At 40.2% G+C, this 72089-nt stretch overlaps 2 protein-coding genes and 2 long non-coding RNA genes across 7 annotated transcripts in view; 2 read left to right on the top strand and 2 right to left on the bottom strand.

Annotated features, from left to right (window-relative positions):
- LOC134298050 (uncharacterized) overlaps window positions 1-489 on the bottom strand; it is a 5278-nt gene extending 4789 nt beyond the window's left edge. The window contains exon 1 of the mRNA XM_062977519.1: window positions 1-489. This exon is cut by the window's left edge and continues 1279 nt beyond it. Within this exon, the coding sequence (XP_062833589.1) occupies window positions 1-269 (269 nt within the window). The 5' untranslated portion in view covers window positions 270-489.
- Window positions 490-11895: 11406 nt separating this feature from the next.
- Window positions 11896-29816, top strand: LOC103281831 (serine palmitoyltransferase small subunit B). 4 transcript variants are annotated; one of them, XR_010005031.1, is made up of 3 exons: window positions 11986-12034; window positions 13774-13861; window positions 27742-29816. It is a non-coding gene; the product is annotated as a serine palmitoyltransferase small subunit B (long non-coding RNA). The 4 variants fall into 4 exon arrangements; XR_010005030.1 differs by lacking the exon at window positions 13774-13861 and having other exon boundaries at window positions 11896-12034; XR_010005032.1 differs by lacking the exons at window positions 11986-12034; window positions 13774-13861 and adding an exon at window positions 25791-25920.
- Window positions 18789-42196, bottom strand: LOC134298051 (uncharacterized). The gene is made up of 2 exons (XR_010005034.1): window positions 42083-42196; window positions 18789-22491 (listed from the first exon to the last, which is right to left on the bottom strand). It is a non-coding gene; the product is annotated as an uncharacterized LOC134298051 (long non-coding RNA).
- On the top strand, window positions 42174-62339 carry nmd3 (NMD3 ribosome export adaptor). The gene is made up of 16 exons (XM_003218166.4): window positions 42174-42319; window positions 45612-45702; window positions 46203-46337; window positions 47629-47725; window positions 50252-50332; window positions 51355-51483; window positions 52345-52435; window positions 53335-53413; window positions 54153-54249; window positions 55409-55526; window positions 56240-56385; window positions 57343-57455; window positions 58521-58593; window positions 59564-59670; window positions 60263-60333; window positions 62043-62339. The coding sequence occupies exons 2-16, from the start codon at window positions 45659-45661 to the stop codon at window positions 62174-62176; spliced, it is 1515 nt and encodes a 504-aa protein (XP_003218214.2). The 5' UTR covers window positions 42174-42319; window positions 45612-45658; the 3' UTR covers window positions 62177-62339.
- The last annotated feature ends 9750 nt before the right edge of the window (window positions 62340-72089 follow it).

The following is a 72089-nucleotide window of genomic DNA, read 5'->3' as shown; positions in this document are numbered from 1 at the left end:
ACCCCATTTGGCTGGGCATAAGCGGTGGATGACGCCAGGGCCGCCAGCTGGTGGAACTCAGCGTCCGTCTCGGGAGTGGCCCTTTCCGACCTTCCTCCTCCGGCGCCCAAGAGCTCTTCATCCTCCACTTGCATGTTACACCTCACCGCTACAGCGGGATGGTGTCCGTATTCTTGGCTTAGTGTCAGCTCACCACAGCCGCTCCTGAATGAACACACGAGACTCTTTGTGGTATCACCAGGAACTTTTACTGTAGGAAACATGAACATCAGAAAAGCCAAGAATGGGAGGCTCCGGCCAACCCTCCTTTATATACCCTCCCCCTCATTTGAACAGTCTCTTCCCGCTCAGTAAAACCCCGCGCAAATTCCCCGCCAAGTCCATCAGCCGTTTCTCCTCCGAGTCCTGGGACGCAGGTGTCTTATCAATGTCAGTGACCCTGAAACTCAGAGCCACATCCAGGCTCTAGTAGCAGGGTTCTGACATTAACTACATTGAACGAGAGGGGGCATTTTTTGCATATAGATGTAAAGGTAGTCACGGGGTAAAAAGTCTGAGAACCAGTGACCAATACCTACTTTTTCCCTGGATTACAGATTCCTCAGTCCATCCTTATCCTCTGTTATGGATGAATGGAGACGTACAGAAGCTTCACTGTCATTTGAGATTAACCAGATCTTGCCATGTAATCTGGACAAACAAAAGTGAATCCCTTTCCTCCTTTAACAAATATTTTATTGATTAGAAATGTTCCACATTTCACATTGTGATATGTATCAGTATTCATATAATAAACAATTTCAAACCCACTTATACATTTCCCTAAATTTCTCTCTAATCTAAACTAATCCCTTCCTCCTCCCCACACCTAAAGTGATACTAAAATATGTTTAATAATAAAAAATAAAAAGTATTAAAATTGATTTCCCTCTCAAAGACATGTTAAGTGCAGATTTCTCCCTTTCTTGGAGCTACTCTGGTTACTTGTCCATTATTAAAACCTTTAACCTGCAAAATCCTGCAGTGAGTAACTGTCTAGAAAAGTTTTCTCCCCAAACCCAATATACCCAAGCATGGCTCTTATTGCAGTGATGAGGAAACCCACATTACATTTGGGTCAATCAAGGAAGCCACAGCCCTCATATTGTAAAATCTGAGCAGCACTGTTGATAACAGGATGACCTAAAGATCGCTCATTCATAGAATTGTCATATGGTCAAGTTAATTTGATGGCAGTTCATCAGAACAACCAGCAAACCAAAACAACTCCTCCTTCAGTTTAATATCCTGACTGCTGGTTCCCTTGATGTATGGTAAGAACACCTTTCCTCTGGGTGGATCTTTGTCTTTACTTTCATGGCTTGTTTCCACCCAGAAGAAAGGTGTTCTTACCATACATCAAGGGAACAATTGACCGCATAGGCAAACTGATGAAGAAAAACAACCTACAAACTATCTACAGACCCACGAAGAAAATCCAACAAATGCTACATTCAGTGAAGGACAAGAAGGATCCTCTCACCTCTGCAGGAGTCTACCGGATACCATGCAGCTGTGGACAAGTTTACATAGGGACCACCAAACGCAGCACCCAAGCACGAGTCAAAGAACATGAAAGGAACTGCAGACTAACTCAGCCAGAGAAATCAGCCATAGCAGAGCACTTGATGAACCAACCTGGACACAGTATATTATTTGAGAACACAGAAATGCTCGACCACTCCAACAGCTATCGTGTCAGACTACACAGAGAAGCCACTGAAATCCACGAGCATGTGGACAATTTCAACAGAAAGGAGGAAACCATGAAAATGAACAATATCTGGCTACCAGTATTTAAAAACTCCAAAATCAGAACAGTAAATAAGGAACAATGCTCTAAAAACCAGAGGAGTTCCAGACATGAATCAATCTAGGGCAGCTAACGACTCTAAACAAAGCATTCCCCCAGGCAGGAAGAAGCCAGGAGATGAAGCTATTCAGTGCTAATTAAGGAGATTGATTACAACATTCACACTGGCCTCCAACTGACAAGAGTTCTTCTCTCACCCTGGACTTTCCACAGATATATAAACCTTCCTTGCTTAGTTGTACTTTGGTGAGGCACCAGCACTCTTTGGATAGCAGAGAAATACGAATACATCAAATATAAGAAGTTTTGGTAATTATAGTAAAATTTGGAATGGCAGGATTCATGTTTGAGGAATAGCCCTCATTTCCTCTCCTGGAGCGACACCCTGAGAATAGCTACACAAGTGGTTCTCAAACGGGATAGAGTAATAGCTGCAAATGACATTATTTATTCTCAATTTGTTGCATCATCAAAGCAGTTTCGTACGCAACTCATTTGCTAAGACTGGCAAATTTACCATGTCATCCATTGTGACATTGTGTAATGCCCCTCAGTGGAAGGTCCTCAACTGTCAAAATCAGTTATGCCATCGCTTATTGATCCTGATGATTTAACTGCATTGAATGGGAGGGGGCATTTTCTGCATGTAGATGTAAAGGGGGTCACTGGGTCAAAAGTCTGAGAACCAGTGACCTTCACTACTTTTTCCTTGACTCTCAGGCCCCTTTTACCAGAATATCAAAGCAGATAATCCACATATCTGTTTTGAACTTGATTATATGAGTCTACAATACCATATAACCCAGTCCAAACCAGTACTTTGGATTTTATTTGGCAGTGTAGAAGGGGCCTCAGTTAAATGGAACACAAGCAACCAGGTCTCTCAAGCAATTGGTAAAAAAACCCCAAAGAAATAATATTGCATCCATAAAGCCAAAAAGGGGCACTCGAGCAGTGGTTCTCAGCCTTCCTAATGCCATGACCCCTTAATACAGTTCCTCATGTTGAGATGACCCCAAACTATAAAACTGTTTTCGTTGCTATTTCATAACAATAATTTTGCTAATGTTATGAATTGTAATGTAAACATCTGATACGTAGGATGCATTTTCATTCACTAGACCAAATTTAGCACAAGTTTGAATACAGGTGAGGTGGGGGGGGGAAATTTTGTCATTTGAGAGTTGTAGTTGCTGGGATTTATAGTTAACCTACAATTTATAGTTAACCTTTGTTTCTTTACTTCTGAATAAAGCTCAGTAAGAAAAAACTGGCTTACTTTAGAGTCCCCCCCCCCCCACACACACACACACAAACCTGCCAACCTCCGTTTTCATAGAATCATAGAATAGTAGAGTTGGAAGAGACCTCATGGGCCATCTAGTCCAACCCCCTGCCAAGAAGCAGGAAATCGCATTCAAAGCACCCCTGACAGATGGCCATCCAGCCTCTGCTTAAAAGCCTCCAAAGAAGGAGCCTCCACCACACTCCGGGGCAGAGAGTTCCACTGCCAAACAGCTCTCACAGTCAGGAAGTTTTTCCTGATGTTCAGGTGGAATCTCCTTTCCTGTAGTTTGAAGCCATTGTTCCGTGTCCTAGTCTGCAGGGCAGCAGAAAACAATCTTGCTCCCTCCTCCCTATGACTTCCCCTCACATATTTGTACATGGCTATCATGTCTCCTCTCAGCCTTCTCTTCTGCAGGCTAAACATGCCCAGTTCTTTAAGCCTCTCCTCATAGGGCTTGTTCTCCAGACCTTTGATCACTTTAGTTGCCCTCCTCTGGACGCATTCCAAGCAAGGACCAGTTTGTATCTTTTCCACAGCTTTGCCAGTAATCGGCAGAGAGAGGAAACACCCACACAAACACACATGATATACTTTACTGTCTTTTAGGCTGGGCAGGATTAAACAAATAGTCAAATATTCTGCTTTTGTCAGATCTCACCTAGAATACTGTGTTAAATTCTGGGCAGCACAATTCAAGAAGTATATTTATAAACTGGAATGTGTCCAGAGGAGGAAGCCAGCTCCTATGGGGAGTGGTTTTAGGAGCTGGGTATGTTTAGCTCGGGGGAAAGAAGGCTGAGAGCCATGTTTAAATATCTGGAAAAAGGTCAAATTGAGGAGGGCGCAAACGTGTTTTCTAATGTTCCGGAGACTGGAGCAATGAATTCAAAGTGGAGGAAAAGATATTCCACCTAAACATTAGGAAGAATTTCTGAAGGTAAGAGCTGTTAGGCAGTGGAATATCCTGTCTCAGAGAGTGGTGAAGTCTCCTTCTGTGGAGGTTGTTTTTTAACAGAGGCTGGATGGCCATTTGCAGGAGGTGTTTCGATTGTGTGTTCTTGCATGGCAGGATGGGGCTGGACTCCGTGACCTTTGGGGTCCCTTCCAACTCTAAGAACAAACAAGACCCACTCTGGCCCCTTCTATACTGCCATATAATCCAGATTGTCAAAGGTGATAATCCACATTATCTGCTTTGAACTGGATTATAGGAGGCCCCTTCCACACAGCTGTATAAAATCCCACATTATCTGTTTGAGCTGGATTATGGCAGTGTGGACTCAAGTAATCCAGTTCAAAACAGATATTGTGTGGATTATCTGCTTTGATATTCTGAGTTATATGGCTATATGGAAGAGCCCTGAGTCTACACTGCCATATAATCCAGTTCAAAGCAGGTAAACAGAGGCTTCTGACTGCAAACACTTCCACGTATATGTAGGATCTGTTAGCTCTTTTCAAGTTAATACTTTTTCCCCAGAGTCAAGGCTTGTCCTAGCCCAGCTATAAAGAAGGAAATTCAGACTTGGGCACGGTCGTTACATCTTGCATAGACTACTTCAACACACTCTACATGGGGTTGCCTTTGAAGACTTCAACTAGTCCAACGTATGATAGCCAGATTGGTAATGAGAGCAGCTTATAGGAAGCACACACACCCCTGTTGCGCCAGCTCCACTGGCTGCCAGTTTGCTACCAAGCACAATTCAAAGTGCTGGTTTTGACCTATAAAGCCCTGAATGGCCCCAGTTCAACTCATGTGTCCGAACCCATCTCCCTCTATGAACCATCACAGAGGTTAAGATCTTTTGGGGAAGCCCCGCAGGCATGGCTGTTGGGGACGAGAGACAGGGCCTGCTAAGTAGAATTCCCTCCCTAGTGGGATTAGATCAGCCCCTTCCCTCCTGTCATTTTGCAAACAAGTGAAAACTTGGCTTTGGGAGCAAGCATTTGGCCCAGCATAATTACCTGTGCAATATAATTGGAGTTGGCTTTGGACTGACGAATATGATTGTCTGATTATCTGGCTTTGGATCTATGCACAATAGTCATCTAATGTTTACATATGTTGTTTTAAATTGTTACTTAATTGCTTCAATTGTTATTGTTCAGGCATAAAATAATGCCACCCATGTAAGCTGCCCTGAGTCACCTTCTGCGTGAGAAGGGAGGGTAATAAATGTCATAAGTAAATTAATACAGGAAGAACTTCCTCACTGTGAGAGCTGTTCAGCAGTGGAACTCTCTCCCCCGGACTGCGGTGGAGGCTCCTTCTTTGGAGGCTTTTAAACAGAGGCTGGATGGCCATCTGTCGGGGATGCTTTGAATGCGATTTCCTGCTTCTTGGCAGGGGGTTGGACTGGATGGCCCATGAGGTCTCTTCCAACTCTACTATTCTATGATTCTATGATTCTATGAATATGTAACAAAAAGTGAGCCTGAGCACATGGCACCAGCGTGGTCACTTTTGGAGCTTGAAAAGGGGATGGGAAGGTTTCAAGATCAATGGAAAAGCTCTGGACAGAAGCTCTGAAGATGCCAGCCACTGATCAGGCCAAACATCAGGAGAGAATGCTACTGGAACATAGCCATACAGCCTGAAAAACTCACAGCAATCCAGAAAGGCTCCTTCTTTTTCCAGGAAGAAATTTTGCACAAGAGGGCATCACATTTTGTGCGTCTGTGCGAAAGCCCTGTACGCAACAAATCATAAGACGGGGGAAAACGAGTTCATAAAAAGATGTAGCATAGGCATGGGCAAGCTTCGGCCTTCCAGGTGTTTTGGACTTTATCTCCCACAATTCCTAACAGCCAGTAGGCTGGGTTGCTGTGAGTTTTCTGAGCTGTATGGCCCTTTTCCAGAAGCATTTTCTCCTGACATTTCACCCACATCTATGGCAGGCATCTTCAGAGGTTGTGAGGTATATTGGAAACTAGGCAAGAAAGGTTTATATATCGGTGGAAGGTCCAAGGTAGGAGAAAGAACTCTTGTCTGTTGGAGGTAAGTGTGAATGTTGCAATTGATCGCCTTGATTAGCATGGAATAGCCTTGCAGCCTCAAAGCTTGGCTGCTTCTTGCCTGGGGGAATCTTTTGTTAGGAGGTGTTAGCTGATTGTATCCTGTCTGGAAATCCTCTGTTTTTGAGTGTTGTTCTTTATTTACTGTCCTGATTTTAGGGGTTGTTTTGGTTTTTTTTAGTACTGGTGGCCAGATTTTGTTTATTTTCATGGTTTCCACCTTTCTGTTGAAATTGTTCGTGTGCTTGTGGATTCCAATGGCTTCTCTGTGTAGCTTGGCATGGTGGTTGTTAGAATGGTCCAGCATTTCTGTGTTCTCAAATAATACGCCATGTCCAGGTTGGTTCATCAAGTGGTTTGCTATGACTGCTTTCTCTAGTAGAGTTAGTTTTAAGTGCCTTTCATGTTCCTTGATTGGTGTCTGGGCAATGCTGCGTTTGGTGGTCCCTGTGTAGATTTGTCCACAGCTGCATGGTATACAGTAAACTCCTGCAGAGGTGAGAGGATCCCTTTTCTCCTTTCTGAACGTAGCATTTGTTGGATTTTCTTAGTGAGTCTGTAGATAGATTGGAAACCAGACTGATGGATAACTGGCAAATAGAGAGAGAAAACATGGAGGCAGTGACAGACTTCATATTTCTAGGTGCAAAGATTACTGCAGATGCAGACTGCAGCCAAGAAATCAGAAGACGTTTACTTCTTGGGAAGAGAGCAATGACCAATCTCGATAAAATAGTGAAGAGTCGAGACATCACACCGGCAATGAAGGTCAGCATAGTTAAAGCAATGGTATTCCTCATAGTAACCTATGGATGCAAGAGCCTTCCATAAGGAAGGCTGAGCAAAGGAAGATAGAAGCTTTTGAGCTGTGGCGTTGGAGGAAAATTCTGAGAGTGCCTTGGACCGCAAGAAGATCTAACCAGTCTATACTCCAGGAAATAAAGCCCTACTGCTCACTAGAAGGAAGGATATTAGAGGCAAAGAGGCATGAATGGAGGGCTTAAGGGACAAATGTGCCAAGAGGAAGGTGCATCAAGCCAACCCTGATCAGGACCACCTTCCATCTGGAAACCGATGCCTTCACTGTGGAAGAACATGCGAGTCAAGAATAAGTCTCCACAGCCACCTACGCATCCACCGCCAAGACACTACACTTGGAGGACCATCATCCTTGAGCTACGAGGGATCGCCTAAGTAGTAAGTAGAAGTAAGTATTAGAGGCAATGATGAAGTACTTTGGCCACATAATGCAAAGACAGAAAAGCTTGGAGAAGATCATGATGCTGGGGAAAACTGGAGGAAAAAGGAAAAGGGGCCGACCAAGGGCACGGTGGATGGTTGGTATCCTTGAAGTGACATGCTTGACCTTGAAGGAGTTGTGGGTGATGGCCCGACAGGGATCTCTGATGTGGGCTAGTCCATGAGGTCACAAAGTCAGAAGTGACTGAACAAATAAACAACAACAAAAAAGATTGTGTTTCTTCATCAGCTTCCCTATGCGGTGAGTGGATCCCTTGATGTATGGTAAGAACATTTTCTCTCTGGATGGATCTTTGGCCTTCATCACACTAGAGCAGGAATGGGTAAACTAAGGCCTGGAGGCTTGATGTGGCCCCCAGATGTTTACCTCAAGCCCCCCTCATTTTCCCTGTCCTCTTGGCATAAGGACATGGCAGCCTGCCACATCCTCATGCCAAAAAGATGGAGGAGGAAAGCATGGAGCAGTTGAGAGCCCTCTGGAGCACTCCCAGCCACTGCATGTCTTGCCCTCCTCCTGGCATAAAGGTGGTGTGAGCAGCCCTGTCCTTATGCCAAGAGGATGGCTCAAGGAAGGCATGCAGCAGCTGAGAGCCCACTGGAGTACTCTCAGCCACTGTCTGTCTCGCCCTCCTCCCATCATAATGCCAAGAGGACAACTCGAGGAGGATCGAGGGAGGAGGATCAGGGTAGTTGCTGTTTGTCCCGCCTTCCTCCCGCCTCTCAGAATAAGGATGTGGTGAGCAGCCTCCCATGCTGAGAGGACAGCTTGAAGATTACCTGGGCCCTGCTCTGCCCACTCCTGACCCTGCCCTCTCCAGGGCCCTCCCCCTCCTGGGCCCCCTCGATGGATTGTCACCTTGATGTGGTGAGGGGGCTTGTGTGTTCCAATGAACCTGGGGGCACAACCACTGGAGTCATGCACTCCCAGTAAGGGCCACAGAGCGGGATCCAGACCAAGAACAATCCGAAGACCCAAAGACCTCAACGGCAGGCAGGCGGAGGATAACATGGTACATGTTACAACGGCTGTGAAGGCGGAAGAAGGCTGCAACAGACTAAGAAGCCACCCTCGTTATGCTGGGACCTCAATCTGTGAAGACTGTGTGTTGACCGGCCGTGCACCAACCTCCACACATTAAAAAAAATCACGCACAGGCGTCTTCCAAGAAATGGAGGACCATCATCCTTGAACTACGAGGGATCGCCTAAGTCGCCCTCCTGGGCCTTCTCTGCCCACTGTGTGCCCGGCCATCCTCCCTACTGGCCTGGCCCTTCAGGCTGGACACACAATGTAGCCCCAAAGCAAAAAAGTTTCCCCATGCCTGCACCAGAGTTTTGATCCAGTTTAAATCCACTTTTAATCCATTTTAGGGAGGGGGCCCTTAAACAGCTTTTTTTTTTTTGTGTCAGGAGCAACCTGAGTCACTTCTGGAGTGAGAGAATTGGCCGTCTGCAAGCATGTTGCCCAGGGGACGCCCGGATGTTTTGATGTTTTTACCATCCTTGTGGGAGGCTTCTCTCATGCCCCTGCATGGAGCTGGAGCTGATAGAGGGAGCTCATCCGCGCTCTCCCCGGGTGGTATTCGGACCTGGCAGCCTTCAGGTCAGCAACCCAACCTTCAAGTCACGAGGTTTTAATCCACTAAGCCAGGGGTCCCCAAACTAAGGCCCGGGGGCCGGATGCGGCCCTCCAAGGTCATTTACCTGGCCCCTGTCCTAAACTTTAGATTTAGGGTTGACCTAAGTCTACCTGCTCTTTGGAGGTCTTTTTACTTACCTATGGTCTTATGAGATCATCTAGATGGTCTTTGAAGGTCTCTTTACTTAGCTACGGCCTTATGAGACCATTTAGATGGCTTTTGGAGGTCACTTTCCTTACCTATGGTCCTATGAGACCGTCTAGACGGCCTTTGAGGGCCCCTTTCCTTACCTATGGTCTTATGAGATTGTTTAGATGGTCTTTGGGGGCCCTTTCCTTATCTATGGTCTTATGAGACCATCTAGATGGTCTTTGGAGGTCTCTTTGCTTACCTTTGGTCTTATGAGATCATATAGATGGTCTTTGAAGGTCTCTTTGCTTAGCTATGGCCTTATGAGACCATCTAGATGGCTTTTGGAGGTCACTTTTCTTACCTATGGTCCTATGAGACTGTCTAGATGGCCTTTGAGGGCCCCTTTCCTTACCTATGGTCTTATGAGATTGTTTAGATGGTCTTTGCGGGCCCTTTCCTTATCTATGGTCTTATGAGACCATCTAGATGGTCTTTGGAGGTCTCTTTGCTTACCTATGGTCTTATGAGATCATCTAGATGGTCTTTGGAGGTCTCTTTGCTTATCTATGGTCTTATGAGATCATCTAGATGGTCTTTGAAGGTCTCTTTGCTTAGCTATGGCCTTATGAGACCATCTAGATGGCTTTTGGAGGTCATTTTTCTTACCTATGGTCCTATGAGACCGTCTAGATGGCCTTTGAGGGCCCCTTTCCTTACCTATGGTCTTATGAGACCATCTAGATGGTCTTTGGAGGTCTCTTTGCTTACCTTTGGTCTTATGAGATCATCTAGATCACGGGTCCCCAAACTAAGGCCCATGGGCCGGATGCGGCCCTCCAAGGTGTTTTCCCTGGCCCCTGTCCTAAACTTTAGACTTAGGGTTGACCTAAGTCTGAAATGACTTGAAGGCACACAACAACAACGATCTTAATTTTGGACTATTTCATCATAATCCGGCCCCCTAACAGTCTGAGGGACTGTGAATCAGCCCTCTACTTAAAAAGTTTGAGGACCCCTGCACTAAGCCATTGGGGGCTCCTATAAACAGCTCAGCCAGGCAGGTCCTGGCCTCACGCCTCACCAAACTGCAAACCCCAGAATTCTGCAGGAGGCAGAAACCGGATTTGAAGTGGATAGATGCTCAAGGGCGATGTCTTTATTCTCATGGCTTGTTCTTGGCCTCTGCAGCTCTTCTGAGGTCTGTGGTGGAGTCTCCACTGGCCTGTAGAGCCCCGTTTAGGAACTGCGGGAGCTGAAGTCCAAAAGACTTGGAGGGCCGAAGTGTGCCTATGTTATGCCCGGTGTAGCATGTCAGTCCCATGAAGCAGGACTCCAGCTTTGCCTCATCGCAGGGAGGGGGGGGTGAGGCCAGGAGGGGCGCGCCTTTCCCGCCTTGAGCGCGCGCCTCTCTTCTCTGCGCATCGCCCGTGGTTCCGGCCCGAGGAGCGTTGGATCGCACCCAACGGCACCAAGGCAACTGCAGGGACGCCTCCCCGCCCTCCTCGCGGCCCTTCCTTCTCTCTCGGCCGTTCAGGAAAAGGGGGCGAGGATGCCCTCCTTCTCCAGCCGAAGAGGAGGCAGGTTTCCCACCTGGAGCATCAGCAGCGGCGGATTCCCTGGCAGGTAAGTAGGTAGGTAGGTAGCCAAGCTTGCCCTCCACTCAGTCCTGCGCCCTGGCTCTTCCTTCCCGGCCCTTCTCTGGCGCCCAAAGCAAGAAGCCAGGGGTCGGCAGGAGGGCGAGGGAGGAGGGGGCTGCGGTCGGATGGAGACGAGAGCGAGGCTGGCGCACCATCCAGTCTTCTTTCCAGCCAGAAGGAGCCTTCAGATGCGGCGTGGAAATTTCGCCCCCAAAGTGCCGCAAGATGCTGCTGCTGCTGCTGCGTTCTTTCGCTTCGGGCTCCTGATGACCGTTTTGCCAGTTTGCCTGCCCCTTAAAGGGACATCCCACCTACAGTTTTTTTTTTTAATGAGAAGGAAGGATGGATAAATACGTGTTCCCCGAATGCTGCATCCTTTTATTCTCCCCCTTTTCTCCGCTCAGAAGCGTTCACCCAAATGCGCAAAATCCTGCCCAGCCCTCCTGTTCACATTCCCTTCCTAGCTCCCAGGGGTTGCTGTGAGTTTTCCGGACTGTGTGGCCATGTTCCAGAAGCATTCTGTCCTGACGTTTCGCCCTCATCTATGGCAGGCATCCTCAGAGGTTGTGAGGTCTGTTGGAAACGAAGCAAGGGAGGTTTATATATCTGTGGAAAGTCCAGGGTGGGGAAAAGAACTCTTGTCTGCCTCAGGCAAGTGTGAATGTTGCAATTAATCACCTTGATTAATATTGTAATTAATCACCTTAACACCTTCTGGTAAGGAAAAGAAAGCGCCTTCCCTTTTGGTTTGTTTCAAAGCCCTTCCCCTCCCTTTTGTTTTGTTGAAGGTGCAGGGACCCGGCTGGAGCCATGTGCTCAGGCTGGCCTTTCCCTGCGCTCCACACCTTGTTGGAAGTTGGCTGGGCTTGGCATCTGGTCTCCAACCATTAGCTTGGGGAGAGTGAACAAAACCTAGTACCTATACTTGGAAGTGTTTGCCATCAGAGGGGAGCTTGTTTGCTCTTAGGCTGTTTGTCCAATCCTGCCCAGCCCAAAAGATAGTAAAGTATCTTCTGTTCGTGTGTTTTTCCTCTCCCTGTCAGTTATTAGGAGCCACTGAAACTGGATTGGCTGTTGGAGTGAAGGAATATTAGGAGGAACTGCGGAAAGGTACCTGCCCCGTTGTCCAGCCTTTCTGTGGCGAAGTGTTGAATCAGCAAAGAAGTGGGCACATCTTTTACCCAAGCCACCTGACAGGATTGCTGAGGTGAGTGTCTCATTAATTCATTAAAGAATAATCCTTGTCTTGTCATGTAGGTATTTTTGTTGTTCTTAACTGCCATCTTATTTATTTATTTATTGTATTAATATTCCGCCCTTCTCACCCCGAAGGAGACTCAGGGTGGATCACAGAACACACATATGCGGCAAACATTCAATGTTGTTTATACACTGACAAGACATACAATTGTGCATAGATAGATGTATATATGTGCTTTTCCCCATCTTTGGCATATTGGAGGCTTGGGCTCAATTCCAGCCATGGGGGATGCTGTCACTCCATCTCCCTGCCAAAGAGCTTTGTTCATAAACTTCCTCCTTGATCAAACCGCCAGCATTTTTCTGGCATTTCCTTATGGATTGCCTTAAAATACCTCCCCACTTTTAAGCGGTACCTATTTCTCTACTTACCTTTTGCTTTTGAACCACTAGCTAGGTGGAACTGGGCTAAAGGCTTTGAACTGTCAACCTTTTGATTGACAAGATTTACTGCAGCTGGTGGTTTCGTTTTCTGTTCTAAAGCCCGGCCCAATTTCAGTTTATAGCAACTCCATGAATGCATATCCTATGTGTATTAAATCTGACATAGATTCAACTCTGTGCTTTAGTATTACAACCTTGCATGCCACCTTTCCAAGATGACCTGCAAGCAACATAAATTCAAATATGTTAATAAAGTTGCCAGAGAAATATCAACATACATCTCCTTGTGGTCCTTGCCATAGGGCAGTTAGCATCAACACCTTTTGGCAGAAAAAAATGGATACCATCAGCCCTCTGTAGTCATGGACTCTGTATCCACGGATTCAGCCATCCATAGCTTGAAAACATTCAACACACATAGCTATTGTGCACAAACGAAACGGTAAAATTTTAACTTTTCAAATCTTCTGTCCAATTGGAGTAACTCCTCACATTTCCTATGTTTTCTTGAGAAAATCTTAGGACCGTTCTGGCCACAGCTGTACTCATGTTTTTGTACCTGACAGTGTGTCCCTGAAGGTATTTCAGTAAGTTACCATAATATGAAAGAAAACTGCTTTCTGCTTTGGGTAGGCCATTTTGAACAACTTTCTAATCGTTGTTGCGTGCTTTCAGGTTGTTTCTTACCTATGAGGACCCGGAGGCAAATGTATTACTAGGTTTTCTTGCCAAGATTTGTTCAGAGGGGGTTTCCATTGTCTTAGTTCCTGGCTGAGAGAGTATAACTAACAGAAGGTCACCCAGTGAGTTTCCCATTCAAACCCTGGTCTCCCAGAGTCCTAACGCTATACTCCAGCATCCTAAGTCCTTCTTTCTCTTTCTTCCGTTTGTTCGTTGTTTTTGAACAAGCTACAAATATCTGTTTTGTCTTCTACCTCTATCTTTTCACGCACACATTTTTGCCCAGAATTCCTGTGTTTAGTTAATACAGTTAAAAAAAAACTTTTGATTGGCTATAAAGATGTAATTTATTCACCTGCCATCTTAATGTGATCCCAGGAATTTCATAGGGGTTTCTTACAGAAGGAACACTCAAGATGTGATTTTGCCTCGTTCCTTCATCTGAAATATATTCCACAGCTTCTGATATTTGTTTGCAGGCACCCATCCATGTACTAACCCGGGGCTGACTTTGGTTAGTTTCTAAGATCAGATGCAATCTGGTGCCTTTAGGGTATTTAGGCTTTCTTGTGACATGCAAAGCTGGAAAAGTCTAAGTCTTGTTTTTGTCACATTTTTCAGAAGGCTATTATTCTCAACCCATCTTGGTTCCATATTGGATTAGGAGGTTATTTTCTCACCACCTTCATTGTGCTAACAGCCTAATAAGGTGAGTCAGTCTTGCTCTTACTATTCCTCAGTCCTCTGCCTGTATATCCAGGTGTATCTCAGAGCACTTGGTGCCAGGTCATCACTGAGTGTAATCAAGAGTCACACCTGTTGTGATTTGGTTCTTGCCAAACTGATACATTTGTACTCCATGTACTGCTGCGATAACTATTATGAAATTTGTAGCCTATTGCCCTTACCTTGAAGGAAAAACCAGCAGCTTTTGTATGTGCCCCTAGTGCGCTTTCTGGTTCATCCTGTATTTACTGAATTAGCCTTTGGCACACTAAAAATCCATGCCACAAGCTATTCGTTAGTCTCTAACAGCACAACCATATATTTACTTCTGTATAACTCTTTAGGATAGTATAACAGTGCTATACACATTTCCAGGTTAGTAAGTCCTTCAGAATTTAATGGAACTTATTGCTTGCTAAATGTGTATGTGCATAGAGGAAATTTCTTGGTATTAGTTTTAGAATATCTCTTATGTAGACTATAGTTATAGAAGATGAAGTTGTACTATGCTTTAGTCAGCAAGTGCCCTAGGAATCAGGTGGCTGTTAGGGACTGCCCAGGGTTATAGTGATTTCACCACAATGTGTGTGATGTGTGTGGCGTTAACAAGATCACTGCAAAGTAACCTTGGACCAGAACAGAATCCTTTCCATTAATGTGGACAAGGCCGTAGGCCAGAACCCTCTTGGTCAGCCCTGACTAGAGGTTTTTTAAAAAAATATGTTTTTATTGTAAACACAGGTAGAATAATAGCAATATCAAATGATATATTCTTAGTAACATTATCCTTGCTAATTCCACCTTTTTCTCTCACTTGTGTCTATCGGTTTTTCACCCGTCCCCTTCCCCCACCCTCTGGGAACAGTACTTTCTTTCGTTCAGATACTATTTAATTGATCGTAGAAAGATAATGGTTCAGTTCTTTATATTTTCTTTTTCATTTGACTTTATCTATCAATCTTCCCCATTTCAGATCCCATTTCTTTTTGATTCGGCCTGATGTATATTTGGTTCTCCTTTCAAGGATGTAATCCTGGAGCATAAAATCAGCTAGGGATCCATACCATTTTTTAACTTCCCACTTTCTATGCTCTTTCCAACCCAAGGCAACAGTTGCTTGAGCAGCAACTATCATGTATTTCATTATTTCCCCCCAATCCTTAGTGTTTTTGTTCTTGTCCAATTTCCAGTTGAAGAATTCATTATTTTTCAATACCAATTTGTGTCCTATTAAATTTTCCATTTCCTTCTTTACCTTCTTATAAAACCTTTGTACTTTGTTATATTCCCACCACATATGCATGTATGAGCCAATTTTTCCACATCCCCGCCAACACAATTTTGTGATTGCTTTAGTTATATGACTAGAGTTGATCCATTTAATCAACTGGTTGAATGGTAACTCAACACATAATTGAATCTCAAAAATTCAATGAGTTTACACAAGTCATGACTAACAATACGATCCCAAGCCTTATAACACCCAAATGTAATTTTGCTGATGCATAATAGCACTACAATTTCTTTTTTAAATAAAATTAAAACTTCAGAAAATAATGCTTTTTTTGCACAGAGAGATCTTGGGATTTTAAAAAGTGGGTGGGAACAAAAATCAAAGAAAATAGTCCAGGAAAACTGAAACTGGGTTTTAAAAAAATGCAAGTACTAGAGTAACAAAAACTGCAACTGTTTGAGATTCCACCCCCAGATAGGGCTTCTATGCATTGAAGAATCTAAACTAATATCCAGTCTATTCATTTCTTGGGGGGAAAGGCTATATTCCAACCTCCAAAAGAAGGAATTGTAAGACTTTTGTTGAAGACAATTTCCATTAGACCCCATTTCCCTAGATAAGAGGTTCTCAAACATTTTCAGCCACAGAGTCTTTTTGAAGCAAAAGTTTCTCATGGAGCCCCAAGAAATGTTTATATATTATATATATTATATAAACTGTATATATATTAGGTATGGGCCAGGCCAGTGGCAGATGGATGGAGAGTGTTTGTGTAATTCACACAGTGCAAAACAGGGGGGGGGGGGAGAGAGAGAAAGAACAATACAATATTTAAAATGATGAACAACATAAACTTAATGGTATTCCAGTGGAAGTCCACTGGGGCCATCCTGTCCAACCCCCTTCAGTATGCAGGAAAAACACATTCAAAGATCCCCCAACAGATGGCCATCCAGCCTTTGTAATGATAATAATGACGATGATGATGATGATGATGATAATAATAATAATAATAATAATAATAATAGCAGAAACCCCAGATGCCATCCAGTCCAACCCCCTTCTGCCATGCAAGAAAAATATAATCAAAGAACCCCCAACAGGTGGACACCCAGCCTTTGCAATAATAACCATAACAATATCAAAAACCAATAATAGCAGAAACCCTAGGGACCATCCAGTTCAACTTCCTTCTGTCATGCAGGAAATACACAATCAAAGCACTCTTAACAGATGGCCACCCAGCCTTTGCAATAATAATAACAATAATAATAACAATAATAATAGCAGAAACCCAGGAGACCATCCAGTCCAACCCTATTCTGCCATGCAGGAAAAAAAGCAAGCAAAGCACCTCCTGAGTATTGGGAGAGAAATAGGGGTTTTGGAAACAAAACAAGTGAAGCGGGTGGGGGGTTAAAAATGTTTAATTTCCCTGCATTTCTCAGGAGGGGGAAAGAGGAGAAGGCGGGAAGCAGCATGGCACCACAGAGCCCCTCGCTATCATCCACGGAGCCCCAAGGGCTCCCCGAAGCACAGTTTGAGAACCCCTGCCAGAGGTAGCCAGTCTCTAACTTCCCAATGAAAGTCAAGTCTGAGGAGGTAACTAAGGGTTTGTCCACACGAGCCCAAAACTCCAGGCTCATCCCTAATGGAGCATTAGCTGTCTTCATGATATACAGCAGCTTCCAGTAGTATCACAGAGTTTTCAGTTTAAATCATCTGCCCTGCATTTAGCAAAGGATATTCTGGAGTTTGCTGGAAACTCTGGATTATTTCAAGGCTTTGAGGCAATCTGGGCAGTGGGATCGGTTCACATTTGGACTAATCCATTGTCCAGACCAGGGGTCCTCAAACTTTTTAATCCGAGGGCCAGTCCACAATCCTTCAGACTGTTGAGGGGCCGGATTATCATTTGGAAAAAAAAACCCGAACAAATTCCTATGCACACTGCCCATGTCTTATTTGTAGTGCAAAAACAATAACAATGAAAGAACAATACAATATTTAAAAATAAAAACAATTTTAACCCAACATACATTTATCAGGATTTCAATGGGAAGTGTGCTCCTGCTTCTGGCCAATGAGATAGTCAAGTTAATTAGGATTGTTGTTGTTGTTGTTGTTGTTGTGTGCCTTCAAGTCATTTCAGACTTTGCGCGAGCCTAAGTCTAAAATGTATTTATTTATTATTTATTTATTTACTGCATTTATTTACTACATTTGTATCACACCCTTCTCACTCCAAAGGGGACTCAGAGTGGCTTACAAATTATATGTACATACAATACATTATATTATTACCATAGCACAATATTAGCATTATATATTACTATATTGAACAATACCACTATACTGTAATATTATTAGTAATATTATATGTAATATAGAATATATAATTCATATTATTATATGGTATTATTATTAGTGTTATATTGTATTGCATTATAATATTATATTATTATTATATGTATATACAATATATTATATTATAAAACTGAGGGCGGGGGCCAGGTAAATGACCTCGGATGGCTGCATCCAGCCCCCGGGCCTTAGTTTGGCGACCCCTGGTCCAGACCATTGCCCCTTTCCAATGCTGATCAGTGGAAGGCAATAGGTCCTGCCATTTTCTTGCTGGTCAGACTTCCATTTTGACATTAGCAGGTGCCCAAAATGGCCAGGAACACAGGTTTGGCAACACAACATCATGCATTTTTGGATGAAACAGGCATTCCATTTTGGGTTCAAGTCTGGTTTATAGGACAGAAAGAAAAATCATGGTCCCTGGTGGATGAATTACAATGGGAGCTGGATGGGAGAGTGAAGGGAATAAGCCAGAAAAGGGGTTGTTTAAGGAATCTGGAAGAGTTATATCCTACAGGATGCTGAAAGCTAAGCGGGTTAGCCCTAGTTAGTATTTGTATGTGAGACTGTCAGTGAATACCAGGTGGCGTGGGCTACATTTCAGAGGAAGGAACTGGTAAAACCACCTCTGAGTATTCTTTGCTGAAGAAATGAAACCCATGGGATTGCCATAAATTAACCGGCAACTTGAAGGCACACACACAGAAGCAGTGAAAGTGGAATGTTGGCACATTTTTCTCACCCTGTTTTATAGCTCTGAAACCAGTGCCAATTTGCAATGGGTAGGAATTGTGTAACATTTCTAGGTAATTAAATGTGGGCAATTATTTTGATCATATATGTTTATTGTGTTTTTAAATTAATGTAGAATGGGCTCTCATTCTAAATGCAATTCCAGAATATGGAAGAAACAGCAAAGCAGGCAGAAAGGAAGAGCTGGATGTTTGCTTAACATGAGAGGATGGGAAAAGGGTGAAGAGAGAAGACAAAAAAAACCACACGTTAAACAGAGTATCCTTCCTTGGGGAAGGTTATCAGTGTGGGTGATTCCCTGGTGACTAGTTTTCTCATTCTACACCTCTGCAATGTTAAAACTATTTCTGGTTTTCTCCTGTATGGAGTCCATGACATCTAAGTCCTTTTGAGATAGTAGTACACAACCTGCAGCCCTGTTTATTTGTCTTTTTGGAAATCTGTGGTAATGATAAACTGCCAAAAAGACTAATAAATGGGTCTCAGAGCAAATGAAACCTGAAATCAAATAGAAGTTAAAATGACTAAAATGAGGCTATCATATTTTGGACATGTCATGAAAAGTTACTAGCTCTTTTTATTTCTTACAAGTTAAATTATGCATACATTCCTCTTTTAATTACCTAAAGATTCAAGGAAAGAATTGACATCTTCAACTTCCAGTGATATCGGGTAGTGCGTTAGCATCCTATAGTAGTAGTAGTTATTATGACAACATAGGGTTCTTGAAGCTTGGAAAGTTGCATGTTTCAGTTACAGCTTCCTGAACCACTCTGCCAGCACAGTCAGTGGCCATTCTGGCCGTGGGATTCTGGAAGCTGCAGTGCAAAATCTCTTCTATGCTTCTTTCCCCCCCCCCCCCCCTACTTGTATATCAATGCAATGCAAATGATACAGAATTTACAAGCAATGCCATTGACAAGGTAGTTACAATCAGGATATGTTGCTTTGAACTCTTTTTTGGTATGTGTTGTTTCTTTGTTTGTTTTGTGGAAATGGAATAGAAATAGAAATGGAATAGAAATAGAAATGGAATAGAAATAGAAAGCAGAAACGAATGCTGTATATACTCATGTGTAAGTCTAAAATTTTTAGCCCCAAATTCAATTCAAAAACCCCAGACCAACTAATCCATGGGTTAATGTAAGACATTATCTTATCTCTTATCCAAAAAGAAACCATCTCTCAGTGAGGTGGCAAAAGGTTAAATCTTAGTTCATCCTGGGATAACCTAAAAGGAGCACTGAGCCTCTTTATGTTCTCACTGCAGTGCTACTTCTGGTCTTTTTGAATGGCTTAGTGAGAAAATGGTGATGCAGCCAGAAATGGTTAGCCTGCTAAAATTGTGCTGGAATTCTCTCCCCAAAGAGCCGGCATTGTCCGTAGACTCCTCCTAGGTCATGTGGCTGGCATGACTGCATGGAGTGCTGTTACCTTCCCGCCGAAGTGGGTACCTATTGATCTGCTCACATTTGCATGTTTTCAAATTGCTAGTTTAGCAGAACTGCTAGGGCTAACAATGGGATCTCACCCCGACCTGTAGATTCGTACTGCTGACATTTTGGTCACCAAGTTCTGCAGTTCAGCTTTTTTACCCACTGCACCACTGCGGCCCAAAATCTGTAATACTGGCCCCCAAAACCTATTCTTGACTTATACATGAGATCAACCTTTACATGAGTATATATAGTAAGTAAATAAACAAAAATAATCAAAGCTTGTGGACACATAAAATCATATTATCTGTATGGGTTAGGAGGAGCAACCCACAAACCAACAGGCTTTTCTCCGCATGATGGATAGGCAGGAGTTTATGATTCTTCTTCAGCTACAGCCCTTCTCTTCTTTGCTTGCTTGCTAAATCCCAGAGCTTTTAAGAAGACTCTATTTTGAAGTAAAATCATTAATATTATGCAAGAAGAGAGGTTAATAATAAAAAGAGGAAAAGTACTGATGAGGCAATAAAGATGGGGCCATAGCACTGCCCGGTAGGAAAAGAAAACAACCATGTTAGAAGTTAAACCTGAGGTGAAATAACTTACCTCTACTCAGTGTATCATAAGTCTGAAAAGGAATAAAAAGCAGTAAACCCAGATGCTCGCTGCTCATTATGGCTCTGAAGAAAAAAAAGAGAGAAAAGGATGCTTTAAAGAGAATATTTATACCATTAAGTGAGAATCAGTTAGAGATCAGCATACCTTCTCCACCACATAAAAAGACCATGAAAGACAATAGTAGTAGAATGTCTGAGAAATACAAAGAAAAAAGCTTTTATAGCCTGTTGACTAATTTAAAATCAATAATGATGAGAGCAGCACTGTCATTGCAACCGGCGCCAGTGCCACTACGTGCAGCTACTACTAATGGGGTGGCATCAGAATAATGTTATGTGTATGCCCAACAGTCAAGCAGATATTAAAAAATATTATACACTCAGACATTAATTTCAAAGTAGCATTACTGAACAGCAGACAAATTAATCAGTCAAGTTACAACTAATGAATTATTTAGTGCAATCAATTTAAGAAACATGATTCTACCTAGTAATATACCTGAGATGAATTCTTTATATGATGATTCTTACACAAGAGTACATATTCATCTGATGGCAGAAAGAGAGAAAGCAAATGTGAACTTTCAGTCAGCAGAAATAAATGGATAAAGCCAATATTATGAGTAAGAAACAGTAAAGAGAAACAGTGGATGAGGAAAATGAATAGTAAGGTACAAAATATCCAAAAAGACAAATAATTGGGACCCTGAATCTGATTTTGATTCAGAAATAGGGGAGGACCTGGATGAGAATGATATGGTTTACCAGTCACTTGAAGATAGTGATGAGGAGGTGTCCTTGGGTGTAAGTATAAAGACAACAAAATAATTCAAGTTGAAATCAAGAAGGAGGAGGAGGAGGAGGAGGAGGAGGAGGAGGGAGGAGGGAGGGAGGGAGGAAGGAAGGAATATTAAGAAAACTAGCATCTAAGGCCATAGAAATACCATTGCCTGATCTTTTTTAGGGAAACATTACAATATATTGCTGATGCAAGCCATGATGCTATGGCATTTCCTGCTAGAAGTATTATGGCTTCAACCATTGCATGCACATCACGTTGACTACATTGTTGGGATGCACATCGGAAATCACAAAATAAACCAGCATACATATGGCAGACAACAATACTGACATAAAGGAACTTTTGGTGGGGAATGATTATTGCATTTCAGATGGATTTGGAAGGAGATAGCAACAACAATTTAGGTAGCTAGCCAAACAAGAGGAAAATTATTTTCTCCCAAAACCCAACCAGCAGATACCTGCCTCTACTGGTCCTGAAGAAAAAAGAAAAACAGAAGATTGTACAGAAAGAGATCATCTTTTTCAAACTGGAGCTTATAGAATGGGTACCACAAGATCACAAATTCGAGGGTGTATATTCCTGTCACAGTACAGAAGAGCAAAGGGTTTTACCATCCAATATTGGGTTTAAAATTCCTAAACACTGTTCTGAAAAATCAATGGATCAAGATGTAGTCATTGTTGACAATCTGATAAAATTTACTGATCAACAGCTGGGTGGCTTAGATTGATTTCATGAAACCATCTTTACACATACCCAGAGGCGGTTCAACCACCAGGCCAACTAGGCATTTGCCTGTGGCGCCATCTTGTCAGGGGCGCTGTTGAGGTGCTCCTGGGTGCGCGCGCATGTTGAGACGCATGCGGGAGCATCTCAATGGTGCCCCCTACAAGATGGTGCCACCTTCCGGGCGGCCTGGGCTTTCCGGGCGGCTTGCACGCTCTCAACCTGCTTCAACTGGCGGAAGGAAGCTTCCTTCTGCCGGTTGCAGTGGCTGGAGAGCGCGCTCGCTGCCTGGATGGCGGGCCCATGCTGGCGTGCACCTGGCCTGCGTGCCGCCATGCGCCCGCCCTGCATGCCTGCGTGCCGCCGTGCGCGCTGTACAGGAGGCTGCTGTGGCCTCACCCGCCTCCTCCTCCTCCTCCTCCTCCAAGGTGAAGTATTGCAGAAATTGGTTTGGGGGGGGGGGGCACAAAAATTCTCTTCGCCTACTCTTGAAAATTGTCTAGGGACGGCTCTGCACATACCTACCTATAGTTCCAGGTTGCAAGAAATGTCTTTGTTTCCAAACCAAGGATTTGCATTTTCAGTTCCAAGGCCTGCCATTTGGTCTATTTTGTGCTCCCAGGTGAAGAGCTCTAAACAGCTTCTCCCAAATTGAACCACTTGTCAAGAGCAGGATTGCTTGAAAAAAGAGAACAAGAGGGCAAAAAATATAATGCCATGGAGTGCTACCATGTCCTAGGCAATGCAACACATTGGGACAGAAGCTGACTCATGCAAGTTTTGGCAAACTATGACTGAAAAAAGTGATATGCTCCAGTGGCCAGCAGATGGGAAGCATTCGAGGAGATCAGATCCTACACTCCCCCCCTTTTTTAAATAGATAATGCAATTCTTGTTTAATTGTGGTAAATGAGAGTTGATATAAAAATTGGAGAAAAAGGAATTAGATTGAGGCAGTGCCAGTGAAGAAGCATTTGGATATGATGAAAATAACTCCTAAGCTGCTGTTAGCCTTGCTTCAGGCAGGGGGAGTCAAGACATTTTTCAGATACCAGCATGAGTTGAACATATCTCATGCCCTGATTCAGTATGTTCCCATAATTATGTTCATTTTTTCTTCTTCTGAAAAGTAGGTTTTACAAATCTCACTTACGTGCATTCTTTGTCTGTGAGCAGTGGGTACTGGCAAGAACAGAAACTTTTCTTCCTAAGTGGCCAGGCAGTATAGAAAATGTACAATATGTCTTTAGGTCATAGATCTGTACTGAACTGATCGGAATAATGATAACCATAAAAGGAGCAAGAAAATCAGGTTTTGATTGGAACTTTTTAAAGCTGCCTTTCAGGTTTCTCTTATGCCTCTTGCTTCAAGAATGCCAGCAATGAGGAATGGTTAAAAACAGAAGAACAGAGAGGAGGAAGTTCTACAAGTATTATCTACTACTCTTTTTGACACTCTTGAATTTAAATTTTCCACAGATTGCCTGTTGCAAAAGCTCATCTTCTTTCTGAAAGGGAAAGCCAGAGTGACCACAAGGCCGAACTAAGCCATGATAAAGGAATATTTTGAATCAAGGGATATATTAGAAACTGTAGGTTGCTTAAACCCTTAAGTAATTCAAAAGGATATTAAGCATTATCAAAATAGCATTAAACTATCATTAGCGGACATTTTCTACTGCTAATAAAGGCTCAGCATCTCTTATCCAAAATGCTTGAGAGCAGAGGTATTTTGGATGTGTTTGGATCAAATACCTGCATTTGCATTTGTATGTGCATACTTAATGAAGTATCTAGGAGATGGGACCTAAATCCAAACACACAATTCATTTCTGTTTCATATACACCATATAACCATAGCCTGAAGGTAATTGTGTGCAATATTTTTAAATATTTTGTGCATGGAACAGATATTGTGTTGCCATCCGGACTGGCACTGTGTAAATAAGCTGCTGTCTTCAACGCGCTATGCCGCCATTATTGAACCCAAAACTAGGCGGGCTTCAATTCCCTTCTACTGCCCCTTTACTTTCTGGGAGAATAGAAGCTGACAAAGCAAGGAGCACATCAACTCTTGTTGAAAATCAGGGTTAAAAGTTGAAATGTCTAAAGGTTAGTAATGATTAAGATTTCTTCATATTACTATTTCCCTACTCCCCCCTCCGCCCCCTCCTCCCCTAATAGGAAGTTGGAACAGTGAGAACCACCAATGAGTCCTGGTTTCAAGGATTCCCTTGAGTCAAATTGCAGCCCCACTATCAAAAATTGTGAGTTCTGTCTAATTGTATTATTGTGATGAAAGCAAGCTGGTGTATTTTAATCTGCCATGAACCGTTACAGAACAAAATCCTAATCAATAATATGAAATCAATGTAAGTTCTTGGTCTGTTGGCAAGACTTCAGCGATCGTCAGCTTTTTCTTAAAGCTGAACATCTGTTATCACTCAAGTTTCAATGTGGGGGCTTGGGTATTAAATCAGAGCTGTAGCGTCTTGCCTCCGTTACCATTCCTTTATTTTTGAAGGTGACGTTGAGTGTTGTCCTCTTGAGCTGAGTTCTCATTTCTAAATTATACATATGGAATCCCATTATCCCACAATGCTCTTAGAGTTTGGATCATTTCCACACACAAAAATAGATCCTGTTAAAATAAACCAACCTTCAGAAGATTAAATACTGTGGAAATGCTGTTGAGAAGTGCTGCAGCAACAACAACCTATCCTATGCCAGAAGCCCATCTTCCTAGAAAAGCAGACCATGATCCAGGAAGCCAAAACTATGCCTTGCAGCATCACTGGTTCAACAGGAGAGGAAGATGGTCAGTGGGCTTGATGAGTCTTGTCAGCCAGTCAGTTACATGGTGGATTTTTGCCCCAGGGAGATAAGATACTTCTTGAGACATCCTGTCATGTTTGCAAATCACCGCTTCTGTTCCTCTCAGGAGGGAGTCCCTTACTACCAGCACACGTCTCCTGTGTTGAACCTGGTAAGATGCCCTGCAGATTTCCTGAGAACTGACCTTGTTGCTCTTGTTCCTGTTCCTCTTCATTTTTGACTGAATTATGTCGCTCTAAACTGGCATCTTCCTTGGAGAATGCTTTAGAGGCTCTTCTTCTGCATAACTATCTTTGCTTATCGTGTGCTAATAAGATTTTCTGCTTTTGCAGCCTTGGGAAAGAAAATGTTGAGTCACTAAGGTAGCAGAATTACACTGAGTTATGATGGTTTGCAAGCCCTATCCAGGCATTTGCAAATGTGTGCTCTCTACCCTTTAGTTTATCATGTCTGAGACCACTAGCTGTCATCTCAGTGAACCTATGTGCTTCTGTGTGTCACCAGGCCAGGAGAGTGATGATCTCGACATGAGGGATACTGAAAACTCATCACCAAGGTTCTCACACAAGTGTATTGCACTTTCTTTCCATGTTTCTATTTATGCAAGCTTCTTGACTTGTGGTAGAAAACTCTTTTCCTTGGGTGTTCTGTGATTTTATCTTTTTACTATATTTGAATGGCGTAGTGGACCAAAGCCTCGTGACTTGAAGGTTGGGTTGCTGACCTGAAAGCTGCCAGGTTTGAATCCCACCTGGGGAGAGTGAGGATGAGCTCCCTCTATCAGCTCCAGCTCCAGCTCCATGCGGGGACATGAGAGAAGCCTCCCACAAGGATGGTATAAACATCAAAACATCCGGGCGTCCCCTGGGCAATGTCCTTGCAGACGGCCAATTCTCTCACTCCAAAAGTGACTCAAGTTGCTCCTGACACGAAAAAAAACCTATATTTGAATTTATGTTTGAGTTTAAGTTTATTCAATGTTTAGGCCATAGGTCTTTCATATATAGGACAAACAAATAAATACATTCTATATTTGAAATGTATTTTTAAAATAATGTTTTAATCAGATTGTTTAATTATTTTTAACTTGGGTGCTTCACATTGTCATTCAATTTTGTTATAATATGCAGTATGACTCCCACATCTGCAGGGGATATCCTCCTGGACTTCATATGGATATGCAAAACCACTGATAATAGAATCCTATTGAAATGAAGGACTTTGAGACAAGAATTCCATAGTCGCAATGAAAGATGTAGAACATGCCTGGAGGTGATGTATTTTGTCAGACATAAATAATTGAAACTGCAGATACCTATCCCACAGATATGGGGGTTGTACTGTATAGGGCAAGCCATTTTGGGTTCAATATTGGGAGGAAGACAGGATACTAGAGCAAGAAACATACACCATTTGCCACTGTGGCATAACATCTTAAACTAACAGAGATAAAACCTTATAAACAGAGTTGGACAAGACTCCAGGGACCATCCCATCCAACCTTAAGATATGCAGGAATACACAATCTGAAATAACTTCAGCCCTCCTTAACTTCAGTAGACATTTCTTTGTCCCTTAAGCTGTAGGTGGTATATTGGGAAATAAACCTGTTACGTGTGGTAATGTGTGGCACCTACTTGTATCAGCTTTTGGTTGAAGGCCTTCCCAGCAGGGTTCATCTTGCACTAGACAGAGGTAAGGGTTCTATTTATGGATAAAATATGTATAGCAAGTGTTATGCTGAAGTGACCACCTTAGTGCTCAGCTTCGGTTCCAGTCTGCAGATTTTATTATTCACAAATTGGATTAATATGCATTTTCAGGTCCTTCAGCATGGCTCTAAGTCTATAAGCAATTTCCACCAGAAGTTGACCACAGACCCATGCTAGGAGACCTGGCAGACACTGACCATCGAGCTGCTCTGAAGAACATAGAGATTCTCAGACATGTTTTCTCAGATTTTAAAAAACTAACATTTTTTAAAAGATCAATTTTCCCATTTTTGTGGGGGTTTGCTCCCTTAACCAAAGTGAAAATATTTGGCTTATTGTACTTTAGAAAAATAACATCTGATAACATAGTTAATTTTTAACTTTTATTTTAGTTTGTTTTTTGCGTAGCTAGTAATGTCTACTCATAAATTCTACAACTCACTTTTGAAGATATGCTATGACAATTTTTTGTATCTTTAGTACATTCATAGCACACACACATCCAAGATAATTAAAAACTTTTATAAGTAACAAGTAACACAATTTGTTAATAAGTAATGTGAGTGAGTAAAGCCAGGTTGACAGTACTGGTTATAGTGAAGTCTAGGAGACTAGGGTTATTTCCTACTCGGTGATGGAAATCCACTTGTGATCTTCACTCAAAGGAAGAGGAAAACAATGCCAAACCTTTTCTGAACAAATTTTGCCAAGAAAACATTATGGGTCACCATAGAATGGAAATGACTTGAAGGCACTTGGGGGGTCAACTTAGGTTGAAAATGACTTGAAAGCACAAAACATCAACAGTGTTAATCGGGAGTTTGTTGGAAGTAACAAGAAACAGGTTTTTACAAATAACATTACAATGTGTTGATAATACCCTATCTTGCCCAAAATGTTTCAGAAGAAGCAGGCTTCCACAAATGCTGAGAACCAGGGAGAGCAGACAAGATGGCTTGAACTTGGCCTCTTTTGTGTCCCTTCTCTTGTCCTCCACAACCAACCATTGACAGACCTCTGCAGAAGCTGACAGCTGGTTTTAAAACAGCAGTTTTGCAAAACTTGTTGTCTTGGGGCACATTCATACTTACCTGAAGGACAAGCTGTACAGTAGTCTTGTAGACTTTCAAAAAAAACAACATCCAAACAAAGTGACATTTCACTGGCCTACTGTATTGTCTATGTTTGTGTATCTCTGGGATGCCAGAAATTAACTTTAAATCAAAATAAAAGACCAATCTTTGTTTCTTTCCAAAAAATCATTCTCTGTAAATGTGGCAATATATTTGCATTATAAACAATATGAATAACTTTGATCGTCTGGCTTAATTCTGACAGGTTATTTCCTTTTTGCATTTTATTATCTGTTTTCTCTTGTTAGTTTTCCTGAAGCATTGAGTCAGCAATGGATCTGAAGCAGATGAAGGACTACATTTATTGGCTGTATTTTCAGTATCTCCTAGTCACCTGCAGCTACGTCCTAGAACCCTGGGAACAATCCATGTTCCACACTATTACAATTACTGTGGTGGCCATGGTGGTCTACACTGCTTATGTCTTCATCCCCATCCATATCCGCCTGGCTTTTGAGTTCTTCTCTCAGATATTTGGAAGCCCACCTGAATGTACTGCATCACTTGCAAGTTGAGCCAGCCATTTTTGAACCCAATGCAAAGTACAGTCTTCCACCTCACTGTCTTCCTAAACTATGCCAATGTCTGTTTTGGGGTCTATTTCAAATCTTTTCTTCCGGAGCACATGTGTGCCACCTCCTTTTACAAAGCTGGGCTATCATTGCACTGACTACTGCCTCCTGGCTAATTCTCACCGAAATGCATGAAACCTCTTTTCTTGAAGTGACATGGTCCCACTGGGATGTGTTGCTTTGCTAAATCTCTCCCTGTGAATTGCAATTGTATGCAGCAGATCTCCCACAAGAAGGAACAGTTTGTTTTATGCCTTGTGAATCTGTTTCCTTATCCTTCTGGGGATAGTAAAACTGATTTAAGCTTGCATGCCTTTCACAGTACTGTTTTGCACACCAAATGATCTTGAGAATTCTTTCTAAACAATTTCTAACAATGCACAAACCTGTTGACCTATTTCTGAAAGGGGAAACAAGAAAATTGTTTTGGTTTCTACACAGTATAAGCCTTTCCTTTTAAAAATATATTTTTTTAAAATAAATGTATTGTAACTTTTCCCTTCTTGGGATCTTTCTCACAGATACCCTGTTGCTAAGATTCAGAGCACTTCATGAGAACTCTGTTGAAAATGTTATTTTTATAACCTGAAATCCCCCAGCCAAAAAGTTGGTAATGTTGGGGGCATGGTCCTTCACTTCTGTTCCTTGTTCTCAGTATATGGCAAAGAACCAAAGTATTCATATACAACACTTGTAAACCCAGTTGGAAAATGTTAACTTTGGTCCTCCTCTCACTTCCTCTGGGCTTCGTTTAATTTTGGGTATGAGAAAAACAAGGAAAAGAAGTGTGTGTTTGTTAAATGCTGCCACACAGAGATGTGTATGAGAACTCTGCCTAGACCCCTTCCAGGTATACAACTTGCGTCCAAAAAGGGAACAGGTGAGATTTTGAAATGGGCAAGTGACTGGACTTTATTGTACAAGAGCTGCAGGTGTTAGGGGAAAGTGGCAGAAATGGGAACCTTCAGTAAATTAAAGCTTAACTCTCACATAAGGGGCCTTCTATATTCCATGATGTTAGCAAGATTTGAATTCCAGCTTCTGTGTTATTTTATATATAGTTGTATGGCAACAGGAACATATGTGAGTTGAAGGAGAGGAGTAATTGCAATATTAATGAGCTTTTCAAAAATATTTTGGTTTTTGGTAGCAAGGCTACTATATCTATGGGTTTGTTTGTTTACTTTTTTGCCAAGTGGTATTAATTTTCTCTAAATAACCAACATAGAGCTGTTTTCTGTTCTGTTTCTGTTCTGTCAACATTTTATATGAAGTAAATAAACCATATATATTATAAAAGAAGTTACTGTATATCCTAATACTTGCAGAGTCTGTGAAAGCTTTTATAGAGGAGATTCTGAACTAGGATTTCTTTTAATTAAACTGAGTGAGCCATCCTAATTTGATTTGGGTTTTATTTTCATTTTGGAAAGTGCCAATGCTACACCTTAACTAAATGAAATGTGAATGCCAAAGAGCAAACCTGAATATCCACTCACTCTGCTTTGTGGAGTTCACACTGCTACCAATGAAAAGTGGCTTTAAGTGTCAAATGTAAATAGGTCACAAACGGTATCTTCACAGATACATGAAATATAAGATACATTTTGTCTCTTAGCATATTAACTGTGTATGTTAACTCCACAAATAACAGTTTACACTGTTTCTGTCAAAGACATGTCTTGAAGATTTCAGCGATCTGAGCATGTATTGTGTTTCCCAGGAACAATAAACTTGAATTTATTATAAAATCTGTCTGCTTATTAATTGCCAAGACTGAGGTACTAGAGGAAGAAAGGAGTGTAGGATCTTCCATGCAGGCCTACCATGATGTTCCCATTAGATTGTCCCCACACTAAAAACCAAATCAACCAGATAGTTAGCATTGTTTGGTTCCCTTGTCTGCTGCTGTCACTATTTTTATATGCATGTATGTATTATTCTGGAGCCCATTGTTGCTCATTAATTTAATTTTTAATAACTTTGAAGGACATGTGCTGCTCATTCACCATGTATACAGAACTTCTATTAACTGAGATGGATTTCACTATTCATATGAATAGCTGAATTAATTCTTGTGGATTTAAGTTTTAACATTGTAAAGTGAATTAGATTGCTTTGTCATTTGATATATGCATTTTCTTATATCGCTAATCCTTTTATTTTACTGTTATGCTGAGCTGTGTAATTCTTTTTGTTTGCCAATTTAGGCTTTTCTGTGGAAGAAAATGTGAATTATATATGAAAGCAAATGGGAAAGTGGAATGATATGCCAGGCCCCTTCTACGCTGCCATATAATCCCCGTCAAAGTAGATATTCTGGATTGTATATGGCAGTGTAGAAGGGGTCATAGTGGGACTGCCTTTCATGCTTAAAATTCCCAAGGCCTCAACATGTGGTTCTATACAACTTCTACAGTAATTTGGCAAAGAAAGAGATATTGGCTATTTTTGCAAAAAGTTATTTTTTTCTATATTACTATGGACACTTCTATGAGAATCACTCTTTAATTCGTGGTTTGTGTACAAAGCAGCAAGATTGCCATCCAATACCATATGCTCGGGTTCTCAAAGTGGATGTTCATCCTAGTGGATAGTTTCCTTCCAATGCGCATGGTTTGTTTTACATGGGTAGAATTTTCCTTAAGTTCACAATAGGAGAAAAACATCTTGTGACTTTTCTAAATTGAAATGCCTCCTGTGATCCCACTAATTAACCACTCAAGATGGTATTTTCGTATTTTGAAAATATACATGTTAAATGGAAAGATGGATTTAACTCTGCTTCTAACATTGACCTGGAGTTCAATAGGCTCTATTCCCAAATGTCCGTGCAAGGGATTACCACCCTAATAGGAAAACCCTTTAAATGCATTTTGAGAATAGAAGAGTAAATGCAGCTCTGCAAGTGCACTCCAATCTATACATATTTGTAAAGATAAGGTAAGGGTTCTCACTGAAAGATAAGGGTAACAACCTATAATTAAATATTTGTCAAATGCAAGTGTTACAAGTTTCTGTTTGATCTACTGATGGTCAGCCCTGATCAAACTAAGAATTCAGGTTTGGCCTGTATTCTGACCTGTATAGCCACATTCCCTATCTGTGGGTCTTTGCCCCTTCCTACATTGATCTTGTCATGCCAGGTCATTTTTAGCAAAGCTTAAGGAGTAATCCACTACACTACTGAGAAAAATGGCAAACATAAAAAGAAAACAAAGGAAGCATACCCATCAATTCCTACTTCAATGCCTATGGTAATGATCTGGGAAGACAATTGGAGCAGACACTACTGGTATAAGCAGAAGATTCAGAATGCATCTCACTTTACCACTTGAGTCTTTAAAATCATTTGGCTGCATCTGGAACATTTTGTAAACATGAAATAAATTCCAAGACCATAGTTTATGGTAGTCATAGCCCAAGACACACATGAGTTTTAAATCAACATGTCATAGAAACCACGTATTTAGATCTTTGGCTGTTTTATTCACCAAGTCTCTGTTATCAGAATGGTACAGGAGCATTGGTGTTTTATTACTATAAAGGTGAACAGTTGATTCTACCCACCCTAGCCATTTCAAAAGCAAAGTGATTGCTTCAATGTACACAGTTTGATATTAGTACAGTAATGTCTGACTATGGTGACCCTGTGGTAAATGTTAGACTTGTTTGTGGGGTTTCGTTTTTGTTTTTGCAAAATCTGCTCAGAGGGGGTTTTGTCTTTGGTTTCCTGTGTGGCTGACAGTGTGTGACTTTCCCATGCTCATCCTATATGTTTCTAAAGCTAAGCAGGGATTTCAATCTTGGTCTCCAGAGTGGTAGTCCTATGTTCACACCACTATGAATGATGAGTCACCTAACTCAAAAGTTTTCAGCTTAGATCCCTGGCATCTTCATTTAAAAGCCCCGAGAAGCAGGTGAAACAATATACATCTATGAGCCATAGTAAAAAATGCTAATCTGACTTTGTCTAAACAACTTTCTGTATTTCTGAGAACTACAAACAATATTCTTCATCTTGGCATGGTTTGGAGAAGGGATTTGTTCATCTTTTTAAAAAGACAAGAAAGCAATGTCAATATAGTGAGTTTCCAAAGAGATCTGTATGGAGGCAAAAGCTCAAATTCAACACAGTTAGTGAAAGGGGGGACTTATAATGGAAACAGAGCATCAAATCAAATTGTTGTAACTTCCAAAGAGACATGGCTCAAATATGTGATAGTCTTTGCTGTACCTCAATTCCAGCATGAAGTGAAACTTAATATAGTATTTATTGTATATTGTATGCTGCTGCTCAGTTGTTTAGTCGTCTCCGACTCTTCGTGACCTCATGGACCAGTCCACGCCAGAGCTCCCTGTCGGCCGTCACCACCCCCAGTTTCTTCAAGTTCATGCCAGTCACTTCAAGGATACCGTCCATCCATCTTGCCCTTGGTCGGCCTCTCTTCCTTTTTCCTTCCATTTTCCCCAGCATCATGATCTTTTCCAAGTTTTCCTGTCTCCTCATGATGTGGCCAAAATACTTCAGCTTTGCCTCTAATATCCTTCCCTCCAGTGAGCAGCCGGGCATTATTTCCTGGAGGATGGACTGGTTGGATCTTCTTGCGGTCCAAGGTACTCTCAGGATTTTCCTCCAGCACCAGAATTCAAAAATGTCTATCTTCCTTCTCTCAGCCTTCCTTATGGTCCAGCTCTCGCATCTATAGGTTACTATGGGGAATACCATTGCTTTGACTATGTGAACCTTCATTGCCAGTGTGATGTCTCTGCTCTTCACTATTTGTCAAGGTTGGCCATTGCTCTCCTCCCAAGAAGTAAACGTCTTCTGATTTCCTGGCTGCAGTCTGCATCTGCAGTGATCTTCGCGCCTAGAAATATAACGTCTGTCACTGCCTCCACGTTTTCTCCTTCTATTTGCCAGTTATCAATAGGTGTAGTTGCAATGATTTTGGTTTTCTTGACGTTTAACTGCAACCCATCTTTTGCACTTTCTTCTTTCACCTTGGTGATAAGGCTCCTCAGCTCTTCCTCACTTTCAGTCATCAGAGTGGTATCATCTGCATACCTAAGGTTGTTAATGTTTCTTCCAGCAATTTTAACTCCGGCCTTGGATTCCTCAAGGCCCACATGTTGCATGATGTGTTCTGCGTACAATTTGAATAGAGAGGGTGAAAGTATGCAGCCCTACCGTACTCCTTTCCCACTTGAACCAGTCTGTTGTTCCATGGTCTGTTCTTACTGTGGCTACTTGGTCTTTATACAGATTTCTCAGGAGACAGACAAGGTGACTTGGTATCCCCATACCACCAAGAACATGCCATAGTTTATTATGATCCACACAGTCGAAGGCTTTAGAATAGTCAATAAAGCAGAAGTAGATGTTTTTCTGAAACTCCCTGGCTTCCTCCATTATCCAGCAGATATTGGCAATTTGGTCTCTGGTTCCTCTGCCTTTTCTAAACCCAGCTTGGACATCTGGCAACTCTCACTCCATGTATTGCTGGAGTCTGCCTTGCAGGATCTTGAGCATTACCTTACTGGCATGGGAAATAAGTGCCACTGTACGGAAGTTTGAGCATTCTTTAGTGTTGTATACTGTATATTTAATAAGCATATAGCAGATTACACATGTTGCAGAAATAATGTGAAGGATTGGAAATGCAGACTGTCTCTAGCAGCAAGGCATGTTCATCAGGCTAAAATGTGTGGCCAGTTATGGCATTCTCACTTATGTGTCAGGAATTTGGGTAGCTGAAGTCCAAAACACCTGGAAGGCCACAGGTTAAAGAGGCTGGTGCTAGAGGATAAATTAGGGTTGCTAGACAAAACAATGGGGGCCATTCTTATATTTTAATTATTGTACATGAGATAATTTCTAATTATTGCCTGTTGCCTGACAATTAAGTTAATAAAATCCTCTCTTCTAGCCATTGACTGATATATTATTTTGTATGTATTGTGATGTATGTATTCATGTTGTGAGCTATGCCAGGTCCCTTGGGGAGATGGGACGGGATACAAATAAAGATTATTATTATTATCATCATCATCATCATCATCATCATCATCATCATCATCATCATTATCCATGCATTAATGATACAAGGACTATCTCATTTCCCATCAGCAACCCTATTTGTCATGTAGCTAGTGTAAGTTCACCAGGTGTGGCATAGCAACAATGTCCACAATCATGAATGCATTTCCTGCTCCCTACACCCTACATTACTCAGAGAAAGGAACTGCTTGTAAATGTGGAGAGGGGAGCGGTTTACTGCTGGTCAGTCCCAGTGAGTCATTAGATAGCCTTTAGAACTTTTAAACCAAGGCATTCCCTGCTGATATCTTATTACAGTAGAGTCTCATTTATCCAACATAAACTGGCCAGCAGAACGTTGGTTAAGCGAATATGTTGGATAATAAGGAGAGATTAAGAAAAAGCCCATTAAACATCAAAATAGGTTATGATTTTACAAATTAAGCACCAAAACATCATGTTATACAACAAATTTAACAGAAAAAGTAATTCAATATTCAGTAATATTATGTTGTAATTACTGTATTTACAAATTGAGCACCAAAATATCACGATATATTGATAACATTGACTACAAAAATGCGTTGGATAATCCAGAATGTTGGATAAGCGAGTGTTGGATAAGTGAGACTCTACTGTATTTAGCTTTAGGTGGCTACGGAAAAGTCACCCTTTCAATTAGTTAGACTCTAAGCTCTGTCCTTAAATCACTGGGATAACATTTGTGTTCCTCATGAGCATTTCGAAGGGACTGTGGGCATTAATGTATGACAAGGTTTTAATACTTATATAGGTTGTATAAGAGCTCCTCCACTGAGGTAAGTCTGTTTGAACCAACAATGGCTTACCGAAGATGGAAGAAATCAGATGTAATTTATTTGAATCTGGGCCTTATTTACAAGTGGCCTTGGTAGGTTTAACAGTTCTAAATGCTTTCTAATGACCCCAAAAGTGTTTTTTTATAGCAGACAATGTCAGAAAGAAATTTTAAGTACCGGGGAAAATATTAGTTTTTGCTGCTGAATGCAGATTTTATGACAGAGGGAACTTTCAGGAAGCTATGCCCTATTTTTTCCACACACACACACAAATGCAAAGATGAAAAAAAGTTAATGATGACCAAAACAATGTTTGGAAATAACGAAATTTAGGAGGCAACAAGCATTCAGTTTGTTAGATCCTTATTAACACCCAGGATGACAGCACTAATCCCAGAATAATTGCCATTAACTGGGAATAAGTCACAATAAGGAGTAAGTATAATATTTGCTGAGACTTCATCAGTACAAGCCTCTTTACAATGGTCTTCTCATTAATATAGTAGATAATCTAAGAGTAAGTAACTCTTATGATTTCCAACTCCCAGAATTCCCAGGCAACGTGATAGATAGCAATGCTTCTGGGGGATTCTGGAAGTTATAGTAAAATGTACCATTCCTGATCTGTGTCCTCTTGGCTAAGGGATATCAAAACCCAAGAAGTATCCAGAACCTAAAAAGGAAACTGAGGAACAAAATAGCAGAGAAAAATAACTGAGAAATCTTTTAGTTTCTTGACTAGTGAGGTGCTGATGTTGCCAGGTCACCCTACATCATCTAATATAGCTGCCAGATTTCACCAGGATCTGGATGGATACAGAATACAGAGTACAGTACACTGTTTGAAGAGCTCTATGTGTCTTGACCTGGAGGAGGAAATAAAAAAACACTAGCCTTTAATCAATATTATAGAGTTGGAAGGAACCTCGTGGACTGTAGAGTCCAATCAATTGCCCAATGCAGAATTTCCAGCTAAAGAATCCAAAGCAGCCAGTTGTCCAGCCTCTTTTTGAAAATGTCCAGAAAATTCAACCCTGCCACCTCCCAAAGCAATTGGTTCTATTGCCAAACCATTCTCAATGTTAAGAAGTTCCTTCTGTTATTCAATTGAAATCTACCCGTCTGTAACTTCAAACTATTAGACCTAGTCATACTTTCTGGGTCAGCAGAGAACAAGTATCCTCTCTGTGTCATTCTTCATGGACTTGAGCACTACCTGGCTTGGCAATTTGTGAATCTGTTTTATAGAGGGGAGTGTGGCACGCAAAGAAGAAGAACACTCTCACTTTGCAATCCGGAACTCATATGTTGAAATGTTTAGATTAGACTGGGTCAATATTCTTACCCTATGCCCTAGATATAATTTACAGGGACAAAGAATAGTATGTTAAACATTCCTTCATACTGAGTCACATTTTTAATCTGATTTTATGATGTGAAGTGAACACACTCCCAAGTCTCTAGGCATTCTCTCTTTTTAGTCCTTGTTCTCTATTACAATTTAAGTATAGGTTGAATATCCCTTATGCTTGGGATCACAAATTATTTAGATTGCAGATTTGTTTGAATTCTGAGATGCCTGTATTTCCACGAGAACACATGAGATATCCTGGAGATAAGACTCAAGTCTAAACATGAAATAAGACACCTTATAACCTGAAAGTAACATTATAGGCAATATTTTCAATAGTTTTCTGCATGAAACAAAAGTTTGTGCACAATTGAACCATTAGAAAGCAATGGTATTTCTGCCACTCATGTGGAAAAATTTAAGTATTTGGAATTCCAGATAAAAGATGCTCAACCTGTATATGACACACATTTACAAATTATTGTATGAATACTGGATAGTGTTTTTATGTCTTATATGTGTTCTACAGAAATTTAGAAAATAGATTTTTAAAACCCTGTTGCTTCAGTTGTCACAATTGTAAATGAGTTGAGGTAGGAATGTTTCATGTAGGCATGGTGTTTCTGCCCTCTGCTGGGAATCTTTCAAACTACTATAAAACTTGATAACCGAAGAAAGGAAATTGAAAAGTGTGGTCAAAGGCTTTCATGGCTGAAATCAGGAGCCCCCATGGGCGCAGTGAGTTAAACCCTTGTGCCAACAGGACTGATGACTTGGAGGTTGGGTTGCTGACCTGAAGGTTGCCAGTTCGAATCCAGCCCGGGGAGAGAGCGGATGAGCCAATTCTCTCACACCAGAAGCGACTTGCAGTTTCTCAAGTTGCTCCTGACACAAACAAAATTTGTCTGAATCATTGGATTGCTGTGGGTGTTCCAGACTGTATGGCCATGTTCCAGAAGCATTCTCTCCTGACGTTTCTCCCACATCTGTGGCAGGCATCCTCAGAGGTTGTGAAGTCTGCTGGAAACTAGGCAAGTGAGGTTTATATATATGGAATGTCTAGGGCGAACAAATTGAAATTGAATCCAGACAAGACAGAGGTCCTCCTGGTCAGCTGTAAGGCCGAACAGGGCATAGGGTTCCAGTCTGTGTTGGATGAGGTTACACTCCCGCGAAGACGCAGGTTCGCAGCTTGGGGGTTCTTCTGGATTCATCGTTGAGCCTGGAACCCCAGGTTTCAGCTCCCGCAGGCCAGGAGAGCTTTCGCACAACTAAAACTTGTGTACCAGTTGCGCCATACCTTGAGAAGTCTGATTTGGCCACGGTGGTCCACACTCTGGTTACATCCCATATAGATTACTGCAACGTGCTCTACATGGGGTTGCCTTTGAAGACTGTTTGGAAGCTTCAATTGGTCCAATGGGCAGCAGCCAGATTAATCAACAGAACGACGTACAGGGAGCACACAACTCCCTTGTTACACCAGGTCCACTGGCTGCCAGTCTGCTACCGAGCACAATTCAAAGTGCTGGCTTTAGTCTATAAAGCGCAGCTTACCTGTCCGAACATATCTTCCCTTATGAAACACCTCGAAAATTAAGATCACCTGGGTAGGCTCTGCTCTCAATCACGCCTGTTTCTCAAGCACGGCTGGCGGGGACAAGAGACAGAGTCTTCTTGGTGGTGGCACCTCGGCTGTGGAACTCCCTCCTTAACTATGTAAGATCGGCCCCCTCCCTCCTAGCCTTGAGGAAGAAAGTGAAGTCCTGGCTTTGGGATCAAGCCTTTGGATAAGAACATAGTGCAATAATACAAGTATATTTGTGTAATGACCATGGAATGGTTTAGACTATGTCTCTCGGACATTGTGATTTTAATTGTCAGGTTTTTAATGTTACTGCTTCATCTTAATTTTGTGATATTTTAAATGTATGTTGGATATGTGTTCTGTAGGCACTGAACAAGTGCCTGTGTAAGCCACCTTGAGTCCCCTTCGGGGTGGAGAAAAGCGGGCTACAAATGCTGTAAATAATAAATAAATAAAATAAATAGGGTGGGAAAAAGAACTCTTGCCTGCTTGAGGCAAGTGTGAATGTTGCAATTGGCCACCTTGAATAGCATTGAATGGCCTTTCAACTTCAAAGCCTGGCTGTTTCCTGCCTGGGAAAATCCTTTGTTGGGAGTTGTTAGCTGGCCCTGATTGTTTCATGCCTGGAATGTCCGTTTTCTGAGTGTTGTTCTTTATTTATTATCCTGATTTTAGAGTTTTTTAATACTGGTAGCCAGATTTTGTTCATTTTCATGGTTTCCTCTTTTCTGTTGAAATTGTCCATATGGTTGTGATCCAGCATTTTTGTGTTCTCAAATGCCGTGTCCAGGTTGGTTCATCAATGCTCTGTTATGGCTGAATTCTCTGGTTGAATTAGTCTGAAGTGCCTTTCATGTTACTTGACTCATTTTTGAGCGCTGCATTTGGTGGTCCCCCAGGCAGGAAACAGCCAGGCTTTGAAGCAGAAATCGAAAAGTTTCAGACCTGTTCTGTCCAATTTTCTACTTGGCTTAAATAAACTCATGTAGGGAATTGGAATAAAAAGTCTCTGATCACATTGGGAGCCAACAGAAAGTGTTATGGAAAAGCAAAACATGTTTCGATCTTGGAAAGAACAAATACAAAATGTGGGACTTTCTGGTCTTTTTAATCAGCCTGGATGCACCCCTTTCAAGGCAAGCTTAACTATAACAGTGAGCAGATGCTGAAAGACTAGGTCTGTCTAGGTCTATATTACATCAACTGAAAAGAAAAAGGATCAATGAATCACTGAACTGGAGAGGGCAACTGCTTGTTTGATGCAAGGTATGCAAATCTAGAGATTTCTCAATAGAGGGCCATTTTTCTGGGAATTTCTAGAAAATAGTTCAGGACACAATCAGTAGATATTTAAACAAAACAATTATAGCAACAAATGTCGCAACCTCTTGACACATTTGATTCCACCCAGTAGTACAACTGGAAACTGGAAACAGAGCAAACACACAGAGCTACCATCCCAACTAGTGTCATCCGCAGATGATCACAAATAAACTAAAATTGAACATGTTTATGAATATGTATTCTAAAAACTAGGTTGTATTGTTGCTTTCTTTTTTAAAAAAATATAGTTTTTAACAGGAACAAATGCAGCTTTCAACAGTTTCCAGGGAAATGAGTTCAAAAGTAGAACTTTCGGAAACGGGATGTGTGGGTGTTGGGGGAGTGGTTAAATTCAACAGAGAAAACCATGCCGTTTAGTCTGTCTAGATAAATCTTAATGTTATTCAGAAGAAACAGAAGCAGTTTTGTGGTAAGATACCACCTCTGAATTTGTAGGGATGCGTTCCAAGACCCATTGTAGATTTTATTAGTGGATGCAGACTTGTGTGTCTGGTTTTGACTGTGGCAAGAATGTTTTAGGAAATTGAATTTAAGTTATAGAAGACAGTATAATACCCTTATCCACTGATTTTATATCCATGGTTTTCCTTATGCTCAAAAAAATGGTCCTTCATCATGAAGTATTTCCGGGCCTTTAGGCCCTATAATTTGATTATATGATATGTTTTCGACCCAAGCATAGTCACAATATAGGGTTCACTATTATCTGCGGTTTCAGGTGTTTTGGACTTCAACTCCCACAATTCCAGACAGTCGATAGACTGGGTTGCTGTGAGTTTTCCTGACTGTATGGCCATGTTCCCGAAGCATCTTTCCTGATGTTTTGCCCACATCTATGACACGCATCGTCAGAGGTTGTGAGGTATATTGGAAAGTAGGCAAGGGAGGTTTATATATCTGTGGGCCCTTCCACATTGCCATATAACCGAGAAAATCAAGACAGAAAATCCCACAATATCTGCTTTGAACTGGGTTATCTGAGTCCACACTGCCATATACCGTAGAGCAGGGGTCCCCAAACTTTTTAAACAGGGGGCCAGTTCACCTCAGACCGTTGGAGGGCCAGACTATAGTTTTTAAAAAAAACTATGAACAAATTCCCATGCACACTGCTCATATCTTATTTTGAAGTAAACAAAAAACAAAAAAAACGGGAACAAATAAAGCCTCAATGTTAATAATAATAATAATAAAGAGGGTCGGAAGAGAGCCCTTGGGCTATTTAGTCCAACCCCCTTCTGCCTTTGTGCACCAAAAGCACAAGCAAAGCACCAGTGACAGATGGCCACCCAGCCTCAATGTTGTTAATAATACTAATAATAATAAATCACACAGTCCTAACTGCTTGGGAAGTGTTCAACTTGTGATTTTGTGATACGAAATCCAGCATATATATCTCATTTGCTGTTATACTGTGTTCTTCTGTCAACAGATGGCCACCCAGCCTCAATGTTGTTAATAATAAGCCCAACCCCTTCTGCCTTTGTGCACCAAAAGCACAAGCAAAGCACCCCTGACAGATGGCCACCCAGCCTCAATGTTGTTAATAATAATAATAATAATAATAATAATAATAATAATAATACTACGAAATCCAGCATATCTATCTTGTTTGTTGTGTCATAATAAAATACATCACATAATAATAATAAATCGCACAGTCCTAACTGCTTGGGAAGTGTTCAACTTGTGATTTTGTGATACAAAATCCAGCATATGTATCTCGTTTGCTGTGTCCTTCTGTCAATAATAATAATAATAATAATAAAGAGGGTTGGAAGAGACCCCTTGGGCCATTTAGTCCAATCCCCTTCTGCCTTTGTGCACCAAAAGCATTAGAAAAGCACCCCTTAATAATTAATTAAATAATAATTAAAATACCATTATAAACAAGCAAAGCTTTGGAAGGCGTGCACCAGACGCCAAGTGTCTTCCTCGGTGGTGGTGGTGGAGGGAGCCGCCATCGTGGGGGCCGTATAAATGGCTTCGATGGGCCGCATGAGGCCCCCGGGCCTTAGTTTGGGGACCCCTGCCATAGAGTCTCACTTATCCAAGCTAAACAGGCCGGCAGAACCTTGGATAAGCGAATATCTTGGATAATAAGGAGGGATTAAGGAAACGCCTATTAAACATCAAATCAGGTTATGATTTTACAAATTATGCACCAAAACATCATGTTATACAACAAATTTGACAGAAAAAGTAGTTCAATACGCAGTAATGTTGTTGTAATTACTGTATTTAGGAATTTAGCACCAAAATATCACGATACAGTATATTGAAAACATTGACTACAAAAAATGCATTCGATAATCCAGAACCTTGGATAAGCGAGTCTTGGATAAGTGAGACTCTACTGTATTTGAGTTCAAAGCAGAAAATGTGGGATTTCAACCCAATGTGTGGAATGGGCCTCTGGAAGGTCCAGGGTGGGAGAAAGAACTCTTGTCTGTTGGAGGCAAATGTGAACGTTGCAATTAATCACCTTGATTAGCATTGAAAAGCCTTGCAGCTTCAAAGCCTGGCAGACTCCTTCCTGAGGAAATCCTTTGTTGGGAAGTGTTAGCTGGCCCTGATTGCTTCCTGTCTGGAATTCTCGTTTTCAGAGTTTTGGTCTTTATTTACGGGAGTTGGAAGTCCAAAACATCTGGAGGGAAGGCCCAAGTTGACCCATGCCTGATATATAACAACACCTAATGCAGGGAAAGGGAATGTGCGGCCTAAGGGCCCTAAAGCCTTAAAGCCTACAGGCCCTGAAAATGCCCCAAAGGAAAGAAAATCACATGTAAATCCAGTGTTCTTGCTTCTCCCTGAATCCTCTAAGCACTTTTCAGTCCGAGAACCAATGTACATTAATGCCTTGAGATATTACTCACTCCAGCACCCAACTAGCAGGCCACTCCGAAGCGAGTCTAAAAGGTTCTCCTCGAGTCTCGCGGGATCTGCCTCGTAGAGGGATCTAACGTCTCGCGAGATAACGCAGGCCGTCATCAAAGTCCATGCAAACCTCGCGAGGCTCAGGCGCCGATCACGTTTGCAGGCAGAGGCAGGAAGAGAAAGGGAAGCGTGGCAGCCGCGTGAGCTTTCCACATACAGAGCAGCTTCTCATCTACGTAAGAGTCTCATTTACTTTGTATTTAATGCTCGGGATTTCAAACCTTCCAATGCTGGATAACCCCTTGCGAAATAGGGCACCTCATCAATAGCCTCTGTGCTTGTTATCCACACTGCAGACTTAGAGCGGGTTGATACCACTTCAATGGCTCAGGTTGATTAAATTCAGGGAGATGTCGTTTTGTGAGGCATTTAGACCCTGTGAGACTGCAAATCCTATTATTCCATAGCATTAGGCCATAGCTGTTAAATTGGTATTAAACTGCATTAACTCTGCAGTGTAGATGCACCCTCTTGCGAGAAGTTCTGATGCCACAAGTCCCAGAATATGGCAGTTCAAATTGCAGTAGAGTCCCGCTTATCCAAGCTAAACGGGCCGGCAGAAGCTTGGAAAAGCGAATATCTTGGATAATAAGGAGGGATTAAGGAAAAGCCTATTAAACATCAAATTAGGTTATGATTTTAAAATTATGCACCAAAACATCATGTTATACAACAAATTTGACAGAAAAAGTAGTTCAATACGCAGTAATGCTATGTAGGTTCGCAGTCTGGGGGTTCTCTTGGACTCATTGCTGAGCCTGGAGCCTCAGGTTTCAGCGGTGGCCGGGAGAGCCTTCGCACAACTCCGCCTTGTGCGCCAGCTGTGCCCGTTCCTTGGGAGGTCTGACTTGGCCACGGTGGTCCACGCTCTGGTTACAGCTCGTTTGGATTACTGCAACGCGCTCTACGTGGGGCTGCCTTTGAAGACGGCCCGGAAGCTCCAGCTAGTACAACGGGCGGCAGCCAGATTAATAACTGGGGCGGCTTACAGGGAGCGTACTACCCCCCTGCTAAGCCAGCTCCACTGGCTGCCAATATGCTACCGAGCCCAATTCAAAGTGCTGGTTTTGACCTACAAAGCCCTAAACGGTTCTGGTCCAATTTACCTGTCCGAACGCATCTCCTCCTATGAGCCCACGAGAACCTTAAGATCATCCGGGGAGGCCCTGCTCTCGATCCCACCGGCCTCACAAGCACGGCTGGTGGGGACAAGAGACAGGGCCTTCTCGGTGGTGGCTCCTCAGCTGTGGAACTCCCTCCCCAGTGACATCCGGCAGGCTCCATCCCTTTTGGGGTTCAGGAAGAAGCTGAAGACCTGGCTATGCGCGCAAGCGTTTAATGAATGAACTCAGTTAGCATTGACATGGATCGGATTAAGGCTTTTGCACAAGGTCTGATGGATTATTGGTATATATATTTGGTGTTGCATTGTTTTAAATTTTTATATATTGTATTTTACTATGTTACTTAATTATTTTAACTGTTTTATTCTTATTTTATTGTATTATGATGTACTGGTAGTGATCCTACCAGTTGTGTAAGCCGCCCTGAGTCCCCTCGGGGAGAAGGGCGGGGTAGAAATATTGGAAGTAAATAAATAAATAAATAAATAGTAATTACTGTATTTATGAATTTAGCACCAAAATATCATGATGTATTGAAAACATTGACTACAAAAATGCATTGGATAATCCAGAATCTTGGATAAGCGAAGCTTGGATAAGTGAGACTCTACTGTAGTATCAGGCCTCTCTACTTCTGCAGTGTGTTTTGTTGTATTTTATTAACTGCTGTTATGTTTACTTATGATATAGTTTGTATTATTTGTATTTAATTTATTATGTATTTGTGTGGCATCTAATGGTTGCCATCTATGTTGTAAACTGCCCCAAGTCCCCAACGTGAGATGGGACGGGATATAAAGTTGACTTGACTTGACATGTTTACACCTTTCAAAATGCCTTATTGTTCTTCTTAGCTCCTGAAACATTTCAGTCTTTGAATAGTGCACAACTTTGCTCTCTTTTTCATACCTGGCTGTCTTGGATTTTTATTTATCCCTGCATGAGTCACATGCCAAAAGGGCTTTCTCCAGCATTGAGGATTTTTTTCTCCATTTTAAAGGTAAAGGTTTCCCCTGGCGTTAAGTCCAGTCATGTCTGACTCTGGGGGTTGGTGCTCATCTCCATTTCTAATCTGAAGAGCCGGCATTGTCCGTAGACACCTCCAAGGTCATGTGGCCGGCAGACTTTATTTGTGTTCTGCCCTATCTCCCCAAGGATACTCAGGGTGGATTCCAACAAACAAAAAACAGAGACAAACATTCAGTGCCTCAAGACAGGTATAAACATGAATGCATTAATGACCCACCCAATCCCAAAGCAAACCAGCATCGAAGAATTAATTATAACATAAGATTTAAAATTATAGGATTGCTGTAAGTTTTCTGGGCTATATGTCCATGTTCCAGAAGCATTCTGTCCTGACGTTTCACCCACATCTGTGACAGGCATCCTCAGAGGTTCTGAGGTCTTGGAAACTAGGCAAGTGAGGTTTATATATCTGTAGAAAAATGTCCAGGGTGGGAGAAAAAACTCTTGTCTGTTTGAGGCATGTATGAATGTTTCAATTAGCCACCTTGATTAGCATTAAATATCCTTGCAGCAGACCTCACAACCTCTGAGGATGTCTGCCACAGATGTGGGCAAAACGTCAGGAGAGAATGCTTCTGGAACATGGCCATACAGCCCGGAAAACACACAGCAATCCTATAATTTTACTGTTTAACTCTTTGTGTAAAAAAACAGATGCCTGCCCTCATGCTTACAAGTCGGCTTTATATACATGGTTTTCCTTCCTCCTTTCTTGGCATCTTTTTCTTAATGACATAAATAAGTACCACCTTCTACCCATGTTGTCATCTTATTATATTTATTTATACCCTGCTGTATCTCTCCTGCAGGAGAGAACAGCTTAACGTAAAAGCATCAGCATACAATTTAAATTATACAAATATGCAAACATTAAAACAGGATTAAATAACAACAGTATTTAAAAATCTGTGTTAAAAACCATTAAACATATTCAAAGTTAAAAGCCACAGCACCCCTGACTTGATCTTAAAAACCTTCATCTCTAAAAAGCTTGCCTGAATAAAAAAGGTTTTAGCCTTTTGTCTTGATCCATTTTGCCATACATTTTGATTTATAAGTACAGCCGGCCCTCCTTAATACATTGATGCTTTATTACTCAGCTGTCTATGCCTTGAAAATATTTTTGAAACCCAAAAGTAAACCTTGATTATGCCATTTTATATAAGGCATGTCATCTTGCTTTGCCTTGGGACTTGAGCATCCACAGATTTTAGAACCAAATGCTAGAGGATACCAAAGGCCCACACTAATGCAGTCTTTATCTCTCAAAAGTACTCTCATCCTAATCTTTAATATTTCTTTTTCCCATCATAAGTTTCCAGCGCATGTATTGTCTGCTTGGAAGTTGCATGTGGAACGAAGATGGAATACATGAAAGAACCTGCAACTGTCAGCCAGGGAAATATGTAAGTAACAGCTTCCTTGAGCCCCAACCAGACTGTGCTGAAATTGAGTTTTTCAGTAATAAAATAGACTTAGTATTTATGCATTCAAATGTACCAAATTCTTAGTCTTCTTAGAAACGTGAAAGCTCATGTTAAGTAATGGTCATGCTTCAGCTGATGACTATTAAGTTGCTGAAAATTATCTCCAGAATTTTCTCAGCAGAAATCTAAAGATAAGAAACCATAAAAACTGCATTATTCATGTAAACAAACATTGTGCATGGACTGGGTGGCCCTTATGTTATCTTCAAAATCTATGATTCCATTTAATAGACTGATATTATGTTCAACACCAACAGAGCACCAAGAAAAATCTCACTCTGTTTATACTGCATTCCATTGTACAAGTGGCTTGACCTAACTTTGTGTTGTTCTGTGGGTGAAAACCCTTCCTTTCCTACTTTCTATTGAAATCATGCAATTACATTGAATTGTGATTTTTTAAATTTCTTTTATTCTAGCCTGTGCTGCGAGTGTGGAATCCCAATCCCACCAAACCCAGCCAACATGTGTGTATCATGTCTACGCACAAAGGTGGATATCACTGAAGGAATTCCTAAACAAATTACTGTTCATTTCTGCAAACAGTGTGAAAGGTATTAAGCCATATTCAAGTTCTTAAAATATTGCATAATGGTCCTGAGTATTTTTTTAGTGACTTTGAGCAAGTTACACTCTCTCAGCTTCAAAGGAAAACAAGAGCAAACCCCATCTGTCCCAATCTTGCAAAAAACAAAACAAAAAATGCCACTTCAGCGCCAGAAAACACAATGGCAACAACAGCATACAGCTGGAAGAAATAGTAGACCTCTTCCATGTGAGATTTGCTCATCGACCAATAAGAAACAGAAACTTGTGAATCTTGCTGTATATAAAGAGCTTTATTGTTGTGTTATGTAGTGTGACTTTACTGATTTAGTATAGGTAGTATCTACTTGGTGGAGTTCACCGATCATTTCTGTACAAGTCCAATTTAAATTAATTCATCTTCTACATAGGCCCCAATCATGGCCCCCAGGGATGTGCAGTATAATTAGCGCGTAATAATGTTGAAAATGTACTTACTAAGCTAACTGGTGACTATATACAGAATTCAAGACCTCATATATATTTATAATATATGTTGTACATTTTATTCAAAGTACTTGCTGCATTTGGATACTAAAATAAATTAATTGCTGTGAAATTACCTGTAATCTCTAAATAGATGTTGACTTTATGTACAGTAGTAAAGACAGATGTAGCAATTGATTTTGTTCCAATAGTAAAGGGGCAATAAATGTGCCCAGGTCAAAAACTCCATTGAGATTTTTACTGTGATTTCAAATTTTAAAATTGTTCACAGTTTACAACCATTGTCAATGTAGATAATTTACTGGCAGCTCCATAAATGTCTTAACCATTTAACACCTGATAGATGGTAAAAATTCTAGTATCAATCCAAACTACAGTTCGATAGACCCAAAATAAATAAAGAAAAAACTGTACCTAATTTCCTAGAAATAATTCCTTTCAATTCAATAGGATTAACTTTTCAGAAGATATAACTACGATTGTGCTGCAAGTCACACTTTTACTTTAGCAGTACACAGTTGTGACTATCTAAATATTAAGCTGCAAACGTTTTGTAAGCCATAGCCACATAACTAAAGTCAAAGAAGTTGCAATCTAATGCTGGAGAAGTTGAAGTCCGTATTATTTGCATTGAAATCTAATGAGTCACGAGTAACTTCAGTCCCATTGATATTGATGGAATAAAAGTGAGGCCAACTGCATCCAGATCTGAAATGGTGACATATTTAATGCATCTGCATTCATAACTGCACTTTAAAAGGCAACTCACCGTAAATAGTTCGTTTTTAGAAATACCGCCTTTTTGAATTTCAGGTATCTTCAGCCCCCAGGAACATGGGTGCAGTGTGCCTTGGAATCAAGAGAACTTCTGACATTGTGCCTTAAAAAGATTAAAGCTTCACTTAGTAGGGTTAGTCTCATTCCTCTTCATTGTTCTGTAGTAGTGATATAATCATATAAACTTTATACTGCCCATGAAATCTTCAATATATTATGAGTATGGTTTTCTAAGTTGATACAGTAGAGTCTCACTTATCCAACATAAACGGGCCAGCAGAACGTTGGATAAGTGAAAATGTTGGATAATGAGGGATTAAGGAAAAACCTATTGACCATCAAATTACATTATGGTTTTACAAATTAAGCACCAAAACATCATTTTTGAAATTGAAAACACCTGGAAGATCAGAGTTGGGAACACACTGATATCCTGTAGATTCTACTGATATACTGTAGAATCCCACATTGAGCATAGAGGAATGGCAACATTGGAAAACCAAAGTTTGCTAAACACTGATATTGGTCAACTCTCTCCAGAATCTCACCTGGAGCTGGTGGTCTGTATTGGGAAGGCTTGGCTTCTGTCTTCCAGCCTAGCAGAATGGGGCTGGACTGGATAGCCTCTAAAGAAAAAAAGGCCAGAAGTGCAAGTTGCTGTAAGGCTGTCAGAAATAAAAGCGGGAGAAAGAGGGAGTGCGTGGGGGTGAAAAAGGAAGGGAGAAGGGAGAGAGAGAGAGGATCTGGAGCAAAGTGTGTGTGTGCAGGAATCCCAGCCCATTGCCTTGGCTTCTCTCCCCTCCTTTCCTTCGAATCATGAGCTCTTTTCTCGCACTGATTTGGGAACTAATACGGAGTATCAGTTAAACGGAAGTCTTATAAGCGAGACTCTACTGTAATAATAATTTCATGTATTTCAGTTAAGGCATTGAGGATATTTACTCTTCTCTTCTTATAATGAAGTCTCTCTTAGCTGCATGCATGTTCTCCCTTAGAGAGAAATGCCTTGAAAACACAGAGCAGCTGTTATACTTGATGTTTGAGGCCTGATTGCTACATGATCCTATCCTTTACCAGCAGTAGCATGATTGCTTCTGTTTGAGGCGGATGCCTTCATTTTATGTTTCTTTTATACTTCACAAATGCTAGGTCATGATCTGTTTGAATTTTACTGTCTTGAACTTTGGTTTTGATAAAGGAAAAGGACAGCTGAGTTTCTTGTAGGAACTGTTTTTATCAATTACATTTTTATCAAGAAGAAACTAAACAGTTATGCCTAACAAGAAACATGAAAGCAGAATTTGCTGATCTTCTGCTTCAGCCACACGATAATCACATTTTGATGGTATAGTTCCCACCCCTAGATAAGACATAGATTTCTGGTAGAAGAAATTTAGCTCTATAAATTACTGTTTAGAATATTGCTAACATCCCTGGGCAAAGTAAACAAAGGTCCTTGAAGGAGTGGCAGGTAAATGTATGTTATGTCAGTATCTCAGATGCAATTCTGACAGTACAGGGAGTCTCTGAGTTACAAATATCCAACTTACATACGACTCATAGATAAAAGCAAGGGTGAGACAACAGGAAGTGAGAAAAATCTACTCCTAAGAAGGGAAATTCTCTCCCGAAAGAGTTATCATGGGGGAAAGATGTCTCAACTGAAACTTTCTCACAATCATCATTTCCACAACAAACCAATTTTTTCAAAATCCAGTTATCACAGGGACAGAAAGTTAGGTGGCATCTTCTGAATAGGGGCACAGACAGCAAAACAAACCACAGGGGTGTTGACTCTTCCCTATGCCATCCAAAGCTTGCTTATATATTTATTTGATTGTTTGTTTGGCTGGAGTTATACTTTAAAAATGTACCTGTTCTGACTTCCACACAAATTCAACTTAAGAACAAAGCTACAGAACCGTTCTTGTTCGTAAATTGCAGACTGCCTGTATTGCAAGTACTCTCTTATAACTCAAGAGTTAATAATACTGATATCATGTTCTCATGTCCTACAGTCTGACTTCACTATGGAACTAGTCCTGTAGTGTGAAATATGAAACTTTAAAGAATCAGAAAGGTTAAGGCTGTATGACCACACTGCTTTAAACTGACAGGCTGCCAATCATAACATAAAGCAAAGGTTTTTGAAAATATGTTATAGTCAAATACTTAATATTACTGAGAGAAAAAAGATGGATCCCTAGATAGCTAAGTAAAATCATGATGTTATGCAGCTGGCATACATGATATGATATATTAAAACCACAAGTTTGTACAAGTGGGCAGGAAGAGGCTGTTCAAATATCTGTGTTTGAAATACTGTTTATGTGAAGATCCATACAAAATTCAAAAAAGTTTGGAAATATATGTTTTTGAACAGGGGAGGGATATTGCAGACAGCAGTCCCTAGTGTTGTATGAGATTGTTCTACATGAATGACTTTTTAAACAGTGTTTCGTTCAGTGGATACTATGTTGCTGTTTATTGAAAAATAATTTTCAGTCCCCAGAAATAATCCATATTTATCTAAAGAAACTGTTCTGATTAATTTTACTCTGTTAATTAAATTGGCTGTCACATATTTCCTGGAGATCCTTAAAATGTTTATTGAGTACAATGTATCCTAGTTATTTATTTCTGCATTTTGTAATGACAGGTGCGATTGATCGATGCAGGATTTGTATGGACTGAACCACACTCCAAAAGACTTAAAGTAAAATTGACTGTACAAAAAGAGGTAAGTAAAGTTGAATGACTTTTAGCAATATCATATGCATAAAAATAAATAGAGACTACAGGGGTGTATGGTATAGTGGTTTGAGTGTTGGTCTACAGTTTTGGAGACCAGGGTTCAAATCCCCCTTTTTCAGCGGAAAACCATTGGGTTACCTTGGGCAAGTCCGCACTTTCAGTCTCAGAAAAAGGCAAAGGGAAACTTCCTCTGAGCAAGAATACTTTGTGATAGGTTTGCCATAAGTTAGAAACTACTTTAGTCACATAGTAGCAACAGTAATCTAAGGAAGAAGAACTCAAGGTTGCTTTTGTTTACAACTATTTGGGTTATCAAAATTTGAATCCTGTGCACGTTTTCTTGGGAGCAAGGCCCATTAAAATAAGTGAGACTTAACCTTCAAGGCACTTAAATAAAGTGTTCAACAAAAAACTTGATCCTAAAGGTCCCAATCCAGAAATGTGTTTAAGACACTTTTAAATGCTAATGATTGCACTTAATCTTTTGTTTGTTGTATTTCTTTAATTCTATTTAAAATGACAGTTGTGATGATAAAGAATATAAACATTTTGCTAACTATCTAAAACAGTTTTGAAGTATTGCTCTCAGACTAATGATTAGCTCTTTACTCTCATTTTTCTGTTGTATAAAAGTCTGTTATATACTAATATTTATTATGTCTCGCTTTTTCTCCCTTAAAAAAGACTCATCTAGGCTAGAGAATAGTTATTGCAGACCCCATAGTCAGTTTATGTAATGGTGCCTTGCATCAGCTGTGTTGCTCTAGAGTTAGCCTTCTCTCGAAAGAATACTCCCCAAGATGCACAGGAGCTGAGGATACCAAACATCGTTATTGTTCCGAATACATGAGTATTCATATATATATATGTGTGTGTGTGTGTGTGTGTGTGTGTGTGTGTGTATGGGGCTTTACCTACAATGTCATAAATCACAGCAATCCTCTGATGCCTGCCAGTTTAGTAGAAACAGGAAACAAATACAGTCTTACATTTACATTTCTTCCCTAGGTTATGAATGGTGCAATTCTTCAGCAAGTCTTTCTAGTAGAGTATATTGTCCATTCTCAGATGTGTGATGACTGCCATCGAGTTGAAGCTAAGGACTTCTGGAAAGCGGTGGTTCAAGTTAGACAAAAGGTAAATGAGGGTGAAATCTTGATGAAGAAAAACAACCAACATGCACACCCGTTTACCATAATAAAGTTTATTATTAAAAATACAGTTACATTAGGCCAGTAGTGAGCAACTGGGGATGTGAAGCAATCCACTGCAGCCACAGTAGTTTGTCAGTGTGCCCCATCAGTTCCAGACATCATTTGTAGTTGGTTCTTGACAAAAAAAAAAAAAGAGATTCAAAACCACTGGTTTTGCAAATGGTTTTCTTGCATTTGGGGCTATTTTCAGACAAAAATGTCACCCAGAAACTGGTCTGAAAATAAATGTATCCAGTCCTCATTTATGGGTTTATTTTCAAATTCTGTATGGTTAACTTAAGAGAGCCAGCATGGTGTGAGGCCAGTGTTCAAATCCCTGCTCAGCCATGGAAACTCACTGGGTGACCTTGGCATGTCACACATTCTCAGCTTCAGAGGAAAGCAAAGGCAAAACCCCTCTTAAACATCTGACATGTTCACCTTAGGATTGCCATCAGTTGGCAGTGACTTGAAGGCACCCAACAACAACATTAACAAATGTTAAATAACCTGTGCTATATATATGGAGACTACAAATTGTCTCATTTCTTTCCTGTGCATTCCATTCAGTTAAATTTAAGTGCTAGGGAATAAGTCTCCATGAAGCCAGTGCAGTGAAATTCTTGGGCGGGGGGGGGGGGGGTGCTTAGTTCTTTGCCTACACTAAACTGTTTAGTCCCAGGGCTGTTTGAGCTTTGAGTGTAATGGCAACCTCATTGATCAGCTGTGTATTTTCTCATAGAACTTTACAGGAATATAATGTCACTTTTTACCTATAAATTAAGTTTTGATTCTTATATTTTAGACTCTGCATAAAAAGACGTTCTATTACTTGGAACAATTGATTTTGAAGCATAGACTTCACCAGAACACTCTTCGTATCAAGGAGATTCATGGTGAGCAAGTTTTTCCCCCATGATCTTACCAGAAAATAAATGGTGTTGTCTAATTTGGCACCAGTTCTTACAGCAGGAAATATTAACATGCTCATTAGTTCCTGACATAAAGAAAATCCTAGGCTTTGCAAATAATGCTCTGTCATATAATTTACATGATGCTGCTCCTAAGTGTGAAGGTAATTTATATTTTCATTAAAATAATATGCTTTTTTAAAGGGGAAATATATATTAGTCGGGATCCCATAGGCTCTGCCAGTGGTGTAAATATACTGATGAAGGCAGCAGCAGCAAGAAAAAGAGAATAAATGCTGAATAGGAAGCGGACTGCCAGATCCCTGTTGCTTGTGTATGAATGCCTGGCTTCTAGAAGTTCCATAAGACCAGGACAGTCTAGTAAGGCTGGTTTGGGTCATAGCCTGTATCAAAGAGCAAGGATTCACAAAGCCAGCCTTCTCATGGACCTATTAGGAGGCAGACATTTGGGAAACAGACACAAGGAAGCTTGTAAATTTCTTCCCTGGCTACCACTGCTTTCTTCCTAGGCATATGCAAAAAATGTGGCACTTCTAGTGTAACAGAATATAATGCTAGTGTAATGTTGCAGTTGGAATCCTGGGAATTATATGCTGTTATTAATTGGATACGATGTCACTTGATTGGTTGGATGGACTTCCATCGCATCTTTCTTTAAAAGAAAAAGATTGATACACAGTTATGGTCATCGTGAACCTTCATTCATTTATGATATTTATCTCATAGTGGAAGCAAACACACCATGTGTGCTAAAAGAAAAATAATGTGATGAAAATACGTTAAAGAATGATGTCTAGGTTTCCATAGAAGTCTATGATGGAATCACATCATGAATTCTCATAATTTCAATTCTGTGCTTTCAGATGGTCTGGATTTCTACTATTCTTCAAAACAACATGCTCAAAAGATGGTGGACTTTCTGCAGTCTACAGTACCTTGTAGGTAAGACCTCATTAGTTACACAGCTATTTAAGCCACTTCAGTCCTGTTGAGAGAGAAAGGACTTCTCAGACTTCAGACTTCCAGTCTTCATTTATCCGTACTCTGTATCAAAGGCCTTCCATATTAACGCCTGCATGTGATCACATGAATATCATATGTAACCTTGTGGAGTCTACAATAATATAGCAAGAGCGATGAAAGTGTGACCCATGGGCAATATATCCTCATCAAGTTTTGAAATCTCAGGGCCCCAACACCTTCCCTTGAGAAGAAATTCCAAAAATATGATATATCTTACTCCCTTGTGTCTTGAGGAGGCTTTGAGGATACAGGTCTGCCTCCAGCAATTTTAGGCCCACGGGCGTTTTTTTTAACAAGAATATAAAGCAGGGGTCAGCTTCCAATTTTCCTCCTGATTAGTGGGAGGAAGTGTCAGTACAGTAAATCAGAGAATAGGGAGTGGCAATTCGGAAAGACTGTTTGAACTGTTATCAGTTGTTATGTGATCTTTACATAGTCCCTCCTTGAAAAGAATAGGGCCAGGATCTTGTAGTATCCGTGAGTCCAACTTAGTTTATTGTGAGCTTTCACAGAGTTCAGTCCACTTCTCATATATTGATGGTCAGACATCAGCAATTCTGAAGATACGGACTGAAATCTATGACAGCTGAAGATAAAATAGATTAATTCATTTTAAAGGCACCAATTGATTCCTTCCTCCACCTCTTTCTTTTTTCAGGTCTAAATCATCCCAGCGTTTGATCTCTCATGACATTCATAGCAATACATACAATTACAAAAGCACCTTCTCTGTGGAGATTGTTCCGATATGCAAGGTATTCTGACTTTGCGGGTTAAGATTTGAGGGGAAAAATGAATCTGGATTTTTTTGCTGAATGAAAAGCTTTATATTTCCTATGTGGAACCTCTGACTTACTAGGTGTTATAAGATTCCATTTGCTATTCGGAATATTTTGAGAATTCACTAGATACTTTGAGTTATTTATAGCCTGTTAATGATTGTTTCTATTGATTCACAAGATATATTTTGAAAAAAATGTTTTTAGAAATGATATTTTTTGAGGGAAGTGTTTTGGTTTTGCCTAAAGACTTTCAAAGTTTTCCGAGTTTCTTTAGATGAAGATATATTGGAATAATATTGTGTTGTTTGTGTTTGTTTAGCAATTTCCCTGGTTTGACTGTTCTGTAAACTCTTGTATGTTATTCACTTAACAGCTGTGGGTCCATGGACTGTTATAAAATTATAAAGTAAAGTATATTGGAATAATATATTGGATTATTTTTGTAGTCTAAAATCTTGTCAGCTTTCAAACAAATTCAGCTGAAGAAATAATGGCTAGCCAAACTTGCAACACAAACTTGTAGTGTGTTCTTGCCCTATGTTTTCGCTAGCTAGCTTTTTTTCTTTTCCTGGATATTTCAAGGTTCTCCAACTCTGTTCTTCCAGATATTTTCCTTTCTCAGTGACTACTAAGCAAGTTCATCTTTTGTGAGGTGAAGTGTCTGTTAATTCACCTATGTGCCAAAATCATAGCTTGATTTACTGTGTGTTTTTAATTTAATTTAGTTTCATTGGAATACCTGAAGACACTCCATTAATGCAATAGTCGAAGGAATGGAAACATATTTTAGAATTCCCGTTTCTAGTATTGAGCAATTTGTTTTCAGGATTTTTGAGATGTGTTGCTGTATTTTGACCTTTTCATAACCAAAGATATTTGGAAGTTTTATCTGTGTTCATTCAGAACTACATTGAATATAGAGATTTTATTTGCATGTGTTTTTGAATCTTTTAGATCTTTCAGAGGATTTAAGAACTTTGTAAAGTTCCCAAATATTGTATTGATAATTCCTTAAAGTTTCTTGATCCTCAAAACAAAGTTTAGAAATTTCAGTAATTCTGTTAATAAAAGATTTAGGATGGTATAACAGAAGTTTATTATTGTTTTTCTGGTATTTGTTCTTATTGTGCAGGACAATGTTGTGTGCTTGTCTCCAAAACTGGCTCAGAGCCTTGGGAATATGAGCCAGATTTGTGTTTGCATCCGCGTTACTAGTGGTATTCACATAATTGATCCTAATACATTGCAAAGTAAGTTGTTGATTTGTTTTCCCCTTATCACCTATATTTACACACACACACACACACACACACACACACAGAGAGAGAGAGAGAGAGAGAGAGAGAGAGAGAGAGAGAGAGCAAGATTAATTTAAGTGTTACAAGATTAATATAAACATGCCCACATTTAAGCTATTTTGGACTAAATACATTTGCCAGCCTAACTGGAGTAGAACCATTGTATCAGTTACTGAATGTCAAATAAAATACTAAATGTAAATTCCATTGATTCCATAAGTTCACTGTCACTGGGACTTTGAAATTAAAACTGTAATATTTTTAGTAGGGCTGTTGTCCAAGTATTTTATCCATTTTCTGTAAGTATGTTGTTTTAATTAAATCTTGATGCTTGTATTGTTTCATATATATTTTAGGCTGTCTAAGATACTTTTGTTTTAATATTTAAAATTGTTCAAAATTGTTAGAATTGATTTATTGTATGCTGCCCTGAGAGCTTTTCCTATAGGGCAGGATATAAATCTATGAATTAATTAAACTATTCTAGTCAAATGACATTAGGCGTTCCCTTATCTTTGATGTGAAAATGATACTTCTGTGATTGGGTGAAGGACTTTGGAGAGCAAACTGGATCTGTGTAATTTTTACTTCTATTAAAAACAACACCACAAAGTCCTTTGGGTAGCAACTACATTGGTTCCATATGTTTTCTCTTGTTCTTACAGTTGCAGAAATTGATGGGAACACTTATTGGCGTTATCCTTTTAACAGCTTGTTCCATCCAAAGCAATTGGAGGAATTTATTGTAATGGATATCAGCAGGGTCCATGACAGAAAACAAGGTGCTGGTGCGGGCATGAGATCCACCAAAGTAAGAATTGTTCTTTTGCTTGTCAAACCTCTTCAGGGTTATCTTGCTTCCTGGCTTAAAATTGTTACAACATTTCCTGCAGACAAAAGAAAGCTGCCACAGTAAAGCCCTCTGTCCTGGTCTTTGTCCTTCAATTTGGCTGGAAAAGCCAAAGATAGAGCCTGGACCATTGCACCTGTAAAGAAAAAGCTTCGCCACTGAGCCATGCCCTGAATGGCATAATATGATAGCAGTCAGTCTTTGCTGTCCTTAGAAAGAGTTCTGCACTTGGGTACAGCTCTCAAGAAGGGTTTACCCTACCAGCTGTTAGGAATTGTGGGAGTTGAAGTCCAAAACATTTGGAGGGAGGGTCAAAGTTTGCCCATGCCTGGTTTACCCGCTCACATATGTTCCATCGCTCTGGTGGATTTCTCTGCTTGATTTTTGCTTTATAGAAAGCGTGTGTTTGTGTTTTAACTGTTTAAATTGTAATTGAAATGTTGCTTCAGGAAAGAAACAACATTTTCATTTTTACTGTCATTAATAGAGTAGTTTTTATCAGTGAAATCATAAAGTAAGCAAAGCTAAGAACATGTTACTGAAAGTTTTTAGCAAAGACTGTGTTGAAGACACAGTCTGCTTTAAAATTGTCTCCATGATGTGCTATACAGTCATACATTTTTATTTCTCAGTTACTAATTTACTTTATCTAATAGCAACATGACTTTGTTCATCACTAAATCAACTCTTACTTAGTTCAGGAAACTGTATCATGTCATATTCACAATATCATTCCCAAGATGTTTTTCTTACTAGAAAAACGGCACAATTTCACCCAATTAGACCACCCCAATCACCTTGTTCCTAAACATAACATTAAAAATTAAGCAGTTTGGGAGAAAAATGCATTTCTTTAGAGAGTAGTATTAATTTTAAATGTCTTCTATTTTTTACTTGTTTTCTTTTGTATCTTTTAAGCATACGCTTGCTGAAGCTTGGGTTCAGAAGACATCAGAGCTGAATACAGACCATCAATATTTCTGTCGCACTCACTTAGGACACCTTCTGAATCCTGGAGATCTAGTGCTGGGGTTTGTAATGTTCTTCTTTCAGTTGGTGTTCAGTTTAGCAGAAGCAGAATCCTTGAGATTGATCTTTAATTACTTCCCCAATAAATGGAAGAACTGTGGAAGTCTGAACAGTAGAAGGGCTGCATAATATGCAGAGCATTTTTCTGCAATACTGTTGTCATGCATGCAATAGGAGATCAAAATGTAACATTAAAAGGAAGAGAAACAGTTTAAGAGAAGCTTTTGTTTGGGGTTCTTTAGCTGGGAAGCTAATTCCTGCTGTAGTGAAAACAGAACACCTAGAAAACTATCAGAGTTTATGCCATAATACATTTGAGTCTTTATGGTCCCACCATTAGTGGAAGATAAAATTATTCATATTCCTAACCTTGGGAAATGAAATACTTACAGGCGGCGCTCATCTAAATCAGGGGTCCCCGAACTAAGGCCCACGGGCCGGATGCAACCCTCCCAAGATCGTTTAGCTGGCCCCCGCCCTAAACTTTAGACTTAGGGTTGCCCTAAGTCTGAAATGAATTGAACTTGACTTTCTCATCAGCCAAATGTAGGCCCACACTTCCCATTGAAATACTGGTTAGTTTATGTTGGTTATTGTTCTTCATTTTAAATACTGTACTGTTTGGTTTTTTCACTACAAATAAGATATGTGCAATGTGCATAGGACTTCGTTCATGCTTTTTTCAAATTATAGTCTGGCCCATCCAACAGTCTGTGAACCAGTCCTCTGTTTAAAAAGCCTGAGAACCCCTCGTCTAAATCATGGGACAAGTATCCAGAAGTCCTTCAATAGCGTTTGCTGTCATGCACGGATTTGCGTTTCCCCCACAGTTACAGGGATCATACTGCATTTGTAATATAGATCTTATTTTTAATTTGTTCTACATACTAATAGTGTCTTCACTTTTAGCAAGTGGCTGTCTTTTGAGTTGTCAGAGAAGTAGAATAGTTCACTGTTAACCCAAGGCTATTTCCAACATCATAACCATGTACTTTTCTAATCTTTCGAATATTAGATCTATCTAACATGGCATAACAAAGACTGCATTTTCTGTGTGCTTGTTTTAGATTTGACTTGGTCAATTGCAATCTGAATGATGAATTTGCAAATAAGATGAATCCACATAGCATTCCTGATGTGGTAAGTTTCTAAGATGTCCTTCTTAAGCAGCCTTTTGGCTCTTCTCAAATCACTTTATAAACCAATTATTTTAATCTTATTGCAAGTATATGTATCATATGAGGATTGCCTCTCACAAAAACACAGGTATCTTCGCACCTCACTATCTAAGTTGATGCTTTCCCTAGGCCTGACTTTTGCTTACACTTCATCTCACTTTTGATCAATCTCAAGGTTGTATTTTATAAAATTCCAGGTGTCGTCCTAGCCCAGTGTTCTCAACCTATGGGTTCCCAGATGTTTTGGCCTTCAACTCCCAGAAATTGTAACAGCTGGTCAACTGGCCGGGATTTCTGGGAGTTGTAAGCCAAAACACCTGGGGACCCACAGGTTGAGAACCATTGTCCTATCCAATTGCTTCCCATTCACAAAGCTGTTTAGCCTTAGCAAGATTATTTCACTTTGTGCCTTCAGAACATATCCTATGGTGCATTTAAACTGTAGAATTAGTGCATTTGACCCCACTTTAAATATCATGGCTTTTTGAGAATATACTTTCTCAGTCTCCCCTTTCTCAGCCATGAATTTTTGGGGGTAGTAACTATTGTATCAACTAGCCTGTACAAGTTTATACATAGGAAATACTTGAAGAATGTAGTTACAAATACTAAATATTTGTAAATCATTAACTATTAATATTTATAAGTTTTTCTGAAAGCCTCTTTTAACTGAAAAGTGAGATTTCTTTTTTAAAAAAGTTTAATTACTCAATTTAAGTCAAGCTTCCTTCAGTCTAAGTTAATGATCCGTTAAAGTTCTGTACTTCTCTTATGTTTACTTTGAATAAAGTACAGATTTGCAGTTGCTTTATTGATGCTACTCATAAATTTTAATTGCAATACTGACTTCTACAAATAATAATGGTATCTTTTGGAGAACAGACTTTTGTTTCTGATGTACTACCTCCATTTTCCTCCTCTGCTATCTGCAGATTTTGATTAAAAAGAGCTATGACCGCAGTAAACGTCAGCGTCGCAGGAACTGGAAACTGAAAGAATTGGAACGAGACCGAGAAGGCATGGATACAGATGATGAAAGGTTGGACACTATGTATTTTTTGCTTTGCCTCATAATTCTATATGTTAAAATCAGCCTGATCATTTGTGATGAACAAAACATTGTGGCCTGCCTCCCCCAGCTGCTATTTTTTATCACTGCAGATTCACTCTAACTATATTGCATTTTGTTACATTTTAAAGCAGTCTACTATATAATAAGATGCATTAAATAACTCTCATTAAATAACACAATTAGGCCTGTAGCAGAAGAAGAAAAAGCTAGATGCCAGTACCTGCTAGTTTTGCGCATATGTAAAAGCACCAAGGGAGAAAACATTTAGATGATAAAATTCAAGTGCACTGTGTTCTGTAGAGTGCTGATCAGTTCTCTCTTGTGTTGTATCTGTCTTGTCTTCAGTGCATTCTAATCCCCAATTCTCACAAGAAATTTGTTCTCTCACAATTTGTGAGCCTTCATCTTGGAGCTGGGTGCCTGTGTAATAGCTAGGACCAATAATTAAGCATAAAATAAAAAACGTGCACTCTGTTACATACAGTTTATAAATATATTTACAGTGAAACAACAAATACAATTCCAGGAATTGCTGATCATTTTTAATGTACTTTTCTAGACAATACCAGGATTTCCTAGAAGATCTGGAAGAAGATGAGACCATTAGAAAAAACGTCAATATTTACAAAAGTAAGTTGCTTACCTGAAGTAGTTTATTTCTTTTTTATATAATACTGTATTTACTTGAGTCTAATATACCATTGAATCTAATATCTCAATTTTTGAAACCCAATGTAATGCACAGCAGTAAAAGGTGCACTCTTTGTAATATGCCCATTACAGTTGCTGCTTGGTTAGAAATGAATTCTTCTTTTTTTTAAAATGTGTTAGAACTCCAAAGTTTTCAGCAGTGGAAAAGAAATCTCAGGTACATCTATGCTGCAGAATGAATCCATTTTAACTGCCTTGGTTCAATGCTATGGAATCATGGAGGCAGTAGTTTTCCAAGGCCTTGAGTCTTCTCTGCCAAAGAAGGCTGATGCCTCATCAAACTACAAATCCCTCGATTACATAGCATTGAGCTATGATAATTAAATTACAGGTGACATCCCTCAAACAGATCAGGTGCTTTGAAGTAACTTCCCCTATTGCTTTGGTTCAGCACTAAGATTATCCTATTTCATGAATCTAAGGTACATCCTGATTGGCAAGGTAATTTAGCAAAAAAAAAAAAAAGGTTAGATTTGAGTAAATATAGTAATACCCAGACATATTGAGTATCTGCAACTCTAATGTTTTGTACAGTTGGCCATTTAATTTTCATTTAAATTAGACCTTTCAATACTACTATGTAGTTGCCAAAGACTGATTTCTTTGTTCTATCCCCTGATCTGTTTAATTACATTGGCATAAATGTCTGCTAGGAATAATAACTGTAAGCTAGTTGCCACTATGGAAGTAGTATGCATCAGTACCACTTGCACCGGGAAGATGGGTGACGAGTTGACATAGGTTCTTTAGGTTCTCCAGCACAACTCTGTGGCCAACTACTGGTAAATGTTGACCATAGAGTAAGGCTGAAAGACCTATCAATTACTACAGATGTGTTCTCTCAAGTTAAGTTTTTTTTAAAAAAAATTCATGGTTTTCACTTTTGTGGGGGTCCTGTGCCCTTGACCCCAGCAAAATACAGAGAGTAGTGCCCTATTTATTCATTACAAGCACACGTTAAAACAAACAGTAGATATAGGCACAAAACTTAGTATGCCATATGACTTGCTTCCTTTAACCTGAGTAGCCTGCTATGGGTTTCCATCAGTCTAGGTCTTTAAATTGGAAGGAATATTGAGACTAAGTGCCATAGGTTCTGTAAGAAGAGCTGCCCTGTTCATGTCCTTAAAAGGGTTAAGAAGTGTTGGAGAAAAAAGCATTTTGTCTAATCTTAATTAACCCCGCTCCTCCAGACGTTATTTGTATTATGTAAAGAGAGAGAGAGGAACACCCAGCAGCTTAAAACTATTTTGGATCAGAGCTGTGGTATGAAATAAGAAGTGAAATGTACATGCCGTCTCCACTTTAAAGCTAAAAAATTCCTAATCAGTGGCTAATTGGATTGGAAAATCCTTTGACCAAAGTTAATCCTGAACAATGCAATAAGGCGATACATTACTTTGGTGTGAGCTACAAAGCAAATTACCTATTAACTGTGAACTTAGGCAGTTCAGTTATTATGCTAAGAAGAATGGGGAGGTTGAAAATATATTGCTGTTGGGGCAGGAGAGTGATTAATTTTTAAAATAAAGGCATCACATTTTACTATAACCACCCCCACATTTGAGTCTGTCTAGATAAAGTGATCTTTGTTTTTTGAGGTTTCATCTTGCTTTTTGGTATTGCAGATTCAGGTATTCCTGTGGAAAGTGATACAGACGATGAGGGCATTCCTCGGATCAGTCTTGCTGAAATGTTGGAAGATCTCCAGATATCTCAAGATGCTACTGGTGGAGAGGGTGCTGATATGTTGACAGAATAAGGGATATTACGAACGTGAATATTTTTTCTCTTAGGCAAAAATTGCAACTACAAAAACTAGTTTAATTTCAGTCATATACTCAACATGCAATATTGCAAAAATGTTCAACAGTAAATCCTGATGGAAACATTAATAAAGGTTGGGAAATTGAGTAAATCTGAAATGCTTTCAGAAGATGTGTGTTCATTTTTCAGTAATTATGAAAGTGTGTATTACTATTGAAAGTCAATTTTGTATATTGGTTTCAGTGTTGGATTGTAACTCAGAATTTGAATCCTTGCTCAGCTATGGAGACTCATTGGATGGCCTTAGGCAAGTCACACCCTCTCAGTCTCAAAGGAAGGTAAAGATTGCCAAGAAAACCCCATGCTAGGGTTGCCATAAGTCAGAAACAACTTGAATGCACATAACAAATGTCACTTCTTAAATGTGTACATGCATCAATACCAGTGACTGTAACTCAGAACTTAGGGTTCATTGGTGCATATTGGATACAGCTCCTAGAAAGGCGTGGAAATGTTCTAATGTATTCTAAGGTGCTCTTTAGCTGAAAGGGCAAATCTGACAGGGCAGATCAGGAAATAACTGAAGCCTTAATTACTCCAGAAAGTGAATGCTTGGCCTGCTTTTAAAAAGATTTTACCTTAATTCAATAACTGGCTAGAATATAAGTCCTAACAGCCATAAATGAAGTTGCTTTTAGTATAATTAGCTATTGATGCTGCATGGGTTAGACACTCTTATAATTTCATGACTTATACTGTTCCTAATATTCAAGTCACCAAACAGTTTTCTGTGTCAATATCACAACAGGAAGGTTTAGATAACCAGGTGTCTTAAACAAGACATGGCAAGGAGTGGCTACAATCTCTGTGAGAGGAGTGGCCACTATGGCCTGATGTGCCAAGTTTTGACAATTGTTTTTTTTAATTATTTTTTCAATATAACACAAAATGGGGCTACAGGCTTTATTGATGGTGAAAACGTTTATCAAAAAAGTAGAATCCGAGGAATTGGGAGATATTTAGGAAATAAATGTTACTTTTTGCTCACAGTTGCTTTACAGAGACTTTTTAAGTCCGATAAATATGTATCTGTCTGGAAACAGGTTTAAATCATGTTATACCCTAGTTTTTCAGTCTGGGCCAATGTATTTTTAAAAGAATTTAACTTATTCAGCTTCTTGATACAACTACATTATGATTGCCTTAGCTATTCATGCAGAAGCAAACCATTACAGCACTCCTTAATAAAAGTATGGCATTCTTAAGTCATTACTGCTATGTTTTGTTGCCTAGGAAATAATGTAAAAGTGCTCCAGTTGCTTTCTTATTTGTTCTTTTCCCGTGTGCCCAAGCTGTTCTTTAAATAATAGTCAAGAAGTCCTTTTCCATGCCTTCATGAACTGAGTTTTCAATGTTTAGGCACAGCTTTGAGAACATTTATTCAAAGTTAAGTACACCAGTAAATCAGGCAATAAAATTTCCCAATTTCATGGCGGCAGTCCAATAATGTGATAGAAATTGTGTTGCATCTTTGTGTGTGAAGTTAGGATAGAAAAACCTAAGAAAATAACATCTTTTCTTCTGTGCCTGTGATGAAGCCATTTATTATGTTGTACAAACTACTTCAGTCTTATCTGCTAGTGTCGGATCTCTATTCTAGTTTTTCTTTCATGATGTTGTCATCCCCTCATCTGTGTTCTCAGAGCAACACTGAATGTAGCAAAGCAGTATTAGCAATTACATTATATCCATGTTTGCATGTGCATGCATGATTTTTTCTGTGTGGATAATAGACCCATGCTATTTGTGTTGTTTTTCCACATGTTGCTTCACAGATTCAGAAACAGGCTACTTTGTCTGCTTCATGGAATATTTCTTCATCTTTCTTTACTTTCTAATGACCATGTTAAAATTTTGATGGAGTACAGTATTCAGAAATCAGTTTTTCAGCAACTTGATCATCTTCATCCACTTCTTCCTGTTCCATCTAGGAGCTGAAGTTTAATATGCAAGCCACACCTGCCCCCTGTTTATTTCACAACTTCTGGGGATATTACAGAATTCCCTATGCATCTTATTTTAAAGCAAACATGTTTTCATTTGAAAACTGGTTTTACATTCAACTACCACAGAATTTAGTAGTGTTAGGTTGTGATCTGGGAAGATTTGCCCAGGATACACAATCTTGTCTATATTTGTTGTAAATTTAGGACACTTAACAATCTGTATAGTTTGTTTCTGTGTATCAGACTTATGTCTTGTACAACTGCAGTGGCTGAGTTCACTCTGTTACTTAACTTACACTTAATTTATGAGGGTTGAATGAAAAGTAATGCCTCCACCTTTATTACTTGGGTTTGGGTGGGAATATTTTAATAAATCAAACGCAGAAATAATCCTTCGAATGTGCTCTTTAACTACCACTATTCGCTTTTCCACATAATCACCAGACAATTGGATACATTTCTGCCAACGATGAACAAGTTGACACTGTTTCCGCAACCAGCGTCTCACAGGACCCATCAGGCACAGATATTCCGATAGCCAAGCAAAGCAATAATGTGACCCACACATTCTTGTGAAATGCTGATTATGCTTGAAATTTCTCTCTGAGTGATATGACGATTGTCCTGAATCAATCTGTTAACCTTTTACTTGTGAAACTCGGTGGTTGCAGTCACAGAACGTTGAACTCTTTGTCACCTCAACATCTTTAAACTTGCCCAACGATGCACAGTACTCACATCAACACAATCATCATAAACAGCTTGCATTCTCTGATGAATCTCCTTTGGGGTGACACCTGCTGTCAAGAATTCAGTGACTGCACGTTGCTTAAGTCGCATTGACCGACCATCTGCACAGAATTCCATTCTTTGCACTTTAACAACACAACCCTTCAATGCAATGGCTTCCTACCAAATGGAACTGTAGAGGAGAGTCTACTAAACAAGCCAGTACCTGCCTCATACCAGTACTGCTATCTGTTGAGGGGTTATGAAGGTAGAGGCATTACTTTTCATTCAACCCAAGCATAATAACAACTTTATTTTTTATTTTTACATTTGTATTTTTATATTGGGGCGGCTCACATGGGGCAAAGTCCAACAATACAGTTAAAATAAAAATTACATTAAAATGCAATTATAATTTACAAGTTTTACAAAATAGATGTGTGTCACTTCAGTAGTTGACCTACTTTCTCCTGAAAATTCATTCTTGGTTTGGGAACCAAAGTGGTTTTGATCAGCCCCAGGTCAATGTGTCTAGCAATTTCAGACATCAAATGTCCCATCAGAAATTGATATGTTTTCCAGGTTTTATGCTAATTCGTTGTGTGTAGCATAGCACGTGCCAAACTTTTTCAATGTGTTACCTAATATGTCTACAATAAAAAGGCCTGTTACACTTAGCAACTGAGTATTTAGAAATCAGAACAAGAGGTTCAACAACACAGTAACAGAACTCATGGTCTTTATTAGTCAAGAAATCTAATATCAAATATTGTCAGTCCCCGAGTTACAAATATCCGACTCACAATCAACTCGGGAACAGGGATGAGACAACAGGAAATGAGAGAAATCTACCTCTAGGAAGGGGAATTCACTTCTGAAAGAATTAGTATCATGGGGAAAAGGTGTTGTCAACTGAAACTTTATCCTTGTTTCCACAAGCTATTTTTTTTTCAAGATCCAGTCATCACAGAGTTAGAAAGTGAGGTGAAATCTTCTGAACAGGGGCACAGACAGCAAACACCATAGGGCTGTTAACTCTTTAACCCTTTCCTAAGCTAGCCAAAGCTTACATACAGTGCTTGGAGAAAACCTATGCAACACCCTCACAACTTGTGGCAGGCAGACAGTTAAGGCGAGATGGGCCAGTAGTTTGATTTAATACAGGGCTGCTTCATATTTTCATATATGCTAAATAGCTCTAAATATAAAAGCACTTTCTTCTGTTGGTCTTTTATTTAGTTCAGAAAATGCAGCTCTTAAGTAGGGTACTTTATTAAAATTAGTTTTCCGTACATTTGCAGGAGAAATGGGAAGCAAAAAAAAAAATTCAGCCCGAAGTGCATTTTAATTTTAGCAATTTTCCTTCAAAGTATATTCATGCAAAATGTAACAGTAGTTTGGTCGCATGCATGTAGGTTGATACTGAGTGCTTTAGAAATGCCCGAGTATACATAAAAATAATTTATAATTATGAATGATCACATCATACTGTAGTGTATGTTCTTACAAACCCCCAAATCAATCTGTCTAGTTAGAATGCTGGTTTAGACTGGTAAAAAGAATGTATCTTGAGATTGGGGCAGCCAATTCAAGCCATCATATTGGGTGTGCTTTTGTATCTTAGGATAGATTACTACCTAAAAACTATTTGAGTGTTGAGGAGGAAGATGAAACATTCCAGAAAGGCAGTCGTCAATTGAAAACCATCACTCGACCCGCTTGGGCTCTTTTTTTCCTTGCTGGAATCCTGCATCTTGAATCCTTGTTATTGATAGAATGTTTATTATGTTCTAAATGCAATGCTAAAATACAGTGACAAGGAATTCTCTGGTAAACTTTACAACCGAAGACACTGGAGCAAGACAAACAGGAGAAGAATCAGTTTGGACAAACCAGAGTGAAGGTTCTGAAAGACGCCTGAATGTCAAGTTGACATTAGTTGCTGCTTAAGAAGGGAGAGGCAATGGGATGGTTTTGTTTGTTGAATTTCTGCCTCCCAATCTTGCCAGGATGAAAAAAGAATGTGGTAACTTTCCTATGAAAGGTGCTGCAATGAAAGCTGAAACATGATTGCATCATGTGAAATAATGAAGACATACATCTTTCATAATAGTAAAACAAATGTGACAGTGGCCTTTGTCCCTCCCTATGTATTATCTGTGGCCAATTTTTACAAGGTGCGATTTAGATGTTAATTTTTAAAATATATGTTTTTATTAAATACATGCAAACAAAAGTAATGTACACTTAGAACCTTAAAGTTTATACATAAAATTTAAGAGAAATATGCCCCAGTTTTTGTCTCATTGCTCTTGGTAGGAGGGAGTCGTCATTTGTTGTTTTCAGAAAACGAGCACATTGATAAAATAGAGCAGGAGCCCCTGCAAAGCATATCAACCAAACAGTTCTGATTTTTCAACTGGTGCGTCTGCAGTACCAGGTTTCTGGAAATAATACAAATATAATAATTCAAAATGTAATATAATACAATATAATCTTGTGGTTTGCTGGTGATGCTCTTAAGGGATATGGAGACTTAACCCCATTGCATGATGGACTGAATTGTCAAAGGTAGCTGCACTATAGCTCCGTTCTGCCTTCCCATCACTAAGTTATCCAGGACTGATCTTCCCCTTGGGGAAGTAGTATCTATATATATAAAAGGCTAATGGAATCGCGGCACCGAGCAAAGCAACAAAAGTAAAGGCCCCCCAACCTCCAAATTTGACAACACAACCTATCATCCACGCCTTAAGGTTGAAACAACACAAAATCACGTCACGCCACATGGACAGAACCCACAACGCACCATCGGGAGCCATGCCAGGAGGGAAAGAGAAGCCCTCATGGCGGGCACGGAAAAGGAAAGGCAGGCAATGGGGAAAAGCTGTCCCCTGGGTCCTAGCGCCCGCCCATCATTCGAATTATTTACAGTAGAGTCTCACTTATCCAAGCCTCGCTTATCCAAGTTTCTGGATTATCCAGGCCGGCAGGGAAGAGGAAAGGCAGGCAATGAGAAAAAACTGTCCCCTGGGTCCTAGGGCCCGCCCATCATCCGAATTATTTACAGTAGAGTCTCACTTATCCAAGCCTCGCTTATCCAAGTTTCTGGATTATCCAAGCCATTTTTGTAGTCAATGTTTTCAATATATCATGATATTTTGGTGCTAAATTCTGAAATACAGTAATTACAACATAACATTACTGCATATTGAACTACTTTTTCTACCAAATGTGTTGTCTAACATGATGTTTTGGTGCTTATCTCCACAATCTCCACCATAAAAATAATAATAGAATCCTACAGTCACACAGATAGGAGAGACCCCTAAAGGCCATCCAGTCCAACCCCTTCCTGCCATGGAGAACACAATCCAAACATCCCCAACAGATGGCCATACAGCCTCTTGATAATAGCAATACTAAGATCACGAAATCCTTATGTTTCCAGACAGCCCTAAGAAACATCCAGTACAACCTCCTTCTACCATGCTAGACCACACAATCCAAACACTCCTGACAGATGGCCATCCAATATCTCCACAATCTCCACCATAAAAATAATAATACAATCCTACAGTCACACAGATAGGAAAGACCCCTAAAGCCCATCCAGTCCAACCCCTTCCTGCCATGGAGAACACAATCCAAACATTCCCAACAGATGGCCATACAGCCTCTTGATAATAGCAATACTAAGATCACGAAATCCTTATGTTTCCAGACAGCCCTAAGAATCATCCAGTACAACCTCCTTCTACCATGCAAGACCACACAATCCAAACACTCCTGACAGATGGCCATCCACCCACAATATAATAATAATGATGATAATAAAGATAATAATCATGATGATAACAGCAACAACAATAATAATAATAATCATCATCATCATACAACTATACCATCCAATAATTTGGAGACACCCCTAACGACCATCCACCCCAACCCTTTCTACTATGCACCAAGACACAATCTAACCATTCACAACACTTGGACAACGTATGCATACTATACAATACTACACAGCGACAAAGACCCCCTCTATTCCCACCACTTTCACATTACACAAACAACTAAATACATACTAAACATAAAGACAACCATACAACAGACATTCAATACCACCACTAACTCAAATTTCTCACCAACACCACCAGACAACGCCACAGCAACACGTGGCCGGGCACAGCTAGTAGTTATATAATGGAACACTTCTTTTCTATGCAGAAGATCCCTTTTTGAATCTCTAGCATCATCATTCAAAATGCAATACTGAGAGTTATTGTGTGTTTACCTAAAGGTGGGAAGGTGAGACTATTCCTGGAGGGATGGTCTCTGAAGGTGGTGCTCCTTGGCCACTGGCCTGTGGGGTCTCTCAGGGTTCCACTTTATCCCCATACCATTCAACATATACATTAAAATGTTGGGAGGGTCATCCGGAGTTTTGGAGTTCAGATGACACCCAACTCTCTTACTCCTTTCCACCTGATTCTAAGGAATCCTAAAGGAAGCGGTTCCTGTGCTAAAGCAGTGCCTAGTAGCTGGAATGGACTAGATGAGGACAATAAATTGGAGCTTATCCAGACAAGACAGAGGTGCTCCTGTTCAGTTGAAAGACAGATCTGAGAATAGCAATTCATCTTGTGTTAGATAGGGTTAAGCTCCCTCTGAAAACGCAGATGCTCAGTTTTGGGGTATTCCTGGATTTGGCTCTGAACCTGGAGGCCCAGGTATCAGCAGTGACCAGGAGTTATTTTGGACAGCTAAAGCTAGTGCAACAACTGTTCCCGTTCCTGGAGAAGTCAGATCTGGCCAATGTGGGACATTCCTTGGTTACATCCCGGTTGGACTACTGTAATGCACTCTATGTGGGGCTGCCTTTGAAAAGTGGTCAGAAACTTCAGTTGGTTTAAAAAGCAGCAGCCAGACTGCTAACTGAGGCTGGCTAAAGGGAGCATACAACTCCTCTGTTGCAACAGCTCCACTGGCTGCCAGCACATTTCTGGACACAATTCAAAGTTCTGGTTTTGACCTACAAACACTATATGGCTCTGTTCCAGGTTATCTGAAGGACCATATCTCTTTATATGAACCAGGGAGATATCTACAATCTACTGGGGAGGGCCCTCTCTCGGTCCCCCTACCCACTCAAACATGCTTGGTAGGAACATAGTAGGAGAGGACCTTTTCCGTGGCTGCTCCCAGACTGTGGAACTCCCTCCCAAGAGAGACCAAGATGGCCCCCATCCCTGCAGGCTAAAGCCTTCTTTGCCATCAGGCATTTGGGGAAGGATATGAGGCAGACTTTGGGGAGGTTGTGAGTAGGATGGGGAGGTTGTGAGTTTGAAAGACTAATTTAAGTGTATGTTTTGTTATATTTTAATCTGTTTTTACCATACTTGTTTTTACCATAATTGTTTTGCATATGGTTTTTACCATAATTGTTTTTAACTTTTGTTTTGTACTTTTAAAAACTTTGACCAAAAACTTTGATTGTCAGCCACCTGGAGTCCCCATGGGGAGAAAGTGGGGTATAAATAAAGAAATAAAAAAAACGATTGCTCACCCAATAAGCGAATGCAGAGCAAAATAGAGAGTGGCCTGTTGAAGTGAGAGAGGCACAATCCTGAAAGAGCTAGTACAACCCAGATATTTTGTTTAAGAGTAGTTCACAGTCTGATACTTGCTGTCTTCTGTGCTCCCTCTGACATATATATAAGATTATGAAACCCAAATATCTAGAACTTGGCATGTATGCTATGGAAACACTAAGCATGTGCCGCTCAGTAATTTTGTTTTTTAATAGATTGATTATATCTGTTTACAGCGTGCAGTATTCCCTAGCCAACTAGGAGGAAGTGATCATTAAGTGGAGTAGAAGGATTGAAAGGGTGCCAGGTGGGTAGGAAATGCATATTCCAACCTCTACAAAATACTTTTGTGAGTTAATTCTTGATATGTTGCTTCAAGTCAATTCTGTTCTGCAGTGATCTTGTCTTGGTTTTTTCCAGCATGGTTTGTTCAGAAGAAGGGGGTGGTCATTGCTTTCTTCTTAATATCAGAGAATGTGACTGACCCAAGATCATCCAGTGGATTCTATGGCTGAGCAAAAATTCAAACTCCTAGTCCTACACTCAAAGCACTATACCAGGCTAACTGCCTGTTGGTGAATTATATGATTTCTTGGGAGAAGGATGATGGTATCCTTCTGGACTTCCCAAGATCATCCAGAGGCTTAGGAAGATGATGTGGTCTTCATATGTTGGGCCTCAGAAAAACAGCTGGATGTTGCCTGGTTCTCTCCTGTCCTCCAGCAGCCATTGGATAGTATGGACAGCAAAACTCCAATAGCTGGAAAGTACATTGCATATTTAGGTAGAGGAGAAGGGAGCAAAGCTACATCTGAGAGACAGCTTTACCCTCCATTAGTACTATGCAGTATCCTATCCAGTGTTTCAACTGAATAGCATTTAAACAAAAAGACCAGGAGGTTTGGGGGCTGAATTTGAAGTGGGGGTCACTGTGTTTTGGAGCCACATGATTTCCAAGTGCAAATTCTCCTTTATGTGCTGTTTCTCCTACCTTTGGAAAAATCTAGTTAACACAAAATCTTTCCAATGTTTGTATTGTCCTCCGATCTAGGAACAGGAAAAAAACAGAATAGGCAGATGTAGTAACAGCTTGAAAGAAAATCAATCTGGAGACTAAAATATAATTAAGTAATCTGCATACAATACGCAATACCATATAATAGATCAAAAGTGATGAAAAGCATAAAATGAAAGGGTTCTGTCATAAAATCAAAAAAAAAATCAGAGAGACACCCATGTTGTAGAAAAGGCTGGACAGATCACAGGGAAAGAAAATCCCATAAACTATTTATACAAAAATGACAAAAGGGTAATAGCATCAGCCATATAAAAGTGAGGAAAGATTCAGGAAGAGACCAGAATAAATCATGTAGTGTTGGTAGGAAAAAAAATGAATAGATTGAATGAACAGGATGAAAGAACAGGTTAGATTAGCAAGGATCAAAAAGAAGATGAAAGTCATTCAAAGCATTGGGTACATGATAAATGTATTTCTCTGGACGGAGAAGGGAAGTAGGAGGAAACACAACCGGCTTTAAATTGAGAGAAAAATCTCCAGATAGCAAAGAAAATTTAAAAA

This window comes from Anolis carolinensis, chromosome 3, assembly GCF_035594765.1.
Source record: "Anolis carolinensis isolate JA03-04 chromosome 3, rAnoCar3.1.pri, whole genome shotgun sequence".
In the NCBI taxonomy this organism is placed as follows: Eukaryota; Metazoa; Chordata; class Lepidosauria; order Squamata; family Dactyloidae; genus Anolis; species Anolis carolinensis.
This window is presented reverse-complemented; position numbering and strand designations above follow the sequence as displayed.

What these genes read in the sequence shown, in the direction of transcription:
- nmd3 (XM_003218166.4), top strand. Translation starts at nt 45,659, where the DNA reads ATGGAATACATGAAAGAACCTGCAACTGTCAGCCAGGGAAATAT. An exon ending in AGATTGTTCCGATATGCAAG is followed by an intron (nt 54,250 to 55,408) that starts GTATTCTGACTT and finishes CTTATTGTGCAG; the next exon opens with GACAATGTTGTGTGCTTGTC. An exon ending in AAACGTCAATATTTACAAAA is followed by an intron (nt 60,334 to 62,042) that starts GTAAGTTGCTTA and finishes TTGGTATTGCAG; the next exon opens with ATTCAGGTATTCCTGTGGAA.